The sequence below is a fragment of the Vanacampus margaritifer genome, chromosome 4 (assembly GCF_051991255.1).
Source record: "Vanacampus margaritifer isolate UIUO_Vmar chromosome 4, RoL_Vmar_1.0, whole genome shotgun sequence".
Classification (NCBI taxonomy): domain Eukaryota; kingdom Metazoa; phylum Chordata; class Actinopteri; order Syngnathiformes; family Syngnathidae; genus Vanacampus; species Vanacampus margaritifer.
This window is the reverse complement of record NC_135435.1, coordinates 12,226,829-12,293,465: the sequence shown is the minus strand read 5'-3', so window position 1 is coordinate 12,293,465 and position 66,637 is coordinate 12,226,829. Positions and strand designations below refer to the sequence as shown.

General features: G+C 39.1%; 3 protein-coding genes across 6 annotated transcripts; 2 read left to right on the top strand and 1 right to left on the bottom strand.

Annotated features, from left to right (window-relative positions):
• The first annotated feature begins 11,194 nt into the window (after positions 1-11,194).
• Positions 11,195-17,413, top strand: mnx2b (motor neuron and pancreas homeobox 2b). Its single transcript, XM_077563852.1, has 3 exons — positions 11,195-13,302; positions 15,484-15,641; positions 15,934-17,413. The coding sequence occupies exons 1-3, from the start codon at positions 12,798-12,800 to the stop codon at positions 16,351-16,353; spliced, it is 1,083 nt and encodes a 360-aa protein (XP_077419978.1). The 5' UTR covers positions 11,195-12,797; the 3' UTR covers positions 16,354-17,413.
• Positions 17,414-22,672: 5,259 nt separating this feature from the next.
• On the top strand, positions 22,673-29,749 carry atic (5-aminoimidazole-4-carboxamide ribonucleotide formyltransferase/IMP cyclohydrolase). The gene is made up of 15 exons (XM_077564890.1): positions 22,673-22,853; positions 23,039-23,165; positions 23,500-23,643; positions 24,673-24,761; positions 24,877-25,028; positions 25,119-25,275; positions 26,838-26,963; positions 27,026-27,133; positions 27,609-27,694; positions 27,763-27,852; positions 28,602-28,727; positions 28,820-28,912; positions 28,982-29,164; positions 29,236-29,391; positions 29,458-29,749. The coding sequence occupies exons 1-15, from the start codon at positions 22,835-22,837 to the stop codon at positions 29,575-29,577; spliced, it is 1,776 nt and encodes a 591-aa protein (XP_077421016.1). The 5' UTR covers positions 22,673-22,834; the 3' UTR covers positions 29,578-29,749.
• A 1,286-nt stretch (positions 29,750-31,035) lies between these two features.
• fn1b (fibronectin 1b) lies at positions 31,036-63,007 on the bottom strand. Of its 4 annotated transcripts, none has more exons than XM_077562985.1 (46): positions 62,726-63,007; positions 61,778-61,903; positions 61,505-61,642; positions 61,087-61,218; positions 60,521-60,658; positions 60,005-60,151; positions 59,739-59,921; positions 58,823-59,005; positions 58,531-58,707; positions 57,853-58,008; positions 57,630-57,758; positions 56,245-56,388; positions 55,732-55,853; positions 55,399-55,567; positions 53,616-53,792; positions 53,405-53,533; positions 52,508-52,597; positions 51,607-51,801; positions 50,815-51,093; positions 50,447-50,710; positions 50,088-50,182; positions 48,939-49,107; positions 47,812-47,898; positions 47,474-47,665; positions 45,477-45,755; positions 43,610-43,801; positions 43,417-43,506; positions 42,963-43,229; positions 41,613-41,729; positions 41,139-41,300; positions 40,910-41,065; positions 40,257-40,373; positions 39,753-40,022; positions 39,471-39,658; positions 38,275-38,362; positions 37,683-37,862; positions 37,524-37,613; positions 37,243-37,431; positions 36,370-36,459; positions 35,774-36,198; positions 35,058-35,196; positions 33,715-33,870; positions 33,483-33,608; positions 33,286-33,392; positions 33,093-33,194; positions 31,036-31,583 (listed from the first exon to the last, which is right to left on the bottom strand). In XM_077562985.1, the coding sequence occupies exons 1-46, from the start codon at positions 62,865-62,867 to the stop codon at positions 31,506-31,508; spliced, it is 7,371 nt and encodes a 2,456-aa protein (XP_077419111.1). In that variant the 5' UTR covers positions 62,868-63,007; the 3' UTR covers positions 31,036-31,505. The 4 variants fall into 4 exon arrangements, with proteins under 4 accessions (XP_077419111.1, XP_077419109.1, XP_077419112.1 ...); XM_077562983.1 differs by having other exon boundaries at positions 33,715-33,876; positions 62,726-63,006; XM_077562986.1 differs by lacking the exon at positions 45,477-45,755 and having other exon boundaries at positions 33,715-33,876; positions 62,726-63,005.
• Between the last annotated feature and the right edge of the window lie 3,630 nt (positions 63,008-66,637).

Sequence of the window (66,637 nt, the reverse complement as noted above, 5' to 3'; positions counted from 1 at the left end):
ATTAATGTCTTCCTGTTTCAGAAGGTTTTTTTTTCTTTACATTTGCACTTACAATGTTAAAGTTAATCAAAGTTCAAAAGATGAATTTTGTAAAAAGGTTGACCTATTTAGGGTTTTCACTAACCGTGAGAAAGTATTTACCTTAATGCAAACTGTTAAAACAAAACACACAACAAAACGCAGGTTGACCACTGCGTGCTGCTATTACAGTACAAGGCTTGAAATCATTTTTTTTTAATTTGTGGCGCAGTTTTGCTAATGATTTAATTTGAGGCGCACATTTCTCATTTTGAGGAGCAATTTTGTTGCAGGTCAAACCCAGGGGCTAAAAGCAAAGGTTTTATTAAACTATAACAATACAACTAATATAACTGAACAATTACTTTTTTTGTAAAAAGCTTTAGAGCTTATGCACACATATATATATATATATATATATACACACACACACACACACAAATACGCACACACACAGTGCTTCTCAAAAGTTTGTGAACCCTTGGTCATATTTTTTTATAAAATATTAAAATAACTTGATTAAATGTTTAGTCAGACACCAATCTACAATGCTGACATTGAAAATAATGGACTTGAATAAAAAGAATGATAATATTGTTATTATATAAATAAATATATATATATGCAGTATATACTGTATATGTATATATATAAATAAACTGACCATTTTTATTTCTAAAAATTCACATTATGTATGGCAGGAAACTGTATATATATATATATATATTTTTGTCTAGAAACATTTTCAGTGGGGCAATTTTGAACACAAATACAAATTTCAGTTTAAACTTTATACATGTATTTCTGAATGGATTGTATGGTGTTTTAGCAAACCTCAATTTAATTAAAAATAAATACTTAAAGCTCTACTGTAATGTAATTTTGAAACTTTTTTCTTCAGATTAGAATTTAGCGGGAATTTTAGAACATTTGTTGTGCCACAATTCAAAATCAAAACTCCCTGTTTGAATGTGAGTTGCCTAAATGGGTTTTGTCCTTCTACTTTTATCTTAATGAGTCCGCAATATTAATAACACGAAAATAATCTAGTTATTCTGTTTTTGTGAAAACGGCATCCCCCTTCCAACTGATCCATCTGGCAAACGACCAAATGTGTTTGCAAGGTCTGTGTTGCCCGAGGAATGGACTACTGTTTGGGCAGGCAAGCGTGGGTGGGTGTAGCGGTGGATTTAATTAGAGCAAGTGCCTATATCCCCCTCTGGTCACCTGCAGAGGATTACTACTTGCTGCCAGAGGTTAACTGGTCTGATAAATGGGATATGTGACACTTTTGCATAAACACACCATGCTTGTGTTGTAGAGGAGAGCGCAGCCAAGGACTGACATGGATGTGTTATTGAAAGAGCTTGTACAATGTTCTGATGAAGAAACTTAGAGATTTTATTGCAAGACTGCTTCGACCGTTGTTTTTTTTGTTGTTGTTGTCCTATTGGCACATTGTACTTTTAGTTCAATTAGTTCACCTGTACAGTCTACAGTGACACAGCTGCAAGTACTTTTGGCGGGAGAATTATCAATGCCTTCACAGCTTTTGACCTGTCAATGTATCTCAAAATACTCGTAACCCTTGTCCCTCTATAATCTAGTGTCAACAATGGCACCTATGTTTGCTTTACCACTTCCTTTTTGTTAGACTTGTTTTATGGTGGTTCTGAATTGGTAAAACCAAAGAAATGTTTCTCATCTTATGATCTTGATGGTTTTCATTGCATCAAAAAGTTTTAAAAAATCTGCAATATAGAAAGACCATTGAAGTAATGTTTTCTCAAAATATAGTTTTAAAAACAATTGCTTAACAATTTGCGATAATGCGGTGTCAGAAACAAACTGCGACATGGCGGGTGTCCACTTTAGGCAGCGTTCACATCTAGCACGTCTACGCGAGTTGATGTAAGCACATTAAGAATATCCATTACACATCCAATTTGATCAAAATGTGTTAGTGTTTAGTGACATTCATAAGGTCGCCGCATGCAAGTTTATCTCAATGAAGAAAATGTCGCTGCGTATTTTTACATAAATCTTGCGACTTAATCAAAGCGAAGGCCATGTCCATTAATAACCCAGCGTAGTTGGCTTGATGACAAAACACACTGCATCTAATGGAACACTTTATTTCCATAATGCCGCTTTGTCAGGCCTGTGACACAGGCACGGGCCCGGGAGGGGCAAACACAAAGGGAGGACGCCGAAGGACATTTACAAAGTGTAAATTGAATGAGGTTTTTCAAAATTGGCATTAACATTCACTTCATTTTGATATTTTAATTGTAGAAGCAAACATAATGTATACACTTAGGATAGAACGTATCATTAGTCAAAGTCACATTGCCAAAGCAACTCTGGCCTTAAATTCAACCAGTGGCATATTGATGCATACACTACGGTAAGTAAATGAGCCAAACAATAAATCCACGCCTGAATGAATGAATATGCATGTTTAAAAACTTTTTTGTTATAATAATTGTGTTATATTCTTTTGTTTTATTGACATTGACGCAATTCTCATCTTATTGGATGTAAACCGCATCACAATGGATTTAAAATAAAATGAAGATTTTCTTTAACTGACTTTCAGATTTTGTTTCAGTTTTAGCTTTCACTTTTTGTAAGCAGTAAACCCCCTCTTCATTATGTGTCTTATGTTCCTGACCACCCCCACAATCAGTGAAATCTGTGAATACACTATTTAAATATGGTGTAGGCATGTTGATAGACTACATCAATGACTTACAATACAATAATACATATATATATATATATATATATATATATATATATATATATATATATATATTTTTTTTTTTTATATATATTTGCGAGTTTATAAATTTAGCAAATTTGCGAGAAAAAGTTAGAAAGTTACGAGAACTACACGTAACATCCTACTCGATTGTTTGTGTCAATACTGTTCAGTCGGGTTTCCAAATAAGGAGATAGTAATTGCTTTAGCATAGGTTCACCATATCATGTTAAGCATTCGCTCTTTGAAGCGTTGTGTACGGCCACTGGCCAGCGACAAAGATGCCTCACTTTGCGAAGTTCCGCACCAGTATGATTAAACATTGTTAACATTTTACTATTTCATTTTATATTTTAACTGTTTTGAATTTAGTTATAGCTGTGTATATGTAGATATAACTATGTTAACTTAATATAGCTTGATGAGTAATGCTTTTGTCCTCTTTGTTATCTGTTCTCTTTTCCCAGAAATGAGAAAGTTAATAAGTTTATTTTATTTATCTAAGAAGTCTAGTTTCTGTTCGTTAGAAATCCGTTTTTTGAAAGTTCAAGGACGAGGTAGCATACTGGGAGAAAGTAATCTGATTTTTGCACCTGCAAGAACTCTGCGAAGGGAGGGGGAGAAGCGATTTCCTGTAAACACTGTTTTTGTATAAAAGTGCCGTGTATCCAGGGGGAGGACACACATTTGGACAGAAACATGGCTTGGTGAAATTCCTTTGTGTCATCAGAAGCTTCTGATTAAAAAAACCTTGCAAGGACCCTCTTCACGAGATCTCAACTCTGATTTATTTGAACACGCAAAAGATTACAAAAACAGGTAATCTAACAACATGTAAGTTAATTTGTTAAAAATTATATTTACTTGTACATTTATGTTTCTATAATTATTATTTACACGTTCATACATTTTGGTATTTCTTTTGTACAAGTATCTAAGTTGATGTGTCGAATCTGCTGCTTTCCGTCATTCACTAGCATTTACCTAAGGTATGCTAGTGTTGTCGTTCTGTCTGCGGTGAATGACGAGTAAAGTTTAAATTTAAGAATGAATCCGTCTCCATCCTGCCTTTTCATTTTATAAACAGTGTCCCATTAACCACCAACGAATCCTCACATGATTAGACTATAGCTACGCTACGTGCATTTCTTGTAAGTTTCTGATTTTTTTTCTCGCAAATCTGCCACTTTATAAAGTGGCAAATTTGCGAGTTTTTTTCACTGAATATTGCCCCAGCCCTCTAAAAAATATATTCATACATGGCCCTAATACGCCTTCGTAGCTTATTGTTATTAATCAACTTTTATGAAAATGACTCGTACACATCACAGGCTGCCTAGAACCAAAGTGGTTGATGTATGTCAGGAGGAGCAGTTTCTTCCAACCAATTAGCACACTGACACAGAGAAATGGCATCTCTGACCTCGCCTAGTGCTTACCCTTGCAACCGTAAATAGAGCAAATATAATAAACAAGGTGTGAAAAAAAACATGGACAAAATAGGGACAGACGGATTTAGTGAAACCACTATCGGAGAAAACAATAAGACTTTTTTTCTTCTTCTTTTTTTTTTTTTTTTTAGAAACACAGTCTATGTTACTTTCGAGTAAAGCTAAAACATTGTCAATGTGGAAGACAATTTCCTGTATATGTACACTTATAAGATGCACCAAACTTGGCTAAATACTTTTCACAGATTTCTGCAGCGTTTGTTTATCCTGTCACAAAAATTTGCTAAAGATGTGTCTTTTCTCACTCCTGCGATGTGATTTCAAGGGCACCCGAGTCATGTCGCAGAGGGTCCAGCGCACTTTGTCACACCCCTGGCGACATTTTGATCAATTGAGAAGCATTAAAATACACCACAGGGCTGTGATTTACATCTGCCACAATCTCCTAAATTTACAAATCTAAACGGGGCTCCATCAATCTATTGACAATGTCAAGTGACAAATCCATTCCTACACAGTTTGGGAGTATTGACTCCTTCCAAATAGAAATTACGAGATGGCAGGTGGCACTTCACTGAACATAAAAACAGATTAATTTGCCTAAAAGATTTGCCTTTGACGTAATTGAATTTGTTTCCTCGTCTGCATGGGCCTTCACGCACTTGGCATCAAACTATTCTCTCAAAGCATAACTTCTTTTATTTTATGTTTTACAATTAGATGCCATATTCGTTTCTAATTCACAGTTATACTACTGAAAGTTTACATACTGTGCTTTGTTGGTCACAAATAACACTTTAAAAACTTAACTGATAAATTCACTGTGGTCAGAAAGATTCTGTAGTTTTAGCGCTACATGGGTCTTTCCAGAATTGGAGGACAATCTAGGCACTAACATTTTGAGAGAAATTACCCTTTTTTTTTCTTTTTAAATATAGTTTTCAATAAAATATATAATTTGATTTGACCAGCTCAAACCTGAGGTGCACTTTTGATGAGATGTTCAATTTATAATATATATTTTGCTTTGTGTAGCACAACTCTGTTACCGACACGCAGGCACCTGGCAAATATGTTTAATCGATATTGCTGAAGTCTTTACAGTTAAACATAGTAAAATGTGAGTACTAATATAATTTTAGTATTTTAATAGGTTTCAAATATTGAAAATCAATCCATGCTAATGTTGAGTTTTTACCCGCGTACATGCTAGCTGTGTAAGCTGCTATGCTAGCGGGTCTAGAAAATAGCTACAGTATAATAACTTTAATATAAATGTCTCTTCATTAAGTCACTAATGGTGTAGTGATACATTCGTCTGACTCTGGTGCATGTAAGGTCTACTTATGATCAGGAACGAGCTTTCTAATGTCCTTTTCTGCTTAGCCATGTAGCTCACTTTTTTTCATCTTCCACTAGATCAGGGGTCACCAACTTTCTGAAACTGAGAGCTACCTTTTGAGTGCTGATTAATAATTTGATACGTCCGTCCATTTTCTCTACTAGTTAAAACTGGATCACTGTTTTGTGATTCCGCTATCGTGATACCATTGATATGATATTGCGTGATCCCACAAGAGTTAGTTGAGTTATATTGTAAATATTAACTTCACTTAACTTTTTAGGATCTGCGGGAATCCTGCTTTTACTTCAGTGGGCGGCGTGGCTCAGTGGTAGAGTGGTCGTCTCCCAACCTAGAGGTCCCATGCCATTGTGACCACGTCGAAGTATCCTTGAGCAAGATACTGAACCTGCTCCCGATGCTGCGTCATCAGTAGGTAAATGAGTGGTCAAAATGTAAAGCGCTATGAGGGCCTTGTAAGGTGGAAAATTGCTATATAAATGAAGTACCATTTTGTCTTGATACTAAAATGAATCACACGAGTTGAAAATAAGATGCTCCGCAAAAACAATCAGGAACATTCCACCTGGCAGAGATTTTCAAAGCGCTTGATGGTGCTGAATATTCTTGTAAGTGGTCAGATAATGCTCTGTAAAGACAATGGGAGAGATAGCAGGGTGAAAGTAATGATACTTGCTTGAAAGCGATAAGCTATCTCCCACGTCAATGCACAATGGGGCCCTTGTGAGTGCCATAGTAAAAGCAGGGCAGTTAGACGGAAGGGCCCATTAAATTGTCATAAAACACACTGTACTAGATTGTGTTGAAAGGAAGCTTTTGTATTCAAGGTGGAAAAAATAAACAGGTGAGTTGTAGTTTGAAAAAAATCCACATTGTTGGAATTCCCCAACTGAGATAACCTGCTCTGCCACTTTTGTAGTTTGTTTGAACTGGGGGTTTTTTAGACTTATGTCACCTATTATTACATCAACAAACACTTATGGACCACAACATCAGATGCACGAGCTAACATCCAAATAATAAGAACAAAATTGTTTTCATTTCAGGAACCAAGTAACCGGATGAACTGACAGTAGGTCTTTTTTTTTTCTTGTTGCCAACGTAAACTTAAGATACAAAGTTAACTTCCATCAGCAAATAGTGAACAATTCTTCAAAAAGCAGACTCCATGAAGTTTACTGTCAAAGTAAATATAAAACAGAAGTCACTTTGTGTATTTTAAACAACCACACAGTGCCTTTACATCCACTAGCGGAGAACAACTATTATTAGTGTTGTACTGGTGAGCTGAGGGTTGAGACTTCTCACTAAACAGTATGCAAGTCTGTCTTTTATTATAATGGTCATGCAGTGTGACAACAATGTGGTTTTATTAAATATATTATGAAGTACACATTACATATGGGGGGGGGGGGGGGGGGTATTTGTAAGTCAAGGTGGCCCTGTACATAATTTTATAGTGTGAATTGAATTACTATCATGAATCCTTTCCCAGGATGGTGAGCAATTCCATGTGAGATTCCCCCACTCGTTTGCCACTCAGCAGCTCTTGAAACTGCTGAGTTCGACCTGATTTGAGGGGTGTGAACGTGAAGCAGGGCTAGATGTCATATGGCATAGTTCAATATTGGTTAATAAATAATAGCAAAAGGGTACAACGAGAAGGAAAATGAGTATATTACCTTTATCTCCTTAATGAGACAACATTCATTTTGAACTCAAGGTCTGGCAAAAAGCAAGCTGATTTATGGCCTGCCTTTAACTTCCCTAGAATTAGTCTAATTACCCGGAGGACGGCGATCTGCTTGTCGCTGCACAGGAAGCCCATTGTGCACCAGCTTCATTTATCACACCCAAGGTCCAGATGATTGGATGATGTGCTGCAGACCTTCTGGGGGAAAGCTGCAGGCTGAATCATTCAGTGGTCTGTTGAATGTTCCATTGTTATAAGTGGCTTGACTGAGTGACATTCCAGCATGGAGAATATACAGTGGACCCCCATTTATACATCCCCCCATGATAAGTGAAAATAAGCGATAAAGAGACCATATAAGAATTTAAAAAAAAAATAGTTTGACCCATCCCACATGCCTATTAAGCTCATCAACTTGTCAAACTTATTAAAACTCACTTTTTAAAGTATTTTTAGCGCCTGTTTTAACGCGTAAGAAACGGTAGACTATCGTAAACCAAAGGAAGACTCACTTGCCCACTCACTATGTGCACTTGCCTCAAACTAAGTTCACTAATTACATAAACAAAACAAACACTTGGAACACAAGATAATTGAACATTTCACCATTTAACACCAAAATGTTAAGCCAAACAAAGCAATTTCATTTAACGAAAGTGTCCTAGCTTAATGCTAACATAAACAATTATATGAAACAGAATTTAGAATATGTTAAATGTTAACCTTCAAACAAAATAATACACAAAGAGCAGCAACTCAGTTTACAACAATACTTAAATGTATGTACAGTATGTAAGCAAGGGTTTGTGATTCTGCGTCGTGTATGCTTGAATGACTCACACCGGAGTTTCTTCAGAGTTACACTTCTTTAATTCTGTTACTTTATGATGTCAGCACAAAAACATTCCTCGGATCAAAACGCCGCCTCACAGCATGCACCTACGCAGATTAAAATGACACTAAAATAAATTAGGGTACTTGAAGGGAGGTTGTAGTGTTAAAACTACTAGCAAGATTTAAACATAGCCTCACGTCTCGACTCCTCCCCCCATTGAGTCTCTGACCAAAACACGCTACTCGCTAATGTTCATGAGCTCAGTTCTCAAACATGGCCATTCATAATGGCATGCACGTTATGAACGCATAAGCGAGCTTCAACAAAATGGCAGCGCTAGCAATACTAAGTTAGCATTAGCACTGCAAACAGGCCGTCATAGCTTAAGTTGCATGACGAGTGTTATTGGTTGGAAGTTTTCGTTTTTCGGAATGTACAATAAATTAAAAATCAGCGAGGTGACATACATCCCTCAAGCGGAAATGTTGACAATTCCTATGCTTAGAGATCATTTCACTCGTGTACTACACTCAAGTTATATAATGAGCTTTATCAAATATGACAAATTTAAAAATGATTTTTGTGGTAAATTGAAAACTCCCCCTTTCAATGGGGCTTTAAATTAAAACACAAACTTCCATAATGGTGCTAATGGAGAAGGGGGATATAAAGCTGCGCACCTAAATTTTATAGTGGACATTGTCACATTATTTATGTACATATTGCAACATGCCATATATAGCAGTATGTTTACTCTACTATGTCTCATCCCGGTAGTGGCATTTGTCTTCCTTTATAAATGGATCATAAATGCACGATCAATTGTGATCATTAATGTGCTGACTAGTCCTGCAGCTGGAAGTCAGACAATTGGAGAACAAAGCAGGATCAGCGTGAGGACAGGTCACGCTATCTCTTTGCAGCGGTAATGATTGAAAAATCAGCCTGTAATTGCTGATAGGCTCTGTAATGTTTCAGTAAACTTCTGTTGGCGGCACAGTTTACTGACACATAACTCTTCGATAAACTGCCGCTTTGTAGGGCCGGCGCGTCTCTTTGAACTGATCGTGTTCTCACGGTGTGAAGGGCGTGTGCGTGTAGACGAGTTGTGCGCAGAGTTCGAGAGGGCATGTGTGAAAGTGGAATGAAAAGATGTAATGAGGGATTTAGGCTGTCAAAATGACGCTCACAGTGAAAAGGTGCAAAGCTATGTTTGATAATGATGATGATGATGATGAATGCTTTTTATGCTTTGTGACTTGCTGACCTCTAAATCACTTTATTATTATTATTCAGAACTAGTTTGACTATTTTAGCTTTGCGACACCACTTGATTCAAGCAGTGGTGGCAGAAGTACTCACACTCTAAAGAGACACATTTCATTTTTGTGTAAAAAAAAAAAAACATACCCTCATAAAAGTAAAGTAGGCCTGCTGACTGCACTCATACCAATTAAAAGTAAAAAGCAACTACTGTACTTGAAATGTTCTTAAGAGCAAAACTAAAAAGTACATTTTTCATGTCAATTAGATACAATTCAGCCTGATTTGCTCATCCACTATCTTTCATCAAGTTCAATGTTTTTGTAGATCGGCTGATGGCAATCATTGTGGAGAATGTTAGTTATAGCAATTGCATGATGAATATGTGTAAACGTCTGTGGAAAGACATTTGAGTATTTATTTAATATTCATCTTAAGATCCATAGTATGCTCTTTGACCTTGCTAGTAAGACAAATCAGCACACCAGCAGAACAATTAGGCTGCACTAAATTAGTAAAAGTCCTTTCCACTATTGTTATTTATTATTATTTTTAAAGGTGAAGTATGTATGTATATATATATATATATATATTCTTTTTTTTCTTTTTCTTTTTTCCTGAGAGAGCTCAGTATTGTTCATTCAGTAATTTTACCGATTCGACATGTCATCATCATTGCTCTCTCTTTTTGTTGTATGTGCGTGAGTGTGTACTCATTAATTTACCTAAAATCTAATAAAAATCCCATACCGTTCACCTAAACCGAATACTTCAGAATCCAGCTAGAGTCGTGAGGTTGTCAGGAGACCCGAGGAAGGATCAAAGAAAGGAAAGTGAAGTGAAATCCAGCACCGACCAGACATTACCTACTACCCACCCGGTTACCAACCAGAGTCTTTCACCAACCCCTACATATATATATATATATATATATATACAGTATATTTATTTATTTATTATCTATGCAGCCCCACTAGTCTAAATATATTATTCTGGTTAATATTGCGTTAGTAGAATATGAGTTAAGCAGCAAAATCCAGCTGTTTTTATCAATATCAGAAGGCGGCCATTTTGCAACTTGCTTTCGAGTGAAAATGACATCACAGTTGCTCAAGTCTCAGGTAAGAACCAATCACAGATCAACTTCAGAAAACAGGTGAGCTGTGATTGGTCATTGCCTGAGCCCTGATCAACTGTGATGTCATCTTCAGTCGACACCAAGTGGCATAATGGCTGCCCCCGGAGATGGATGAAAACTGATGTTTTTTGCTGCTTAACTCATATTACACAAATGTAGTATTAACCAGAATATCATGTTAAGACTAGTAACATCACACATAACATTTTTAAGGTTGAATTCCCCTTTTAAGATGGTATCTGGTGTAAAAAAAAAAAAAAAGTAATAATAAAATTGAGAACTGATTTATAGCATTTGCAACCCTGATCAGCCATTGTCAGGGAAAAACAAATGACATTGGAAGCAGAGGTGGCTGACTTCGCAGCCTGTGATTCAATTGAATTTGGGGGCTGCTGTCAACAGGCTCGGGTGAGGCATGACACCCTGCTCTGCCCATTCAAACGACATTCTAATCATAAAAGCAAGCCAATGAGGCTTTGGGGAGGAAGGCATTGTGAGGCGCACTAAATTCCTTGGAGCAAATTGCCAATGTTTGAGCAGCAAGGAGGTAATCTGCTGATAGGGAGCAGAGGGCACGAGACGGGAGGCTATAAGGCAAAAAGGGGGGTGGCAGAGGAGGGAGGAAGGGGGCGGACCTGCTCCAAGCTTCAAGCTTTTCTGGAGGTCAATTCCTTTCATGACTGATAGATGGAGGAACCTCAGAACAGTTTTCAACATGTATTAGTACTAGACAGTCTGACATGTTTGGGCTCAATTTCATTATGCAAAGCCATATGCTGCATAATCTAAATATTTCCACTTTTTGCTTTTAAGTGCCAAACAGAATTATGGCAGTTTATGGCCAACAGTTCTTGCAAGTTCCCAATTTTTTTTTTAGCATCCTGCTCCTTTTTTTGTGTTTAAAATGGCATTAGTTCACATTAAGTAGAGGGTTAATTAACTTATACCCTCTACCGTCCTGTTATTATGCTTTTATATGGTTTGTGTGCAATTCTAGGTCATAAACTTTAATTGCATCTTGGATGGCCGTGAGAATGAAGGGAGCCGTTAATATAAATGATTTAAATACTGCACTCGGTGTTCTTTCTTTGCTGCGTCCTCCATTCAGCAATATTTTGAGGCTCAGAATGTTTGTGTCACCATTTGATCCCAAGATTGTCACGATTTATTGGACCAATTTAGGAGATGTCTAAAAGCATGTGTAAATAGAAACTCACTTTTAGATATGTTTAGTTTTATGGTCATAATTTACTCATTTGGCAACTGTGGGGTTATATATATATAAGTGTTTCTTAGAGCCACAATATTAGTTATACAGTTTAGAGAATTCAAGTTTTGTAGAAAATTTTGTGTGAATATTGAAGAGACGAAGACAAACTGAAATGCTGTAGAATTAATTGTTAAAATGTAGAGAGTCCGACTTAAGTTGCAAATTGGAATGATTTGAACCTGTTGACAAATGCAGAAACAAGAGTAGATATATAAACTATCTTTCCGTGTTGGGAAAATTTGGGACCTTTAGTAAAATGATAAATACTTGCCATATATTCTGAATGAGCTGAACAGTTTGAATTTGGAATGGGAAATACTGTAGCCTATAAGGAACTTTTGTTGTTGTTGAACGTCTGGTCTCACACTTCAGTATCTTTGTGTGTTTGTGTGAATGGAAAATGTGAACTGAAAAGTCCTGAATTTTGTGTGTGTTTTGAAGTTTTATTGGTCTGACAAATGTGGAAGGAGAAGCAATTAAAATGATCCTGAAAATGTTTAAATGCAATAAAAAATTAAGCATTATTATTGTCTTTAGATGTGCTGCATCATGCGCGGATAATGCCTAGTTGTGGCCAGTTAAGTGTGCAATTTAAGGGTGGAGATCTGACACCCATGTCATATGCAGTACTGCAGTTTAACAATTGACTAATCTTCTAATGTAGCCTTCCCAGCTTTGATGCAGTTGAAGGTGTTTGCAGGCGGGACAAGGGTTGGACATTACCTCACTCGCAATGCTTTCCAGAGGGGGAGAAACGAGCGGGTAATTAGCTGATTAGAGGCCCGTCAGAGCCAATCACAGCCGGCCCCCACCTCGGCCTGGATTGACGGATGAATGGAGGGAGGGAGGAAGTGTGTGGAGTTGAGGTTGAAGACGGACACCTTCCCAGTCGACGCGCTAAATAAACTCACTCTGCAAGACCACAGTGGGCAAACAAACAGTAATCTGCAAGCAGGAGTTACTGCAACGTGACACATGCGTGCGCTAATTGCATCAGGTTGAATGCACTCCGCAGGTGTGCAGCCTCTAAACTTGTTGACTTCTTTCCAACTCGTCATGGAGAAATCGAAAAACTTTCGCATCGACGCCCTGCTCGCAGACGAGCCCAACCGGGCCAGCCGAGACCGAGACTTGTCCCCGGGTTTGAGCTGCGACAGTCCGGTGGGGAGCCCCGTGTCCTGCCGCCGCGGGGACACGCCGCCCCCTCGGGCCGCCGCGCACATTCACGTGTCAGGAATGATCCCAAAAGCGAGTGTGCTCAATCTCGCGCACCCGGGACTGGCTTCCATGCCACAGGCTGCCATCCCGGGCATGTACCCGGGAGCGCCCATGTACCCGTTGTCTGCTCTGGGTGGTCAGCACCCTGCTTTCGCCTACACCGGCTTTACGCAGCTGACTCACGCCTACCCGGAGCACCTGAAGGCGGCCGCGGCCATGGCGGGCTCGGTGCCCCTGGAGCACTGGATCCGGGCAGGGATTATGATGCCAAGACTGCCAGATTACAGCGGTGAGTCTTTTTAAACTGTTGTTTTAGTATCTTTGATATCAATCTAGGACCACCAAGTAGCCTAATGCCCAACAATTGTAGGTAGAAGGCACAAGGCATAGATTTCATTCCTAAAAATAAGTACGTTTAATATTATTGTGAGCCACTGTAACCCTATTTAAATTCAAATGTATTGTGCATAAAAGTTCAAAAGTATAGGCCTATATAATTGTTTGAAAACAAAGCGTTCTAAATGCAATTGTACTGTACATAAAAGTTGTAAACAACAGAACTGGATTTAACAAATGTATTGCCCTGGATTAAGAAAAACTTTAAACATTACTCCATTTATTTAATTCAGTGATTCTTCTACTGGTAGATCAAAAATAATAGGATATTTCTTTCTTTTTTTTTATTACCATTAAAATGACCCATTTACTATTCTATTTTCAAGTTTATCATTAGGTCAAACAGGTCAATCATTTTCCTTCTCTTTATCAAAAAATGTCAACATTTGGTAAGGTGCAAAAAGATAGGATGGATTAATAGACAAACCCGGACCACTGCATGTTATTTTATTGCATTCTAATAGCTTCAACCGTCACAAAAAGGTCATTAGAGTTAGATTAGTGACACTGGAAAAGTTTGCTTCTCACCTATGTCAAAATTGATACAGTACGTAAAGGTCATCAATTTATGAATTGCAAATAGACAAATCCCGTTATAAAAACCTTGTGTTTTGTATTTAACATCAGTTTTTACTCGTCAGGGCTTTTCTGCCTTCAATTTGCTTAAAGCACTTTGACACTGTCTCCTTATTCACTTACGCTGATGACAAATCATCAGGAGAAACTCGGGGTTCCGTAGGCCCATCTTAAACCAACACTAGCTTGTTTTGTACTAAATGTTTCTACTTTTTTTGATTTTTTTTTACTTTTCTGTCAGTGTTGGCAATATATCCATACACTCCCTACTTTATTAGACCCACTCATATTTTCCTTTTGCCCCTTCTGTGTCTCTATAAAGCGCAAACCGATGAAAACTGTCTCAATGTGACAAAGAAACTAATAAACAAGCGCCTAAAACGTTTTGTAGTTCATCAATAAAATCCCAAAGCCGTCATTGAATTTTCATTAAGTTAATGGCACGCTTGTGATTTTATGGCCTGTACGGCCCGGCATCTGCTTCTGCTGTGTTGCCCGGCGTCAACAATAAACTGCAGTAAAGCCTTACAGTTAATGACGACCGCAGAGTGCTGCCATATGTGTCTACTTATACAAAAATGATACTGAACTTCCTGTGTCCTTGGTATCAGCATTTGGCCCCAGATTTCACACGTGTGTAAAACTTCTCTAAACTGGCAGATCAATTGAGTGAAATTGAGCTATAACAATGCAAGAAATGATGTGACAATGGATAGGGGTGTTCAAACTGTGACATAGCACATTTTTTAGCAGCCCACGGAAAATACTGAAAATAACATTGGACAATGCTGGCAATGCTTTTTTTTTTAAAAGAAAAACAAGTTTGAGGGGGCATCAGTGTGAAAACTGAGGGTTTAAAAATAGTGACTGAATGTGGGGGGCGTGGGGGGGTGTCTATGATACCCACATTCTCCATTGAGGCCACGCCCCTAACAACTATTACAATTTGATGATTAAAAACTAGGTTTTATATAGAGCAGTGATGATCAAATTATGATACATTGACTCCCTCTAGTGATAAATTCCTCCTTATTAGTTAGTAGTAGTTATTTCAGTTGAACTAACTTTTACATTTCACACATTTGCATTAAACCCTTAAAGGAGATGTCAACCCCAAAGTTGTCTGTCTAAACACGACATTGTGATTATTCTTGTGTTTGAGTTAAGCAACAAATCCAACTGCTTTATGTCCGTCTCAGTAGGCGGCCATTTTTACAGCAGGTGGCAAAATGGCCGCCCCGTGAGATGGATAAAAAGGTGTGGATTTTGTGGCTCAACTCGTGTTCCACAAATATTAATCAGTGTTTGAATTAGTGGGAGCACATAGAATATATATTTGTAATGTAATTGTGGCTTACAATATAAAATATACATTTTAGGAATAAAAATATAACGTGATGTAATAAAATGAGGACATTTTGGCTTTTAACGAATTGTTCTGTACCTCACTGGAGTGCATACGGCTGAAATTGTGATAGTAAGTGTGCTCCTTTTAAAGGCCCCCAGTCTGGTCTGTTGGGAAAGTGCCGAAGGCCTCGTACGGCCTTCACCAGCCAGCAGCTGCTTGAGCTGGAGAACCAGTTCAAGCTCAACAAGTACCTGTCCAGACCCAAACGCTTCGAAGTGGCCACTTCTCTTATGCTGACGGAAACACAGGTAGGAGGGAAACCGTCTCAAAGTCGTCATTTTAATTGTGCTGAAAAGCAGTCAACTCCAAAAATGTGTTATCATTATAGTTATTTCTTAAACAAGTTCTCCAAACCATTTCAACCCTCACCTTCTACATTTCAACATTTTAATTCCACTGCATTTTTAGAATTCACACACAATTTTTGCAAAAATTACAATATCTAGGTTAGTTTGAGTTTGCTATACTAATTCTAATCCCTCAAGGGTAAAGCAAGCAAGCAAGTAAAGTAAGCTTGTGTTTCTGTGGCCTTTTGGTCAGGTCAAGATCTGGTTCCAAAACCGGAGAATGAAGTGGAAGCGAAGTCGGAAGGCCAAGGAGCAGGCCGGTGCTTGCGGCCAGTCTGAAGCCGCTGGAAAAGCATCCAGTAACAAACCCGGTGCGAAAAGGTCTCAGCATGGGAGTCCAGAAGACAGCGCTGTGGATCTACTTTTGGAGGATGGTGATGAAGACGAAGAGGAGGAGGAGGAAGAGGAGGAGGAAGAAGAAGAACCCCGGCACGGTTTTTCGGTGGTTATGGGGAACCGAGTCGGGATGCCGCGATCCATGGACTTCTTGCAGCGCAGCGCCGAAGTGGGCTTCAACCCGCACAGCCCTTTCACTGAAGATGAACTGGAGGGAGTGCAAGCAGGAGGAGGAGGAGAAGGAGGAGGAGACAGGAAAATGGTGGCGGGACTGTGAAAAGACTGAACATTTGATTTCAGGGACATTCGCTTGAAGGCAGTCTACCATTGTGAACAACCAGAACATTTGTTGTTAGCCCGTAAATGCGGATCATTTTCCATGCACACAAATAGAAGATGGTATCAATTTTGATCCAAGCTAAGAATATGCTCTTAATAATTGTCTCTATCAAATCCTCAACTCCAGATCTTTTCACTTTATATTAATAGCCACTCTGATATACAGTAATTGATAATCCTTATAAATATGTTTCAGAGAAAAGGGAAGTGTATTTTACTTGCACTGTTTTGAAATGCCCCATAACTTTTCAAAAATAAGCAGATGTATGTTTCTGCAGGAATCTTTGAAATGTGGTGGGAACACAGACAGTTCTCAGGACTGTTTTGAGCACCTATACAACAGAATTACGTTTATAAATATTAAATTGTGTTTGTGGGTAAATTTAGGCGGCAGAGGTCATCAAATTAAAGGGTTGGAAATTTACATTTAGGGTATTTTCATTGCTGCCAAATTTCAAAATAGGTCAAATGTGACCTAAAGTATGTAAAGGTTAACAACACATGGACTTAATGCTGTTTTCTCGTTGGTGAAAATGTGAAAGGTCGGCTACATGCAAACACATCCAGTACTGCTATCATCATTGCTGCACCTTCAAGTTGTCTCGTCTCCTCCAGCCACCTTCTGAACTCACAGTTAATACACCATGTATTGTAAGACAACAAGCTGTGTATAAATGTACACAAAAAGATACTGTTTGACTGACCAATGGTGCTTCAACTTCCAAAACATAATGCCTTTGGCACCACATGTTAAGATGCTTTTTAAATTTGTTTATTGTTTCTATCATTTTGAATGTGATGTTGCACTTTCACCTGTTTACTTTTTAAGCGTTTCCCATTTTTGTTTGGAAATGAATTGAAATTAATTTATTTGATTTGTTATCAAAATGGATCATAATGTATTTATCTTACTCTTGTTTGTTGTTTAACAATATGAAAAAAACAAACTTGTTTGACATGTTGATAATGTTCTCAATAAATACACTTGACTTGACTGAGCCATTGCCAAGAAAAATGTGATTAGACTTTAAATACAGTATGTATGGTCATTTACTTTAAAAATGGACTCTGTAAATTGCTTGTTATTCTTTTGGTGGACATGGTGTGTTAATATTCAAAAGAGAGAAACAACTCATCCCATTCAGATGCTGTATAAAATAGAATACAGTGGCTATATGCATGTTTATATTGTGTAAGCAGGCCAATTGGATTATTTGAGGTCCATGCAGCATTTGTGAGAAAACTCAGGAAATAAAGTTGATCACATTTGAAACTGAACATTTCTTCAATGTAGATTATGTGCATGCGTGCGTGTTGTTTTTCGGACAGTAGGCGGGGTACACCCTGAGCTGGTAGCCAGCCCATCGCAGGCGATTAGAATCAGTAAATTAAACTACAATTGTATCATTAATACGTTAAAAATTAGGTTCATGTTGCGACAAAAGACTACAAAATGCACTTGACAGGTTATCGGAGAGGAAGGTACCGATCTCGACGAAGACAATGCCAAAGTATGCAGGTGGTCCTCGCTTTACGACTACTACAAATGTGTACTTAAATCGGAAAATACTGTATTGCATCACTGACCTACATTTCAAAATTACAATATGTCTGTACACAGAAAAGAATGGGAATGTTAACATTTCAGGGTTACATTTTTGCAGTTGAAGTGTGAATACAACTGTGCAGAGATGTAATGAAACTCCGCCTTCGCACGAGCTCTTCTCTAGTTTGAGAGATGAGTCCATTATCACTAGGAAAACTGACATTCAACAAAAATTGTTTGGGCCCATGAAGTCTTTTTTTATGACATGTTTTAGTCAAAACATTTTGAATTGTTAAATACGTGTTTCACTTTATCTCCAAATGTGGTGTCATTTTTATAGACTGTAAAAACACAGTAAAGCAACTCTTTTGAGGATTTAAAAAAAACACTAGATGGCGCAATAATTTACACTACGCGTGTAAAATCCACAGTGACCATGGTTGACTAGTGTTACATTTTAACAGCCATCAGAGTTGTTTTAACTCCATTTCAGTGAAAAAAAAAACACTTTCAAAAGTGTTATTTTCACCAATTAGTGTGGACCAACATATAAACTTTTGAAGAGTTAAATGTAACTCTATAGCTGTTGAAATAACTGCAGATTTTTCTGTGAAAAACAGAAACAGTGATGATAACTGAGGAGCTAACTGTTGTTCCCGACGTCATATGTTGCGTCAGTCAGGACCCTCACGACCCCTCTACCCCCCACCAACCGCCCATTATGTCCAAAATTGCTCACAACATTTCCACTCACTTTCGAAACACACTTCATTTGGCATGGCCACTTGCAATAGGACTATTATAATCATATTATTAGGTAGCTACTGCAATGTAATATACAGGTTAATGTGGATCACATCAGCGTTGGATCACAGAGCCTCTACAATTAAGGAATATAATGCAATTTGGATATGGAGAGGTAAGATAGGCTACTATATGCCCCACTGATTATTGCATCTACGTAAAACCAATCGCAATAAAAACGGATATAAAATGGGATGGCATAAATCACTTTTTTTTTTAAATTTAATTTATATGTTGGTGATAGACCGCTACTAATTCAGGCTTTAATTTTTTCAAAAGCTCTTGGGTCGCACTTAATCGCCGAGGTTTACTATTAGCCACATAATTAAGTTAATGAATAAGAAAGATGATGTCACAGGGGTCCAACAAGATGAAAAACGTGCGTAGAAATATATGCAGAGGATTTTCATTGGCCCAGAATGAGAGCATTTATGGTAGTTCATGGTGGCCTAAATGCATTCATACTCTGCTTCACAATGCTTTCACAATGCTTTTTTGAGATGGATGAATGGATGAATGGATGAATGGATGAATGGATGAATGGATGAATGGATGAATGGATGGATGGAGGCATGGAGGGATGGCTGCATGGATGGATGGAAAGATGGTATTCATACACTGTAACGAATTGACTGCAGAATTTACAAGAAATAACTGGCAAAAAAGTTGCCAGCTAATTCATGTAAAATCTCATTACATTACTGTATTTACTGTATATAAATTACAGTTACTTACTGTATTTACTTTTACAGCAATTCGCCATAATCTAGTTTACAACCGTTTCCTGTTTTCCATGTAACTAAATAAAAATACATAATACAGTATGTCGTTGTAAAATCCATACATCCATTTTTTTTTTAACCACGTTTTCCTCAAAAGGGTCGCTGGAGCCTATCCCAGCTGGCTTTGAGCAGTAGGCGGGGTACACCCTGAACGGGCTGCCGGCCAATTGCAGGGCACGCAGAGACGAACAACCATCCACACTCACACCTAGGGACAATTTAGAGTGCTCAATTAACTGGTCATGCATGTCTTTGAAATGTGGTAGACCAGTGCAAAATCCACGTACGCACGGGGAAAGCATGCAAACTCCATCCAGGAAGGCCAAAGCCCGGACTCGATCTCACACCTGGTACACTGATGTGCTAACCAGTCAGCCGCCCTTGTTGTAAAACCAATCCTCGTTCTGCAGCCGAGTGCATAAATGAATGTTAGATGTAATGTTGTCTGTTTATCTGAGAAATGCGATGTGAAGACAATGCAGGCTGAACCTCGTCCTAAAATATTGTTCTTGTCTTTGCACCAGTGACAATACAGGGTCCGCTATTTGCTTCTTCTCCAATAGAGATGCCCGCCAAAATTCAACAATCTTTACAGTATTTACATATAATCCACATATATACATGCCAAAACGGTACAATTTACAGTATTCTACCGCTAATTATACAGCAAATTACTGTATTTGTTTCCCCCCATAATGCATTGCTGTATACAGTTAAATACTGTAAAATAAAATAAAAAACAAGAAAATGCTGTAATTTTTTTTACTGTATATTTTACAGAAATTTGTTACAGTGTAGATTTATTTTATTAGATGAGTCAAAAGACAGCACATTTATTTGCCAACCTTCAATTTCAAAGTAATATGTTTTTATTTATTTATTTATTTATTATGTATAGGCTACATCAATTCATCATCATGCACATTGCAGCAAATCAATTACAGCTCGTGGGCTGGGCTGCTGCATCGCATGCACAGCTCATTATAAGGCCTTATTATTATTGATTGCACGACTACTAATACAATCTGAACTCACCTTTATTCTTGTTGATTCCCATTACGCATTTCGTCTCGTTTCTTACTAAAAATGCAGACGACCTTCTTTGTTTTGGAGCCATAATGCACAATTTGTCTATAAAATATTTCACTGTCTTTTGAATCACTCACTCACTCACAACCCCCCATCATCCCATTTGTTAGACGAATAAATCTGAAAAAACATATTTCACACCGTTGAATCAATCAGCAAAATGTGGAGCTCATTACGTGAATATGAACAGATTGTGTGATCTCTTAAGGTAATCACACGTTTCCCGGGCCCTTGTCACTTAACTAATGGACAGCAGGCGTCGAGTGACGGAGGAGCCCAATAAATTTACATCAGTCCTACTCAAAACGCATGAAAAACACACCGTTTTTTTTTTTGCCTGTAAAGTTTATTGAAGAGGGCGTGGCCGTGGGAAATGTATTCACGCATGACATGTCACTTGATGCTTGGGAATAACCTGTCTACGACGATGTGTGTTAAAAATATAGGCCCACGAGTTGGAACTTGGCTGTGAAGCTTATTGATTATTTACAAGACGACCAATGAAAAATAAATGGACAAAAAGAAGCATCTTCCATTCTAAAAGAACACATTTAAATAAATAAATAAATAAGGTAGAAATTACAAAATTGGGTGAATGCTAGAGCATTTCCAACTCAATTCATTAACTATAGGTCTACTAATTGGTAGAATCGTGAATGAGACATTAAAATAAATAAATAAATAAATCCAAATTTTCCTCTTTGCAACCGCGGACTGAAGTCCAAGTTACCGGGAGGCATCTTGAGAACTATCGTCCACGTTCCCAAATTTCTCTCATATTCATCCTTCCACATTTACATGACAACACTGACAAATATTTTCACCATCTGCTTCAACATTTCTTGACCGGTTCGAAACCATTCCAGTTTGAAATGATTCGATGATGCTATAGTCCACTGTATTTCAGTTCAACGTATAACTCTTCGGCATTCACACCTAATTTGCATTTTAAATGTAGCTATAATGTTATTGTGAATAATTACTTCCATGTCCTTCAATAATGTATACTGTATGTATAAATTGAAATGATCGACGTTGTGAATATCCATTTAAAATTGTGCAGTAGGTATTATTTACAGTATTAGGGTCTCAAACGTCCGTCAGGCATGTGTGCCATTAAAGTCCACAGCTGACCCCTGGTGGTGAAATGTAAAGTAATGAGGAATTTCCCAGAAAAGGCAATGGTATACTGTAGGCTACTTGTACAACAAAAACAAATAAATAAATACAAATAAAATCAAAAAATGAATAAATAAATAAGATAGTTTGTAAAGACAAACTATACCTCTAGGATCCCTGAACATTGTTGTTGTTTTTTTACAAGTGCGCAAAAGTTATAAATGCAAACTGTAGACATTCTATAGAAATGTTGTAGGAAGCGCTATATAAGTTCAGTCCATTTTCCATTTATCATATCGTATCATATCATATCATATAAAATATATCTGTGTACAGTTAATTTCCCCCCACAATTTTACGGGCAAAACACAAATTCCTTAATGGCAATGAATATATACAGAACGTATTATTTATTTAATCCTAATTGCATTTGTAATATTGCAATTACATTTATATATTCCCCAACAAATATAAGGGTGTATAACTATGTATAGTTTTCATCTTGTCTCTATTTCTGTCTTTTATCTGTCAATATAATATAATATAATATAATATAATATAATATAATATAATATAATATAATATAATATAATATAATATAATATAATATAATATAATATAATATAATATGTTCTGGATACAAAAATGTATTTTTGTTGTTGTTTGTTTGTTTTACCTTTTATTATTCTTTATATTTTACAACTAAAGCTTAATGAATACAAAGCCTTTAACATATGAAATAATTTATTGCTTTTCTCATAGTTTATCAATTCGATAGACTTGAATATGGGAGATGGGAGAAGATTGAGGGAGATTTGAAACATTTTTGTTTGTGGATGTAAAAATGGCGTCCACCACTTGGATGCGCTCGTGGAACGTCATGGGTCGTGGTGACGTCGAAGGACGGGAGGCGGGACCATAGCACTTTTGGAAGCACATGATGACTGAAGAAGCATTAGAAAGAAACATCGAAAAGCATTGGAGAGCGTTTACAAGGTCCATTCACTTTTCATTCTTCACGTTACAGTAACCATTGCTAAATTCCGCGCTAACTACGATCTGACAACTTGGCTGTGAAAATGGCTTCCTCGGAACTCGGTGAGTTTTCTTCTCATCCCAAATTGGGTGTCATTTTTCTAATGAACTTATTCCCCTAGCGATGTGTGGTTAGTGGTGCTACCTTTGCTAACATTAGCCAACGTGGTGCGTTCGGATCTCGCTCGAAATGTTAACTTCCGCGAGAGTGGGGGGGGGAAAAACAACTTTTTGTGTGTGTCGTGCAGCACTGCTGAGCGTTTCAGATAAAAGTGGACTGCTGGAGTTTGCCAAAAGGCTCGTGGACGTGGGTTTGAATCTGGTAGCATCAGGTGGGACAGCCAAAGCTCTGCGGGATGCTGGACTGACCGTCAGGTACACCATGTGGCCCGTTGAAAGCTGTTCGAGCGCTTCTTCCACATCCTTGACGCCCAACTTGTACATCAACTTCACCAAAAGACAATTCAGGGCAGTAGTGGAACAAATGTGTCTCACTAATTACAAACATTCCACTACTAGTTCCACATTTGCACTTTTCACAAGTGCACCCTAGTCATTCTACTAGTGTGCTGAATTGTCTTACTAGCAAAGATACAGAGCGTGCTAGTACATATATAGACATCAAGCTGCATATAAAGGATATCAAATACATTTTCAAACAGCTTTCCATAGTAGCATTCTCAACAGTGTTATGTGTGTTGCGTGTCAGGGATGTGTCTGCGCTGACTGGCCACCCAGAGATGCTGGGAGGCCGCGTGAAGACCCTCCATCCCGCAGTCCACGGCGGCATCCTGGCCAGAAAGACGGCGAGTGACACGGCAGATATGGACAAGCTGGGCTACAGTCTGGTCAGGTGAGAACACAACTTACGCATAACTATTTCATTATACTCATAATTTGAACACCTTCTGTGTAATGTGCACGTTTGTGCAAAGGTTAGCAACGGGAAGCACGTGTGGTTCAGTTTAGCAGCATGATAATTGGAAATGTGCTGCTCCCACAAGCTGGTCTTGTGACTCGGGTTTGTCAGGTCAAGAGGGCTCTGATGTCATCTGACTTGTTAGAAGTGAACAATGAATCTGATTAGTAGCACTGATTGGTTATTGATTTAGTCTTGATGATTGTGCATTCTTTTGAAGGTTGAGGTATTTTGTTGTCCTCACATTCATATTTATCATAACACTTAAACTTATTAAAACAAACTTTTTAAAGTATTCATTAGTTCTTCTTCTGGTGCTTGCTGTTCAGAAATGGGACACATTGGACAAAATGAAAGACAATAGGCGAAATGTGCTTGCTTCAAGCTGTCAATCACTCCCAGGAGAAGTGTACTGTACTGTAATACTGACAAATAAAACAAAAGACAAACATTTAAATATCAAAATGTTCAGGAACATTGTACCATTTCACCAACAAAAGTCTGCTAGCTTGATGCGAAATGCCATAGACGGGCTGAGGAAAATTGCCATAGCTGTTAAAGTTTCAAATAGCTTCTTTCTTCATTCACATTCAAACAGAACATTCTGCAAACGCGAATTGGACAATAATAAAACACACATCAGAATGTTCAAACACATAATTTCATCTAATGAAAGTCCGCTAGTTTAATGCTAACATATAATGTAAAACACCATAAACAGGCTAACATAAATTAGCATCAAAGTTAACAATAATTCAAAATATTAATTTAACTTTGACTTAAGCACACTTGGAGCAGCAACACAAAAAATACTCGCTGACCTCTTCCTCCTTCTCTTAATTGCTGCATTTCTTCTATTAGAGCTCAGTGCTGCTTGGTAAGTTGTGGCAAAGTGTGGTACTACACTGAAGGCAAAACAAACAATCAAAAAACAGATCAATTGTCTTCTGTGCTCACTCCAAGGGTGGTCGTGTGCAACCTGTACCCATTCATCAAAACTGTCGCCAAACCGGATGTTAAAGTGGAAGACGCTGTAGAGCAGATTGACATTGGTGAGTCGGATTTGCACATTGGGACGCTTGTATTCTAAACATCTGACAAATGTTACATTGCTTAGAAACAATTTTAAAAAATGCTAACTGTCATCCTTTTCCCTCATTCAATGAGGTGGTGTAACTTTGTTGAGGGCGGCAGCTAAGAATCACGCACGGGTCACAATTGTGTGTGACCCTGCTGATTATTCACTGGTTGCCACGGAGATGGAGAGCTCTGAAGACAAGGATACCACACTGGAAACACGAAGGACGCTGGCTCTCAAAGTAAAAAAAAACAAAAAAACTTTTCAATTTGAATACTTTTCTAAAGGGGGACTTACATTTTCCCTACGTCTTTAAAATGTTGTTCCTTAGGCTTTCACTCACACGGCCCAGTATGATGATGCTATTTCGGATTACTTCCGTGGACAGTACAGCCGGGGCGTTTCCCAGCTGCCCCTGCGTTATGGCATGAACCCGCACCAAGCCCCCGCCCAGCTCTACACGCTGCACTCGACCCTCCCCCTCAAAGGTGCCCTCTTGACTATCACCTGCACTCAATTCAAAGGGATGTTGAGGAGTATTTCTTTCTCTACCGAGATTACAAACGCTACTTCAGGGTTGGGCAAAGTATGTGTGTGACCCATCGAGCTCATCGTGAATGAGCAGATTTGTCACATCAACTTAGATACTTGTACAAAACAATTCCCACATTTATAAACGTGTAAATAATAATTCTGGGAACATATGTACAATTAAATCTACATTTATAACAAATTAATAATAAAATGCTTGATCGTCCGGGTGTGGACCTTCGCAAAGCGAGGCGTCGTTCAACGAATGCTTAACATCATATGGTTAATCTCTGCTAAAGCAATTACTATCTCCTTATTTGGAAATCCGACTGATAAGTATTGGCACAAACAATCGAGTTGGTGCACTACGTGTATTTATCGTAAGTTTTTGAGTTTTTTTTTTCTTCAAATTTGCCATTTTATAAATTTGCGAGTTTTTTTTCTCTGAATATTGCCCCCGCCCTCTAAAAAATATATATTTATACGTGGCCTTAATGCACCATCGTAATTTTCTATATAAATAATGAATAAATAAAAAATTGCAATATAATAAACAATTCTACATTTACCAAATTATTTATTTTACAAACTAACTGTTAAAAACAATGTAAATACAATATAATTATTAATAAAATACAGTGTACATTAATTCTACACGACAAATCAAAAGTTTGTACGATTTCTCATTCAATGGCATAAGAAAGTCTGTCCAAATTTTTGATTTGATAGTTTTTATTTTGTTATTTTATTGTAACAAGTAGAATAGAGTAGTACTAGTAGTATTGTTTCGTCTTATATATATTAATCTAATAAAAAAATAAAAAAGCTTTTAAATGTATTTTAATGAATTGATTAATTTATTGTAAATAAAATAAGCCGGAAGATAAACCATTTTGCTTTCTGCATAGATTTAACATTTTATATACAGTACCTGGCTAAGTGTATAAAATTGGCTAATTTACTTATTGTAAATATTAAAATAAACCATTTTAAAAAATGTCAATACATTTGATTTTTTATTAATAAATAATTGTTATTAATAATAACAAAACAAAGCAATAGTAAAATTTAACAAATCATTTGCGTTTTCTTATTGTATTTAATAATAAAATGTAAAATATATTTGTGAAATTGTATTTAATATATAATACAAAATGATATACTGTTTTGTAAAATTCTTTATAACTCTTTAGTAAACTTTTTTTTATTTGAAAAATGATCAGATTCATTATACGTATATAAGTAAATTATAAACCATTAAAAGGAATAATTTTAATATTACAATGAATTTATCTTGCATAAACATCTATTTTGGAATGGCTTTTTTTTTCAAACATTTATAAGTGTGTTTGTGGGAATTTTTGTCCATTATTAGGGTAAAGAATTATAATTTGCTGTGGCCTGAAAGCAACCTTCGCCCCAATATTCCAAATATTTTCATTACATGTTATATCTTCCGAAAGAAGCTAAAAATGAGCCCTTTATATTCCATTGGTTTGATTATTATTTTTTTTTTCAGTGGTCAACGGTTCCCCTGGCTTCATCAACTTGTGTGACGCCCTGAACGCTTGGCAGCTCGTCCGCGAACTGAGGGCCGCCCTCGGCGTGGCCGCTGCCGCGTCTTTCAAGCACGTCAGCCCGGCCGGTAAGATGGAGAAAAGTTTTGAATGTGACGAAACCGCAATAATTCATCTTTTTTGACTGAAGGAGCTGCAGTCGGTGTTCCTCTGACTGAGGAGGAGGCCAAAGTGTGCATGGTGCACGACATGTTGAAGGATCTCAGCCCGCTGGCCGCCGCGTACGCCAGGGCGAGAGGTTAGAACAACAACTACCACTTCACATAAGTGACTCCAACACTCACATTTTTGAGGTACTTCATGCAGGTGTAGTATCAAAGTCAAAATGGAACGAATTGACAAGCAAGCAAGCAAGTAAGTTTATTTTGGTCTCATCAGACCACAAGATCTGGTTCCAGTAATACAGCCTTGCAGACCAATATGATGCCGTGTGCGGCGTGTGATACGAGCGCTGACAGGCTGAGCCCGTGAGCAATGACATAAAAAAATGGAACATTCCTGCTCACCATTCACACCATAGACCTCGTAATTCACATGACGCCGGGTCGGGAAAATGGCGAACTGGGCACGATTTAGACAGTTTAACATTGTAGCAATGGGAGCATGCTCCCATTGCTACAAGTATCTACCAACAGATAAGGTGCTCACGTTTGTGAGATACTCTAGATATGTTAATCAGTCCGTCATGCACACGTCATATTTGTCTTTGTCAGGTTCTGACCGGATGTCTTCTTTTGGAGACTTCATTGCCGTTTCCGACGTGTGTGACGTTCCCACTGCCAAAATTATATCAAGAGAGGTAAAAACCACACGCTCACCCTCCAGTTGTTGAAATATTGAAATGTTGTGCGTATGCGTCGCTTACAGGTGTCTGATGGGATCATTGCGCCAGGTTATGATGAAGAAGCACTCAGGATCTTGTCAAAAAAGAAAAATGGAAACTACTGCGTGCTTCAGGTGCCAATTTTGTTCTTTTTCTTCAGCTATTTTGCTTTTAAATTGATGCATGCTTCAGAAGTTTAACTCATTCACTCCCGGCCATTTTCACTGAAGCAACCCCCTTCGCTCTCGACTGATTTTGCATGGCCCACAGAATATTGTGTTCTATTGCTATAAAAACATACCAAACATACCAAAAGAAAGATAAGAGTCTACTAAAAAAATAAAATATTTGTATCCGTTTCCGTTTTGCAGCAATTAGCATTAGAACATTGCTAAGTTTCATCAATATTCACATTCCTGGTGGAAACACTTGACAAAAAGAGCTTGTTGCAACATGACCCTGGCTGATCTCTTATACTCTGCTGCCACCTGCTGGCCGTTTTTTGTAATAACTACCATTGCTTTAAGCCATGTCAGAAGCTGCATCAAAGCCTTCTGAATGCTCTTGCATAAAAACGTGTAAATACGTTTTTAAGAGTGAGGGACAAAGAATTAAAAAAAAAAAGCGTTTACACATTTTTGGGTTACAAACATCGGACAAACAATTGTGCAATTGCTTCATTTTGCTATGCCAAATGCAGATTTGTACAGGGGCACCTACAGGAAGGAAAAATGCAACAAAATATTTGTTCCCCACATTGTTGACCATATTTAGCTACAGAGGACTTTGACACAGATCTTTAGAGCTGACAAGTGTACCTAATGATGTGGCCAGCGCTTGCTGTTGATTATATATTTTTTGCCCTTGTCCGTCCTGGCTGAAGATGGACCCCAACTATGAGCCTGATGACACCGAGGTGCGAGTGTTGTTTGGCCTCTACCTCAAACAAAAAAGGAATGTCGCACTCATCAATCAGGAATTCTTCAGCAACGTCGTGTCCAAGGGCTCGGTGCGTCCATGTTTCGGTCTCCTACTCCCTCTAGAGTTTACGTTGACTTTTATTTAACTTGATTCCCGCTTTGACCCAATTGCGTTCATCAGCTGTCTGAGGCGGCCGTGCGAGACCTCACTGTGGCCACCATCGCCGTCAAGTACACTCAGTCCAACTCGGTGTGCTACGCCAAAGACGGACAGGTAAGTCGCGGACGGGGAAAAAACAAACCGACAATTGAGCCCAATCTAACGGAGGCGTTTAATGAGCAGGTGATCGGGATCGGCGCGGGGCAGCAGTCTCGCATCCACTGCACCAGACTGGCGGGCGACAAAGCCGACAACTGGTGGCTCAGGCACCATCCTCGCGTGCTGGGCATGAAGTTCCGAAGTGGCGTCAAGCGAGCCGAGATGGCAAACGCCATCGACCAGTATGTCAGTGACACCATTGGAGAGGTAGGCTTGAACTAAATTAACATCGTACAGTTTGTTACACAGCTCAGCACTACTGATTCCGATTTCATCAGGGTCCAGATTTGGCCGTTTGGAAATCAATGTACGAGGAAGTTCCCGAGCTTCTGTCGGAGGCTGAAAAGAAGAACTGGATCAGCTCCCTGCAGGCGGTGGCCGTCAGCTCTGATGCCTTCTTCCCCTTCCGAGATAACATCGATCGGGCCAAACGGGTAAAATACACGTGACGATGGATTCTTTCATCCACGGTCCGCACATTCACTGCCGTGTCGTTGCAGAGCGGCGTCGAGTACATCGCAGCCCCGTCTGGTTCCGCTGCAGACCAGGTTGTGATCAACGCCTGCAACGAGCAGGGCATCACTCTGGTGCACACCAACCGACGACTCTTCCACCATTGAGCGCTCGAGTCAACTGCATTCAAGAGGCACCTTTTGTCTGTTACTCAAGAGATTGGAAACATTCCACCTTGTTGCTTCGCTTGTGGTTTTCAACACTTAAAATGCATTTTTGGCTTGTGAAACAAAGAGAAGTTCAAGCGGTGATTCAATGTGTAATAAACCATTGAGATCATTCAAGTGTTTGTCATTTTTCACAAAATTTGTTGAATATAGTTGTGGGGCGTGACAAAATATTATTTGCGGTTTGGTAGTCTTTTGGAGGGGAAAAAAACTGTACCTGTCTGTTATTTGCTATTTTTCTGTTTTTGCACTCAAACCCTGCAACGTATTACCCCAGGATTACACCGCATGCGTGTATGTTGCGTCTCCGCTCCGCTGTGTCTTGACTGAGTGCTCGGGACACGTCAATTTTATAGACAAAACTCACCGCTGCGCAACGCTGCGGTACGGTAGGTCCGTCGCGGGCAACTTCCCGCAGTGTCTCGCGTGATCACGCGCGATAATGTGGCATTAAAAACGATAAACACACTTTTGTCTGTGGTCAACAGAAAAACAGAAATAGAGGTGGACTGTAATCTTCTATTAAACCTCCTTTGATTTAACCTTTTTTTCCCTGCCTTTTTTTTTTTTACCCTTATAAAAAGGATGTGCCCTGTCATATATTATTTTGTGGCTTTCGACTTCCAATATAAACCTCTCCTCGTCCATGTTCGCTGGTGTTAAAACCGTGAATAAGTATATATATAATAAATACATAAATAAATACTGCTTTGGCGCCCATCTTCATACCAAGCAATTAATGAAGTAAGTGGAGGAGCTTTTTTCAGCCTTCTCATACAATTAAAGTACTTTGCTGCTATCTTGTGGCTTCTAAAGACAATTACAAACCTTTGGCTGTATTTGTAATACAGTACAGTAATCTCATTTTGTTTTCTGTACCTATTTTCTCCTCTTTTCTTTTTAGGAAACATGATACAGTGGTGCCTTGAGTGGAAAAAAAAAAGGCTTCAAGCTGAATATTGCTACTTCAAGTTGGACTTCTTTGATGTTAATGCAACACCAATTGGCCTTAAAGGGCAAACAATACCATCGACCATTGGGGTGGTAGTGATGGGGAAATGAAGCTCCATCACTTCATATCAATTATGATATATAGTTTTTCTCCTCTAGATGGTGCTCTTGGTAAAAAAAAGAAGTATTTTTTGTTGTTGAGGGTGTTGTTTTTTTCCTGCCCCATTGGCACCACTGTATTCCACATACATGCTTTTAAGATATTTTTTTATGTTGTCGCCTCATAGAATGATTCTCAGTGAATGTGTTGTTTTGTGCTAATCTGAAAACCACCAGTTTCTGGTGTAAAAAAAATAAAATGTTTTCATCTAATTTGTAAAAACACAAGTAAGACAAGCTTTTTAACTCCAATGCAGAAATGAAACAATGAAGTGAGGACACATTACCTTGCTGTGATTTTGGAACTTTCCAACTTTATTACAATAAGAGACTTTTTTTCTGTCAAGTAGAAACAACTTTGGCATGGACAATAAGATACAAAAATAGAACAGATACAATTCCACTCGCATTTACACACAGAAATTAAAGGGATAAATTAGTAAGAGACAGTGTGACCCTTCTCGCCAGCAGTAACGGAATGCCTTGAAAGAGAACATAGCTCGACAAAACTACGTTTGTTTCAAGAGTTACAAACATACTATAATGGCTTTCCCCAAAACAGAGCCAAGTTAGAGACGGTCATGATTGAAGAGATCGTGTTGATCAGGCGGAAGTGCAGTTTTAACATCTTTGGATGAGCATGTGTCAGAGAAGGATTAGGCGGTTGGTTCCTCGGCAGACGACACGACATCTCGGTTCAGGCAGTGCAGTAATCGGACAGTGAGGGAGCGAAGCGGGTTCGTCTGACGGGCGGCTTCTCACTCACGAGGATCCGGGACCGCCAGCGCGTCTGCCAGAAGGCCGGGTCGGAGACACTCGATGGGACAGTGAATGTTCTGGAAGGAGACGGAAATGCTGGACGAAATTGTAACAAGGAACTCGAGGACATCGACTCCCTCACTACTTCATTAGGGACACCAGCAAGACAATCTAAGGACTTGTTTGAACAATTCTAGTCTTACTAGTAAGTGTAAAAATAGTTGGAAGTTACAAAGTAACTTTGTTCTTTCAACTTTTTTGCAGGGATTATTAGAAACTTTTCTTTCTTCTTTTTCTTGTATGTAAAACAATTCCTTGTTTGTAGGATATAAAATACGACATGCAGTTGCTTATTTCCTCGTGTTTCATTGTAAGAAGCTATTGACTGAAATAAATGGAAAAAAGTACACATAATTAATTACTATACTTAAGTAGATTTTTCAGGTATCTGTACTTGAGTGTTTATTTTTCTGAAAACTTTTTACTTTTACTTCATACATTTTAACTATTACTATTATATTACAAAATGTACTAGTTAACTTATATAATGTTACCACCAGTAATACTAAACTATTTGACATTGTGCACTATTTACAATTTAAAAGTATTCTAGTTTTATATACTTTTATAATGCCATTAGTAACACTTTTTACATAAAGTTACTGTAGATATTTTTTATGTCACCAGCATTACTAGCACACAGATGACATTTCTGCACACTAGTAGGACAACTACATGTTATTACTAGGGCAAAATTGTGAACTAGTTGACATCTATGTGATACTGGTACTACTAGTGACATTATAAAGGTTGACTTGTATAAGTTTATGCCAGTAAGGCTAGTAGCATGCAGATGTCAATTAGTGCAGTTACAAAAGTTAACTAGCACCAAGAGTGTTACTAGTACTACTAGTTAAAGTTAACTAGTATAATTTTACAATACAATATTGCTACAAGTGCAATAAAAAAGTTAACAAGTATAATTTTAGAATGCCATATTGCTACTAGTACAAGTAGTGACATTACAAAAATCAACTAGTATAATTATACAACATCAATATTGGTACTAGTATCACACAATTGTACAGTTGGCATTTTAAAATCATACTAATAAACTTCAATAATGTCACTAGTAGTACTAGTACTACTAGTATTACTATTGCCATAAATGTTAAAATTATACTAATTAACTTTATTAATGTCACTATTAGTACGAGTTGCATGTATTTGCCAAGTAGTGCACAGGTTAGTAACTCACTAGCAGCTCAGTTTTCCTACTAGTGTGCAGAAATGTCATTAGTAGTGGAAAAAACAGTAATGCTAGTAGGATGTTTTTTTTTTTCATGTGTCATGCATTAGTAGCCTCCTAGACCTTACTAGTAGCAGCAAGTAGTTTTGTCTCAGTAGTAACATGTAGTTGTCCTACTAATGCAGGAACATCATACAGCAATATAAAAAAAATGTAACTGGTAAGACATTCTGCTAGTGTGCTGAATTGTTTTAATAGTGAGGACAAAGCGTACTAGTACATGGAGCTCAAGCTGGATGGCAAGAAAATCAAATAAATACCGAAAGGTATTGCTTACCTGTTTGCGTATCGTATCGGCTCCATATCGAACCGGGTGCAGCACGCTGGCGTCGGTGTCAGTATCGGAGGCCGGTCTGCGGCAGTTCTCGCATCGCCAGCCCTGCTCAAAGAAAACACGCACACAATCCTACGTGAGTGTTGCACACGCGTGACCCGTCCCGCCCTCCTAAACAAAGTACGCCGCTCGATACCTGCTGCCCGCCGTAGCACGTGCAGGTGCAGATGGCGCCCAGGTACTCTTTCTGCCACTGGTTGCCCACCTGGAAAGTTTTCCCTTCATCGTAGCACACTGACTCATCTGCAAACAAATATTCACGCTCAGATGCAATATTTGGTATTATTTACAGCTTGCGCGAGCAATCCGAGAAGCACAAATTGAAATCCTCACGTGGTTCACACTTGAACTCTCCTTTGCCGTTGCCCAGGCAGGTGCAGCTCATCAAGTGATTGTTCTCCGCCTGGCGGTCCCACTTGTCTCCGACGCGGTAGTTTTGCCCGTTGTCATGGCACCACTCTAATGGACGACATCAGAAAAGAAGCAAGTGGAATTCCAAATTCTAAAAGATTCACTGCAGGTTGTGGAAATTGAGCTTCAGGGTGAACTGATATGATGTGCATACTGGAGGAGTCACATCTGAAGTGGCCCCTTCCCAGGCCCAGACATGTGCACCACAGCTTGAAACCCGTCTCGGACATGCGTTCCCACTGAGCGCCCACATCGTGGTAGGTTGCGGTGAACGTGTCGTAGCAGGCGTCGTCTGTGGGAGGTACTCCCTCTGTGACTGGCGGGAAGCAAGATGACAAAGTCACGTTCGAGAGCCCAAACTAATGCTGGAAGACATGACTGAGAATAGTCGGCCATTTTGACATGTGCTTTATAAAGTAAAGTAAAGACAGAATTAAATAGAATGTAAAGAATTAAACTGCTTTTGACATAGTTTTGCTTTACTTTGATGCTGCTCCACCTTCAAGCAGTACATTACAGACATATGGATATAAAAAGGACACGGTTAAAACTTTTCCGTAAGCTGCGGTAATATTAGTCGATCTTTGCTGGAGATAAAGAATTCATGCCTATGAGTGTTGTTATAATTTGGAAAAGAAACTACAGATTTTTGATTAATCAAAAAGAATATAGCATGCATCAAATATTTTTTAATTACTCCCTCTCCCCCAATTGGTGCGGGCTGGCCAGGTCCCTATTCCTCGCAAACAAGATCAACTGTAAATTTATTGTGAAAGAAGAAAAAAATCCATTTATATATCCCAATGTAGATTTTTCTTTAAAACTGCATGAAATTAATGGCAGTTTTCTATGATATTTTTTACAATTTGCTCATAAAATATATATTTTGTATATAACAAACAATAGAATAAACTACAAATAAATATATAAATACAATTAAACACAAATATCCTGTGGCAGAAAAATGTATTTAATTGATTAATTTACAAGGACTCTAATCCTTGTCATATAAATATTTGTTACCATTGCCAGTAGTTGAATGTGTGTCATATTTAATACATTTATGTTTGATTGCAGTTTATAATATAATTATAATTTATATTTATCGTCCGCACCCTAGTTATAAAGTCTGTCACAATGTGTTGCTGCACCGTTTGTGTTCAAATATCAGTTGCTTAAAAAATTTAGTGATGCTAGCCATTAGCGCATCTCTGGCATTTTGCATCGTTTGCTAGCAATCAGCTAAACAGACATTTAATTAAGTGGTTGTTTTCAATAGACGTATCTCTGAAAACTCACAAGTCGGGTCACTCGTATCTCAAGGCACATCTCAACTAGCGCACAGTTTTGCCTCAGAGGTAACATGTACTTGTCCTACTAGTGTAATATGCCAAAGTTGCTCAACTAGTGATGTAAAAAAAACAACAACCTTGTACTAGTATATGAAGAAATGCACAAACAGCTTAAGGAGCGTGTTGAACGTCGTTTGTGACTCACTTGTGTTTCCAGCGGTGACGAGCTGCTCGAGGACCTTGTGTTTGAGCGCTCCCTTCAGAGCCTCCACCATCACGTTGTAGTCGGACCCAGGTGTCAGGCCAATCAGCGTGGCGGTGGTGGCTGTGCCTGGCAGCCGCACCTGGACAAATTGAATTGCAACATTGTGTTGAAATTAATTTAGGAATTCATGGGCCATGGACTGACAATTCAGTGCACTAGTAACATGACTGTGTGTTTTTTTTTCATTACTAGTACCACTTTTGGCTTACTAGCTAGAATAAATGTACATGAGTTATCCCATATTTACTCTCATAGTATTGCAAAGCGTTTATGTCAAGCATTTATTCAGCGGTATGACCTTGTTTTGAATCATGTGAGTTGGAATTATCTATGAAGAGAGCAAAGCTTCATGGGATGCTCCTGCAACTGTGCCTTATCACAAGATAGCGGCTGAAACATTTTGCGAATGAATTGTTGCAACCTTCTGCGCTAAAGAAAGACACGTCTGTATTATTATCTGTATAATGACTTATATCGCCGTGTGTTTCCCCTTCCCTTTAGAGCAGCAACCGCTATGTAATTATTGAATAACCCAATAAAAAGAGGAGACCGGGTGAAATGTGTCCAGAGCGGATAGGAGATTGTAACTGAGCACATCTCTGTCCAGTTCTCCTCGCGAGCAAAAATTATTTAAAATCTCGTCTTCCCATTCTTACCTGGAACATTTTCTCATCCAACTGTGTTACTGGATTGCAGGAGACCAAATACGCGTTGCTCTGACTGTACGGATTCCAGGAAATGGCCGTCCTTGTTTGAGCCTCCAGCGGAAGTCCTGTCTCGTTGGCAAATACGGCGCCAAAGGGCACATTGAGCTTGACGTAAGGCTTGCGCCTGCCATTAGCGTCCGGGAGGGGCACGAAGACCAGGGGTTCTTGAACCTGCCCGTACGGGGTCTGCGGGGTGGGTTGGTTGTTGTTGTACTCGGTATACTCCACATGCTGGCTCTGACCACCGAGACCGTCCTGGCCATTGTTGCCTACGAGCTGAACTCTGTTGTCCAAGTCCGTTTCAGGCACGTCCAGCTTATCAGTGACACCTCCTGGGTGGTGGGGTAGCGGTATAGGGAGCACGGAGTCTGGTTCTGGGAGAGGGAGATCAAGTTATGACCAGTGATTCTCAAAGTTGGCTCATTGAACTTTTCTTTAATCTAGAACAGTACATTTGGTAAGTAGAGTTCAGTTCTATTTAATGTTGTATTCTCCTATTAGTACAGTAATGAAAATTTTAAAGTTAAAAGTGTTGAAACACTCACGAGTCCTGATTCTGCCCACAAGCGGAGTGCTTCTCTGTGTGTTCTGGATGGCAACAATCTTGATGATATACTCTGTGGCTGGTTTCAAGCCTGATCATAGATGTTGAGGATGACATATTCAGTGTTGAGATTTTTGGGGTTAGAAAATATCCATTCTTTTTTTGTTTCGTTTTCAACTCTTCAAATTAGCACAATAATATATATTTTTAAATACATTCTCAGTACTATCACCGCTAAACAAAACAACATACAATAAAAATAGTTTACAGTAATATTGATACATTTAAAGAGCTGAAGTTGTAAATGACAAAATCAGACAAAATCCTCAACCTTGTAAAGTTTCATAACATTTGGATCAACACAGCTATAATTGTAATTAAAAAAAAGAAAGAAAAAAAGTGGGTTAAAGCGGAAGTCAGCAACCCCCCCCAAAAAAATTAAACAAATCTTGACAATAATATGGTCTATCCAGCCCTACTTTGGTTAATATTGCGTTAGTGGAATATGAGTTAAGCGGCAAAATCCAGCAGTTTTTATCAATATCAGAGGGCGGCCATTTTGCCACTTGCTGTCGAGTGAAAATGACCTCCAAGTTGCTCAGGTCTCAGCTAACAACCAATCACAGCTCAGCTTCAGAAAACAGGTGAGCTGTGATCGGTCGCTGCCTGAGCCCTGAGTAACTGTGATGTCATCTTCAGTCGACACCAAGTGGCAAAATGGCCGTCCTCTGATATTAGTTAAAAATGGGTGGATTTTGCTGCATAACTCATATTCCACACATGTAATATTAATCAGAATGTCATGTTTAGACAAGTGAGGTCACATATGACATATTATTGTCAAGAAATGTTTAGGGTTGTCGCGAAAACATACCAGATATAGTGGCATAGTTCTGTCCAGCGTGGGGGCGTGGCTTCAGCTCCTGTGGAGTCGCTCTGGGCTCGGCGTAGGTGATGTGGTAGCCCGTGATGGGTGTGGCTGGAGGTTGCCAGGTGAATGAGATGTAAGTGGGGGTCAATGACGTCACCTGCAGGTTTGTGGGAGCTTGGACGACCGGTTTAGCTACAGAGAAAAATATCAGAATTAGATTGTTGACATAAATAATAAGTGCAGCAGTGCATATGAACACACACACAGACTGACAGACAGAGTACCTGTTTGAACAGTAAGTGTAACTGGGCTACTCCTTGTATTGCCGTTCAGAGTGTACAGGTTAACGGAATATGTAGTGCCTGGCTTCAGACCTTCAAAAACACAAAAACGCACAGTGAGAAAACATATGACTTCCTATGAAATCTTTTTTTGTGGTCTACCTGTGACGGTGAAAGTGTATATGTCTGCTGGGATGGTCTTGGTGACTGTTGGACGTGAGCTTCCCTGGGGCGTGGCTTCAATGAGGAAACCAGTAATGGTTTCCACCTTAGCTCGCCAGTTCAGGGTGAAAGAGTCGTCCTTCACCTCCATGAGACGCACACGCCGAGGCGGACTTACATCTGCATGGGAAAGGAAGAGCTTGTTGGATTATTTATGAACCACTTTTGTGCGGACGCTAATTGGTCAGTAAATTTCACGTGGTTCAAGTATTTTTGTCTTAAACCCCATTGACTCATTCACTGCCATTGCCGGCTATAAACGCAAAAAAATCATTTGAACTATTTCTATTAGTTTAAATTTTTTTCCACTTTTGTTAACAAGAGTATGAAAACCTAGAATTTTTTTTACTGTACATTTAAAACAGATATGAAATTTGTGATTCATCGCGAGTTAACTAGTGAAGTCATATGATTAATTACGATTAAAAACTTTAATTGCCTGACGCCCCAAATTTTTTATATATATATTTTTTATTCATTCACTGAATGAGTTAATAATAATAATTTTCTTAAAAACCAGTAGTCAGATTACCTTCCAGCGTGGTTGCCTCTCCCTCCAGTGGTCTGCTGGTAACAGAGTTCTTCAGCGCATAGACATGGATCTGGTATTTGGTTGCTACCTGTGGTACAAATTCAGACATTATGTATTTACTGGCAGCAGTGGTATTAAGTAAGGTAGCTTTATCAAGTGTCTTTACATTACTTGAATATAGATTTTCTGACAGGTTTTTATTGTTACTCCCTATATTTGAAAACAGACATTTCTACTTTTTCGACTCCTTAATTTGTTAAAATAGGCTTTTACTTTCCCAACCTCAGTGGACCATACCACGACATATACATAAATATAGAATTTTAACCATGGTTGAGAGTGTGATAGATTGGTTGAACGGGAAACAGGGAGTAATAACGTCGAAAAGCAAGATATTCCACCATGGCCTTTAAAAAAATTGTTGTGTTTTATGCCAGCCTAAAAACCACCAGCTGCTGGCGTCCACAAAATCTCAGTCTAATCTGGACAAAAAAACAAACAAAAAACAACACAAAGTATGTTTTTTTTTTGTTTCTCATTGGAGAATTTAGCTTTTTTAGTTTAGTTTTTTACTCAGATCAGACAATTAGGAAAGCTACAGGAACAAGTGTTGTTAGCATAAAAGTCAAGCCAACGCTAGCTAGCTATGTTGTTAAATAAACAACATATGGCATGTAACATTATTTTCTTACTTCTAAGTACAGTAATGTTATTCAATTATTTTTACTTCTATTCATTATTATCTACAAACATTTAGCTAATTTTGCTTTTTTGTTAGTCAGTTTATGATGTTACGAAAGCTATGGAAACATGTTGATACTGGATAGCATAAAAGTCAAGCCAACGCTAGCTAGCTCTTTGTTTAAATACACAACATATAGGAAATATCAAGCCAAGTTGCTAATACCTAACAACCTGCGACCTGAAATGGGTTTTTTTCTCAATATAGAAGGAAATAAAAGAGAGAAACAATGAAATAGGTATTAGATGGGTAAATATTTGATAGTAAAAGAACATTTTTACTTTCCGAGTCTGTACTTTTACTTACAGGAGTTTAATCAGTGCTTCTACTTTTATCAGAGTATTTTTATTTTATTTTTTTACACAAACATGTATACTTCTACTTAAGTTGTAAATGTGAGTACTTTGCCAATTTTGACTGGCAGCCAAAGTTTATATAACAACCAAATTTTTACCATGAGCCCAGGTATGACCACACGTGTTGTGTCAGGAGCAACATTGAGTTCCTTGGCGGGGCTGTTGATGTTCTCAGGGTTGACGACCACACGGTGACCCGTCAGTCGTGCGTTGGGTGCCTGCCACGACACGACAAAGGAAGTCGGCCTCACCTCTGAGATGACCAGGTTGGTCGGAGCGGGGATGACTGTGAAGGATGAAAACATGGAAGCAAACGCATGAGGAATTTGGGTCCTCTTCACTATTAAGTTAAGAGAGTGTATCAGGTAAGTGTTGTCTACCTGTGGATTGTGTTCCCACCAATGGTGTGCTGGGTGTGTGGCCATGAAGGGCAATGACTTTGACAGTGTACTCCGTGCCTGCCCGAAGGCCTTTTATGGCCACACTGTCCTGGTCACCTCTGGGTGACGGACGCAGCTGCCTCTCGCCATCTTCGGGGCTGGAGTAGAGGACGCGGTATGATGTCACGGCGCCCTCTGGACTGTCCCAAGCGATGCGCATGGAGTTGGCGTCAATGTCAGAGAAGGTGAGGTCCTTTGGACGATCCATTGCTGCGGGGAACGGGTGAAAAAGAAGGTGAGGCCAAGAAAAATAAGCTATGTGGAAGTTTATTGAGGAGCTTTAATTTGACAATAATAGTGCTTCAGATCATAAATGGGTAAAGCAGAAAGAACGATGGAATGTCTGCTCAAGCAAGTTTGAGTCATCCAACCTATAACAACCATGACAGAAGCTTTTGATCTGGTTTAATCCTTTCAGTTTTCATCACTAAGAATCAAGCAGACCTGTGACGGCATTCCCCACAACTGCAGAGGACGGCTGGCCATCAGTGCCCAGGGCAGAGATGCTCACAACGTACTCAACGGTTGGCATCAGGCCTGTGAGGGTCATCTCAGTTTGAGCTGTAAAGCACAAGGAGCATGGCATGTTTGAAAAAGCTAACATTACATTTATATATAGCCGTAGATGGACCCTAATATTAGGATAGCAATTTATCTGCAGCTATTGGAAATGAAAGAAAAGATGAACATCTGTTGGACCAGAGGGAAGGTCTGGCTAGTTGGACTCCCTCTAGTGGTAAATAAAAGAATCATTGCCTAAGCAGAGTTCAGTTGTACAGTAATGTAACATGTATTTAGATACTTTGTTAATTTAACGTTAAGATATTATAAAATTACTATATATTATAAAATAAAAATTCTGTTAAAATTTGGCCTAACATAAACCCGGCTGGTTTCATTAATTGACTCTATTTAGCGGGGGACCAAATAGACTCAGTTTTAGAGTAGGCTAATATTTACCACTTGGAAGAGAGTAAAATAAAGAATTGGGGGGGGGGGGGGGTCACTCAAGGGTTGAGGAATGAACTCACAACCTTCAGCTTGGATGTGTCCCAAGACTTTCATCCATGCAAATTATGAAATATAATGGCTCTTACCAGGCAACACATCCCTTGAGTATGATGGTCCTAGTCCATTTTTAGGTGCACCGGTGACTCTATAGCCTGTGATGGGCCCCCGAGCAGGGGACCAGCGTACTGTGATTGTATTGTCGCTCACATCAGTCACATCCATGTTAGCAGGTGGCTCAATATCTAAAGAACAAATGGAATTTCAAACTCTCATCGTTAAGTGTAAAATATTTTTTTCCCCTTCAGTTTCCTTTACCAGTCTTATGTGTGATGTAGACTGGAGTGTTGGAGGCGGGATTATCGCCTCTTCCAGTAACAGCATAAACCGTAATGGTGTAGTCGCTACCCGGCTGCAGATCAGTGATGGTGGCTGTGGTCTGAGTGCCTGGGATGGTGAACTCTTGAGGAGAACCCCCGCCTGGAAATCGACAGAAGAAGCCACTGTTAAAAGGGATGAAGTGGAAAACTTTTCATGGGAATTAAATGGGAATAAATCAGGAATATAATAAATTAGACATGCGCTCTTAATAAGTAATTTAAATATAAATTCACATAACTTCTATGGAAACTTTTCAATTTAGAATATTTCCAAATTTCCCATTTACAATTTACCTGATTTTTCCCGCTCAGAAATGTACTGGATTTTATTTTTTATTTTTTTACTGTTGATCCCTAAAATTGGAGTAATATTTACTGGGGAAAAAAATAATGATTGTAGAAGAAAGCAGACCTGTGCCTTTATAAGTGATCCGGTATTGATTGACGGCCACAGAGGGAGCATCCCAGCGAATGGTGATGCTTGTGGGCGAGGACGACACAACTTCCAGGTCAGTGGGAGCGTCAGAGACTAGAGATGGCGAGAAAATTCATAGTTTCAAGTGCTTACAAGACAAAAGATCCTCACAGCCTTTACGAAACAGGCATAAACTTGATAGTACACACAAAGACACGTGGAAGCTGATCTAATGCAGGGGTCGCCAAGCTTTCCTGTCAAAAGAGCCATTTTAGGCCACATAATTTACAAAAAAATGTGTCTGGAGCTGCAAAACATTTGAACATTGTCATGAAGGAAACAGTGTGTTTGTGTTAGTCTAATGCACTGGTTCTCAACCAGGGTCCTCCAGTACCCCTATCCAGCCTATTTTCCATGTCTCCCTCAGCCAACACAGCTGAGGATGGTTAGCAGGCTTCATGTAGAGCTTGCTGATTAGCTGGTCGTTTGAAACACCCGTGTTGGTTGTGGGAGACATGGAAAAGGGGTACTCGAGGAACACGGTTGAGAACCACAGGCCTAATGTGCTGAGGCCCAAAGAGCTAATTAGAGCTGCACCATAACAGAAAAATATACACCATCCAATATGTAGAGATGAATTTTTTCTACCTTTCTTTCTCACGTTTTTTTTTTTTATTTATTTTTTATTTTTATATACCGGTATATTTAAAAATTTAAAAATTTAAAATGAATGCTTCATTTTTCATAAATTTTTAGCTTAATACAGTTCTGTAAATATATGACATTTTTGGGCAATTTTATGGACTTATGGTAATTTTCTGCTATCAATTTCTGACCATTTTGGCAATTTTGTGGACATTTTATAATAATTTTCAATATTTCTTCTTTTGTTTTTGGACATTTTATGGTTAATTTTGGAATATTTTATTTCCTGACTTTAAAAAAAAATCTGTATTCTTCTTATTTATTTATTATTTATGGTAATTACCTACTTTTCTTCTTCCTTTGGAACATTTTTTGGTCACTTTTTGGACATTTTAAGGTAATTAAAAAAACTTTTCATTTACCTTTCATCCCTCTTTTTCTGACAACATAAACATTTGGACTGATTTTTTTTATAGATCCATAGGGAGCCACAGGAAAGAGATTAAAGAGCCATATGTAGACCCCCTAGCTAATGCAAACTGGCGCCACTGTGTGCTTAACTATGACTGCTGTTATTGTGGCGAGGAAGAGCCATAGGCAGAATGAGAAGCCACAGGGGAAATAGATCTTTTGCACTTGGGTAAACTTTTTGCTTTTTCTGATCTTTGTAAATCAGGCCCTCAGTGTTGCTAAGACACTCACTTGTGGCCTGTGTGCCAGTCACAGGTTGACTATCCTGATTGCCTTTGACCGCGTACACAGCGATGAGGTACTCGGTCTCTGGAGTCAATCCAGTCAAAGTGTAATGAGTCCTGCTAGGAGGAAGTTTCTCATCCTTGGTGCGTCCACCGCTCGTCTTCTGATGGCGGATGCGGTACCCGGTGATACTAGCGGATGGAGCCCGCCAGTGAATGGTGAAGGAGTTGGTTTGAATGTCAGAAAAATCCAAAGCAGTTGGGGAATCCAGAGCTAGAAGGAGATCATTCAGTTGAAAAGGTACATTTGGGGAGGGGGGTAAGAACAAATGAATAGATAATACAAAATAGGATTTTTTTTTTTTTGTGCTGATTTTTTGACTACTGTGTTTTAAAAGAATTATTAATTTGTTCTACTCATGTCTATACCACTCCAATGACAAAACATTGTGTCCACTCACTTGTCGTCTGTGTTCCTGTGGCCGGATTGCTCTCTCGCTCTCCATAAATGTACACCACGCTGATGCGATATTCTGTGTCAGGAAGCAAGTCTGTACGATTGTGAAGGAATACATTCAGTTAGAAAGGCTTGAAAAAAATGAACCGTGTAACTAAAGACATCTCTTTAGTTGTCATAGGCTGTTGTGGTCTTACTCTGCAGCAAGAAGGTGTTAGAGGCTCCGCCCACATTGACCTCCTTAATGTCATGGTCTTCGGTCACAGGGCTGTACCGGATGACGAAGCGTGAAATGTCGCCGGGGGTGGCAACGTGAGGGACTGTCCACGTGACCCTGATGTGGTCGGGACCGACCCCTCCGAACTGCAAGTTGGTGGGAGCTGGAATCACTGAGGATGCGAGAGAATAACAGCTTGATCACATGTAGAAAACTATTCGTGCAATAACATTTCATAGATTGCTTTGTAGTGGCAACTTGACTTATGAGTTCCTGGTTGATATTTTTGGTTTGTGTTGCGAGGAATTTTTTCGCATAATTATGTTATAGGTACTGCATCACTAGATGGTGGCAGCAAACAAAGGGTGAAACTACTTGCAGGTATTCTGCCAAATGTTTTTGTTCTAACGATGGGGCTCAAAGAAAGTGAAAATAAAGTGGATGATGTCTATTCTACCCTTCTTCACATGCCATATGCAGTTTGGCAGATCATGGACATTTTTTAGAAGGAAAAAAAAAAGAGACCGAATGTGCTTGCTTCAAGCCGTTTATTGCCACTCTAAGTTTAGCGTAAAACGAGACATAAGACAAAGAGAATTACAAGTTATGTATTTAACTAACCAGTAACCACATAACTTGTTTTTTTAACGTCCACTGAATTAATGCAGAAAATCATGATTCAAACACTGTGAATTTGTTACATTTCATTTGATTATGTTACTGTATGAATACAATATTGTTGAGTGTTGTTTTACTGATGAAAAAAATAAAATAATATTTTGGGGTTGTTTCAGGGTGGGTTAGAAAGAATTAATGACATTTCCATTCATTTAATGAGGAAAGTTGATTCACGATATAAGTGATTTGAGTTATGAGGATGGTCATGGAACAAATAAACTCACAAGTCATGGTACCACTGTCCAGGATGTACATCATTCCAGAATTGGAAAACCAACATCCATGACCAACTCACTTATCAAATAAAATACATAGTTATGTACAACTTTTACAGCAAATCTGTTTTTTTTGTGGGGTTATGATTTTGTTGATGCCTTCCTTGTTAAAACTTTTTTTTTGTTTGTTTTATTACAGACCTATTTTAAATACATTTGGCAGTCATTATGCTCGATACACACTCTTACTAAATCATTTTCAGCCATCAAAAGTGAGCGGCATGGTTTAGCATAAATGACATCAAGCTAATTGCTCTGACCATGGGTCTGCTTAAGGGTCAGTTCTCTCGTTTAGTTTTCATATTTATTTTTTAGTTCTAAGCCATAATGGAGACCCTGTGACTCATATTATAAGAAAATACAGATTCATATCTGTTTTTCCTTTTGTTAATTTCAGCCAAGTTTATTTTTAAGAGTTAGCATCAAACCTAACACAGCTAGCATGTAACCTACGTTTGAGGAAAAACTAGCATTAGTGTTAGCGTTGATTTACAACCATGTTACTTTTCAACCCTGTTACTGTAGTTTAATGCAAAAATTAAATTAACATTCAAATGAAATTTTAATTTTAATGTTTTTTAGGTGCCTTAGTAATTATACCAGGGTCGCACCAAACAACAAAATATATCAGATGACAAATAATGTATCTCAAATTATCGACTTTTGATGGTTGAGCTGGACGAATCAACAATATTATAATTTTTTTTAAACGTAACAAAAATTATATTAAAAAATTGTCAGTTTTAAAAATGTTGGTGCCAAAATTGTCCTCCAATTCTGGAATAACCCATGTACAAAATATGGACGCTATCATGTTCAAATTGTAACATTTTCATCAATTGTGCCTCCAAAACTCGGGTTCTCCTCAGACATATAGTGAAATGTTAAAATCACCCGTTTGAGTTTGCATTGTGTGTGTGGTTGGCTCGCTTTCCCCCTCTTCCGTAACCGTGACGATACTGATGTCATAGTCCACGCCAGGCTCCAAACCACGAAGCGTGTAATAACCAGCTGATGCGTCCACCATATCTTGAAAAATGGATAAGCTCTCGCCCGCCGTCGCTACCGTTATCCGGTAACCCGTTAGGGTGGAATAGTTCATAGGGATCCAGCGCAGGCCAATGGTGGTGTCAGTAATGTCGACAAAGTGAATATGTCTCGGTGGAGGTATGTCTGCAAGGGTTAGGCCAGGTGCAAAGCGCAAGCAACATTAGAAAGACACAAAGACAATGATTACATGGATTAATTCACTGAATTAAACATACAGTGCCAGGATAGATAACAGTACATTCAACATTCAAATTTGACGGGAAAAATCAACAGTTGAGGCCATGCTCCACTTATATAATTATTACACACAAGATATTCATGCAAATGTTAGCCAAAGACCCCAGCAGGTTATAGTGGAAACGGCTGGATTAAACAACACATAACATTTGTTAAGATTCATATAAACAATAGTTATAACGTCATACACAATAATAAATAAGAGAATTGCTTTTTAATGATTCGTTGGCAGCAGATTTCAGGAATTGCTAATTATTATAGTGTTGAGAGGAGTACTTTACAGTGTTTTATGCAGAATTTATGGTCATGTATAACCTCAATGTATTCCTGGGGTTTATTTTCATGATACTGTATACGCACCAAAAATTACACTAAACTAAACAGTCAGGTACCAATAAGAATGGTACTTCATTTATTTAGCGCTTTTCCATCTTGAAAGGCCCACTTTACATTTGACCACTCATTCACCTACTGATGACGCAGGATCATGAGCAAATAGGGGTTCAGTATCCTGCTCAAGGACACTTCGATGTGGTTACAATGGCATGGGATCGAACCCACAACCTCTAGGGTTGGGAAACAACCACTCTACCAGCAAGCCACTCCGCCCCAAAGAAGGTTTTAACTATCTTCTGAATGACAGTGAGTAAAATATGTCACAATAACATTAAAAGAAAATTATACCATGTTTGGCCCATACTGAAGTACAAATGCTTTACTATACTTACGGTAAGTTTTTTTCTTTATATTTGACTATTTATTTTTCTGATTACTTTTTAAAACCGATATGTACTTCCTACTTGTCACTTTCCAAAACTTGACATGACTCCTTCTTGTGATTGGCTCCAAGTTTCCAGTTTAAAGATTTTGTTGCTGAATAGACGATATATTGCGATGTTTGTTTCTGCTATTTCAAAAACGTTTACAGAAATGAAAAATATCCATACGCTCCATCGTTTCCAATTTTACCTACACCTCGTCGCTACAAATCTCCACAGATGACGTAAATAGAGAGAGCTATGAGCCCTTGGGGAGCTTACAAGGCAGAAAAAAAACCAGACAGCAGCAACATGGAAGAATGCAAACAGGGACTATTAACAACAATGACAACAGATTCATTAATTTAGGAGTATTGTTTGATGTTGTCGGCAACAAAAACTATTTAACTAGCGTAATAACCAAAACTCTGCCACTCATAAATTTTCCATCTAATCTGAAAAAAAAAAACACATGCAAGTAAACCACAGGCATTTAATCAGTTATCATTAAACAATTTAGCAATTTAGTTTTTATTTTTGATAGCATAAAAGTCCGTTTCTTCTTGAAAAATATCAAACATATTCAAGGCCTTGTGAGGCAGAAAACTGACTAAAAATTACACGCACACAGCGAGCTGCTGAAGAATAACTTTTTGCTCAGCAGATAGCTGATAGTGACAGTGTGTGGCAGGCTTTACGAAGACATGATCCAAATCAAACTCTAAACAAAGACAACATACATTCACCCAGCTGTTTCTCTCACACCAGAAACACACTTTGCACTCTTTACTCAATAGTGTAGTCTTCATTCAACATGTGTTAAGGCCTTTTTCCTGTTGCACTTACCTGGGGTGATAATAGTGGAGATGGGCACACTTTCCAAATGGTCCTTGACAGTGAACACGCTGATGTTGTACTCCACCCCTAGATTCAGGTTCTCCAGCATGCATGAGGTTTGATCAGCCCTCACAGACTCCTCGATGCTGTTTCCCTTCTGCCCACTGGTCGGCGTGCTGGACACTCTGTAGCCTGTGATGTCTGCAGAGTGAGGGGGTGGAAAAAGACGTCAGATTTTGCTCATTTATGAGTCACTGTGAGAAGGTGAAAAGATGTACCAGGAAGAGGTGTTTTCGGAGGTCAATGTCTAGACTCGGTGGGCTCCGGGCAGCCCGGTCAATATTTACCTGGTGTTTTGGAGGCTGTCCAGTGGACGGTGAGATCTCCTGTGTCAGAGTTGGACTGGACTCTCAGGTCAGTGGGAGGAGACAAGGCTGGAAGAAGAACACGGCACCAGCATTGGGACATTGAGCTTGTGCAAAACAATCATTGCGCAGTCTCTGCTGATGGGTGTGATTTACTCAGGTGTGGAGAATTGTGTGTTCGTGTAAACGGACTGCCAGCACCATTGGTGGGCGTGGTCTATTAAGATTGTGGCTCATTTGGCAGGTGTGTAAATGAAGCGACTGCTCTATTTTTTTGAGCTAAAGGTAGCTTTAATGATGGGGGAAATTTGGGTGAAAAATAAAGTTTGAATTGATGGCATTGGAAGTGTCAGTGGAAGAGGCAAATGAACATTTTGCAATGTTTTCTGCAGTATAAAAATTGAGCAGTGAACAAGTAGCACTAAAGTGCAGTCTATGAGGTCTATAATTTTGAGAAGACCACCAACTGCATGAAAGCCATGTTTTGTTTGATTGAACTCATCTCGGTGGCATGGGAATTGGATGTACCGGTATTTGCCAGTGTAACACTGCGTTTAAAACCTGGGACAACACACCCAACAAAACTGCTCTGGGACAGGAAAGCACTAATTGTCACAATACACTGATATAACCCAGATGCAACGAAATACCGGATTGGTCAAAGGCAATATGGCATGACTCCTTCTTGTGATTTGCTCCGAGTCAGCCTGCAGATCATTCAGAAGTTTCAAAATTGTATAATGTTTTGTCTCGATAATTTTTGTTTCTGACATTTCAAACGCTTTCACAGAAGTGGAGAAGATCCATTCTCCATCCTGTTGCATCTCATTTTGGAAAAGGATGAGGTGTTGGAAAAATGTGAGGCGACAGGGAGAAATAGATCTTTTCTGCTCCTGTCGGGTAAAATTATTCTAAATACTAAGCTCTAAGTACCTTTCCTCTCTTTTGTTGTCAAACCTTAAGGTCACAAATTCTGACTGGTCGCAGATTTTTCTGTAAAATTTGTTCTTGTGTGTGCCTACTCTGCATGCTTAGCCGATGTATTTCTGGGTGTTTCCGGTTAGTCAACTTAACGTACATCAGGCACTACGTGTTTCACAATTACTCACAAGTGACAACATTGCGGGTGATGGGGTTTCCACTGGGGCGTCCATTGAAGATGGGCTGAACATTGTATGTGTACTGAGTTCCGGGAATCAAACCGGTTACATAAAGGCGTCCAGTGTCAGAGGTCTTGTGTTTTGGAGACTCTCCTTGCTGGCTGGGGAGCACAGACAGCTGGAAAGAAGATCAGATCACTAAATGAGAAAAGCACACATTGCTGTAGACCGCAAAGACGTTACATCATAATGCTGAACCTCTCATGAAGATTGAATCAACGCTACTCACGAAAAGTTAGGTACATTGGGCTTTTGCGTGAAATCTCAAGATGAACTTAATTTAACCGTCTCTAAACTTTTTAATGTCTACTGTTCAATTGTTTTTGTACCTTTTACACAATGTGCTGCTCTCGAATAAGGAGCTGAATAGCATGCACTCAAAAATAACCCAAATTGGGTAAAAAATGGGCCGACACAAAAAATTTCTGTTATTAAACAAATTTAATTAATACAATTAGTAAAATCATTAAAAAAAAATCCACAAAGCAAATTTTTTTTGTGCTTGTTTTGTGGTATATTGATTTGACCCAACTTTTTGGGTTAATTCAATATCCCAAACGAATTTGGTAAAAAATTAACTAACCCAACCTTTTGAATTATTTAATCCAAAGCATTGGGTCAAATTAAATAATAACCCACAAAGACCACAAAAAAAACCAATTTGTTGTTTTTTGTAGGTTATTTATTAGACTTAACTTTTCAGGTCAATTGAATGACCCAATTGAATTGGGTGAAAAATGAACCGACCCATCTTTTTTAATTATTCAACCCAAAAAGTTGGGTCCAATTTAATTAATAATCCACAAAGCAACACAATTTTTGGGTTATTTTGTGGGTTATTTATTTGTTCCAAAACGTTTTGGGTTAATTGAATAACCCAAAAAGTTGAGTTGATCCTTTTTTGACCCAATTTGCGTTATAACTTACCTAACTGTTTTTAGAGTGCAAAATAAACAATAAAATCAAAACAAAAAGACATCCTTATTTTTTTAAACCCACAGTGGATGTACAAAAAGGGGTAGGTAACAGTTAACATTCTAACATGCACATTAAAAAGTGATTTATGTGATGTGGCGAGTTTGTTCAGATTTTTTCTACCTTGTAGCTAAACCGGCGGGCAGGAATCCAGGTTATGATGATGGAGGTATCAGTTACCTCTGTGTTGAAAGCAGGTGCATTGCCCATCTGGGGAGCTGGAAAATTGAATGATAGAATGATATGACAATTACAAAGCAAGAGCTATTCGACTCTAAGTGGATGAGGGGGTGAGATAGATGGTGAAATTGTTGACATAGCTGACTTCTGACAGTGATCAGCCCTAAGTCAGGTGTGCATGACCCCGAAGAAGATAAGTGCTATGAAAAATGTATTGCTATTGAGCTCATTTTGAAGGTCTGGGTCTTGTCTTGAGAACAACACTTGTGCAATTATCACCATGTTTTATTTCTTACACTCACCTGTGGTGAAAGACGTGGTAATGGGCTCACTAAGCACACTGTCCAGCTCAGAGTGCAGAGTAGCAGTATAATCAGTTTCGGGACGCAAATTCCTCAGAGCGTATTGGGTGACCCCGCCGGGGATTCTCTTCTCAATAGGACTGGAGCCCTGGATGCTCACAAAGAGACGGTAGCCAGACACCACAGCGCGGGGGGCTTCCCAAATGACCAGAGCGCTGTCTGGGCCAATGTCAGTAAACTGCACGTTGGTGGGAGCATCAGGTTCTGGAAGGGAATAGAAAGTAGGACGTATTCCCGTAAATTCCCTTTGAATATGTCCAACTTTGAAAATCTCCAAATTTTCCAACCCTCCTCGGAACAACACATACTGGTAAACATCTCGCCCATCAGCGGCTCGCTCTCCACACCCCCGTTAATGGCGTAGACGTAGAAGCGGTAGAGGGTGCCTGGTTGAAGGTGGGTGATGTCAGCGTAGGCGTTGGGCGAGACCGGCAACTGGAGGGGTCTGATCTCGGTGCCATCAGGCCCGACGGGAGAAAAGGTGACCCTGTAACCGGTCACCTCGCTGGGTGGCCCATTCCACGTGATGGTGATTTTCACATCTGTGACCTCATAAAACTGCAGGTCGGTGGGGGCTGCCACCTCCTCTGTGCCACAAAATCAAAGACAAAGTGTTAAGTATGTGTAAAAATATTACGCAAACCGTATTTTCGAAAGTATTTTCAGCATGTGATATCTTTGAAAAACTAGTTCATGATCCATTTACTAGTAAGCTCTTTCTAATACCAGTAGAGTATTGAATAAGTGTTTGTGATGTGGCAGAACATTTAGAAATTCACAAGATAAAATGTTACAGTTAAACAGACGACAGAAGAGAAATGTTCTTAAACTAAACTATTCCCTACATCTGGTTTTACTTTTGAAAGTCTAAATAAACATTTTCTAGCCTGACAAGTCAATAATCCAGCTGCAGATGTGATAAGGACTGATAGAGAGTGTTTCTTTGTGCCTGTTGGTTGTGTGCACATTCTTTTCTCCTAATCTACGCATTTTCCGAAAACCACCATGAATCACACAGAGGTCATCCTGGGGCCGCGATGTGCTAAGATCATTCAAAAAAAACCATCACGACAGCTTACATCATGGTTCGTTAAACATACCTGGTTGAGAAGATCCAGCCGTATGGACCTGGACAAAAACTGGCTCACTCTCCTGATTCTCTTCCACGGCAAAGATGCTGATGTTGTACAGCACACCCGGGAGAAGGTCAACCAGGGTCACTGAGGTCTCCGAGTCGGGCAGGTTCAGCTCTGTGCTGCTGCCCTCCACGGAAGGCGTGTAAACCACACGGTACCCTGGTTGCACGCAGATGCAGACGCATGGATGACTTTTTGATATCCTAACACCGGGGTTGCAAAATTCCACAGGGGAGTAACAGAATTTCATGGGACTAAAACATGAATTTAATGAATTGAAGGTTGACACTTTACTCATTCACTCCCAGCCATTTTCACTGAAGCAATCCCCTTCACTCCTGGTTGTTTTACTGTATTTTGACTGATTTTGCAAGGCCCACAGAATATTGTGTTCTATTGCTATACAAACATGGAACGTACTAAAATAAAGATAATCTGTTTTTGTTTTGCAGCAATTAGCATTCGATTTCAGCTAAGTTTCATCATTATCCACAAATCTGTTTAAAACAGTGGAGAAAAGAGCTTTTTGCAATATGGCCCTGGTTGATCTCTTATACTCTGCTGCCACCTGCTGGCCGTTTTTTTTTTTTTTTTTTTAAATAACTATCATTTCTTCAACCGTTCTGTGCAGTTGAGAGGCAGCATCAAAGCCTTATGTATGCTCTAGCATTTTAAAAAAAACACATAAAGAAACATATAAATACGTCTTTGGGAGACTTAAAACATTTAAAATAAAACTTATTTATACGTTTTTGGGAGTAAACTCCCTATCTTAACTTCCCATGAAAATTACCATAAACTTTCTGGAAATTTATTGGATATATTCTACCACTTACCACACATAAAATGAGAAATTGATTATTACCAGTAATAGGAGCTTGGGGTCTGGACCATCTGATGCGGATCGACGTCTCTCCCACATCATCGATAGCATGCTGAGCAGGAGTGTCAGGAGCTGGGAAAAAGAAAGCATTATTTGAACATTATTTATCAATTTTATTTAGAACTTTTTTTTCCAAAAGAAGGACAGAACTTAGCAAGGAGAGCAGTGAGACAGTGAAAGAAAAAAAAGAGACCCAAATGTTATGTTTTATGAAAGTTAAGGTATACAGGGTTTTATTTTTGTTGTTTTTTTAGTAGCTAATTATAATTAACTTACAGTAGTGATGTGCAACAATGTGAAACTTGAAGTTGGAGTAGTTTGAATGGGTCGAGAAACATGGGATGATGAGGTACAGTAAATATGTATGTAAATGTCCTTCAATTACAGATTTGTTTGAGTGAAAATCGGGAAATTCTGGGTTGTAAATAATTCTGTTGATGTCTTGAATGAACTGAATATTTTGAAGTTGGAATAGTTGCAATCGGTCAAGAAATGTGCAAGGAGGAGGTAAATATGTAAAATCTCTTCATTTGTAAATTTAATTCTGAAAATCGGAGGATTTGGAGAATGCTTTTGATGTGCCTTTTCATGTCCTAAATAAGCGTAACAGTTTCAAGCTGGAATGCTTTGAATCGGTCAAGAAATGGGGAATGAGGAGGCAAAATGTCTGTATTAATTTGGTAATGTTGTCAGAAAAATGTGGAATAATGAAAAATGTGAGAACTTTGTTTTAGAAGGGATTTTCACTATTCAAGACAGGGATCTGATTTATTTCTGTTTTCATGATTTCCTATGGGCCAATCATATCAACTAATGTCTCGTTAAAAAAGATTACCTTTCTGTCCTGCTAGACATGAAAAAAGTCACTCTTGTTTTTACCTGTTATCTGCGATGTTGACAGGATGAGCGTGGCATCGCCATCATCTGGAAGCTCATAGACGTTAACGTTGTACCTGCGCCCTGGCAGAAGGTTACCGATGGTGACAGAAGAGGATGTTCGAGGTAAGTCTGAAACAGATAACATCAAGTGACGGGATGAACACATCTGCACTCGGGTCTACAATTACACAGCACCGTTCTATGTATTTACCCAAGACTTGTCGCTGTGCACCCTCCTCACTGAGCTCATACTCCACCCTGAAGCCGGAGATGGTGGCTGAGGCCGAAGTCCAGGACACGACGAAGCTGTTTGAGGTGATTTCCGTCACGGATTCCGAGGTGTCAACCAGCGGTGGAGGCTTGTTCGTCTCTCCCTCGGAGGTTTCCACTTCAAAGGTGGAGGGATGTCATTTTGTTACCTAACTTCTCATGTGCAGACAGTGTCATACAGTAGCGGAAGGTGGTAGTAAAATAAATGGTACTTTTTATTTAACTAGACCATACTAGTCATTCTACTGTAAATAATTACCCATATGATTGTTCAAGGTGTCCATAGAGATGTTTGTAGGATGATTTATGCAATATACTTGTTGTCCATTTGTACACTTTTTCCTCACTGAGTAAGATAATTCAGTGCACTAGTAGGATGACTGTCTTCCTAGTATTTCACTACTACTACGTTTGCATTACTTCTCTCCACTAGTTTATGTTATTTCTGAAATCAAATAGGACTGTTACATGTTACCAGTGAGGCAAAACTGTGCAGTAGTTGACATTTGTGTGCAACGAGTGGGGTCTTATAGGCTACTAGTCTGTGACACATGCCTAGTGTTACTAGTACAGCACAGAAGTTTACTAGTCAGGTTTAATTGTTAACCAGAAGGGCACTAGAAGTGGAAAAAATATATATTGTAAAACATAGTCATTCCTCTAGTGGCTCACGCCTTAGTCATTTTACTAGTGCGTTGAAATGAGAGGACTAAAAGCGGAGGAGCGGAGCTTTACGTCGAGAGAACCCCCCCTAAAAACAATAAAAACAGGCGGACTGCTATGATAATAGTACTAAAACAGTTAAACTTTTCTTGACAATAATATGTTATATGTGACCTCACTAGTTTAAACATGACATTCTGATTAATATTACATTTGTGCAATATGAGTTACGCAGCAAAATGCAGCCATTTTTAGCCATTTCAGGGGGCGGCCATTTTGCCACTTGCTGTCGACTGAAGATGACATCACAGTTGCTCAGGGCTCAGGCAACAACTAATCACAGCTCACCTGTTTTGTGAAGCTGAGCTGTGATTGGTTGTCATTTATTTTCATGACCATTACGTTGAGCAACAGTCGAGCTAGTACAAAATGTAGCCCAAAAGTATTCGACTTCAAAAGTTTGTGCACGTTTTTGTTAGTTTTTATGTCCTTTACGAAATGCTGACCCATTAAAAAGACGCAATCGCAACTCACCTGTTTTCTGAAGCTGAGCTGTGATTGGTTGCTACCTGAGACCTGAGCAACTGTGATGTCATTTTCACTCGACAGCAAGTGGCAAAATGGCCGCCTTCTAATATTGATAAAAACTGCTGGATTTTGCTGCTTAAACTCATATTTTACACAATATTAACCAGAATACTGTATTTAGACTAGTGGGGCTGCATGGAACATATTACTGTCAAGAAATTTGGGGGGAGTTGACATCCCCTTTAAAAAAGACAATAATACAGATAATGAAGATATTTATTTAACATGGTGTTGATTACTCACGATTATGTTTACAGTTGTGGAGAAATGCAGTACACTGCCTCATTCTGAGAGATTCTAATATTTTGGTTGCCTTTGGCTGATTGATATGTGCACTGTATAACTCATCTTTGTATAATCTACCTCACTTCAACTATCAAAGGCATCACTTTTGACATAACTTTGTAGTTGAATGTGCAGGTGTGAGTTGATATCAAGACAATATTTGGAAAAAAACTTGTAGGTTTACTCACAAGAACCATGCGTGGTGGTGAAATCGAACCGTGTGACCTCACGTTGTCCGTAGCGCAAGATACTGATCAGCTGACCCTCATAGGTGACCCCTGGACGCAGGCCGGAGATGGTGTAGGAGTTGAGTTGACCGGGAACGACTACCTCCTTCCAGGGGCTGCGGGAATTTTTCTAGATAGAACAGGCAGGTGAGATGAATGACGACCACCTTTTAAAAAATAATAATGATAACAAAGCTGACAAAAGACAAATGGAAGAAGTAGGATGGCTTTGGAAGAGCAAAATGACAAATCATAATTATCAGTAAGGGACAGAAAGACAAAATCCTGACTCACAATCTTCCATTTGAGGATGTACTGCGTGATCTGAACAGATGAGGGGGGGTTCCACTGGATGGGGTGCGAGTCCGGCTGTTTGCCCGCCTCCGTGATGATGACTTGGACTGGCCTGTGGCCACCTGGAAAGTTGCAGTGAGACTCGATGAGAGAAAGAAGAAGCTGACGGCGACGTCCTCTACGTTAGCACGACGGTGTTATAGTAGCTGTGGGTTTGCGTGGGTGAAAGATGGCTTCTGTGGCACTTTGGCACAACCGAAGCACCAGCTCACAAACTTTCTCACAGTGTGACATAACACTTGAGTACGATGCTTACCACTCACCATTTATCTGCCCACATTTGTTGGCATGTATCTCTCTTTCATTTGGTCTGACTTCTACAAAAACATTGGCCTGGTGCAACTTTAGAATGAGAGCTACATTGCACAATTTTTTTTTCTTGTTTAACTCAGGCAGTGGGTGAGGTTGATGAGGAGGAGTAGGATATGTCCGTAATACATAAATGTTTCTCACCTTGATAATTTTGCTGGGGCTCACATCTCATTTCTCCAATCCCGTTGCCATAGCAATAACAGCGATATTGGATGCCATGGATGACTTTGTCCCATGACTCTCCAATTTGATAGAACGCCCTGGTCTGTGGCTCCTGACACTGATCTGTTATATGAAACGAGAATGACGGGTGGTTGCTTAACTAGCTAAAAACAGAGTATACATCTGCCCAGCATTCACACCTGAGACCTTGTAACACTATAATCACATGACACCGTGGAGGAAACTGGCTTATTGGGCTTAATTTGGACATTAATGGCTGTATGTTAAATGAATTTGTTTGGACAGATTTATACAAAAATGGTATGTTACCCTCTTACTGAAAACTTTCTTCTTTTCGTCCAATTTATTATGTTTAACCTGAATCTTTAGGTTGTCACCTCTACTGTGATTCAATGCTAATTTAGTAAAAAAAAAAATTAAAAAAACAGATAGAAGTTCATATCAACCAAGCCATAAAGACCCTGTAAAGTTAATTCAGAGATTTGTTTTTGAAATAGAACATACATATTTGAAAATAATTACTGAAAACATAAAGACACATGTTGAGAGAACTACCTATTGTGGAAAAACACTTATGTTAATTTTTGTCATTTTTTACATTTATTTTAGGGGGGAAACTGAATGCAGACATCTCAAAAGCATAAAAATCTAAAAAAGAAAAAAAAAAGGGGGGGGGGAAGGACATAAGTGTTTTCACATAGAAGTGACAATATGTAGTCCTGAATGGTGTACATAACGTGCAAACTGCATTTCAGTATTCGTGATTTCTTGTGAACGTCACTAAAATGGTGCCCAGTGATATACTTTGGATTGGGCCCTCACTACGTAATGACTTGAACGACTTTGTACAAATCAATTGTTATTCGGAGAAATTGTGAGTTAAATATTAGGCTCATTTCTATCACTACAGGCTACAGCATGCAATTAGCTAGCTAGCTAGCTATGCCTACACCCCCAAAATGTATCTTCCCTGGGTGCCAAAATTTACAGAAGATCTGCATCTGTTTATTCAAGTTCTCAAATGATTCAGTGACACCGCAGATGAGCCCTCTAGCCGCCCGCTGGCCTAGAAGAACACAGGACGCTCGTTAGCTTGTGAGCTAGCTGGTGGCTAGCACCTCTCCTTGTGGCGTGGAATGCCTAATATCAATCCAGTGGGATATATTCCAGCCATTGGAGGTTTTAAGTGGATATATTTTCGTGGCTCGAACACATTAGGATGTGTAGGCATAAAAAATATGCCAGACGAAGGCATTTATTCATTTTAAAGGCACTTTAAGACTTCAGAATAACTTATGGCCAACACATATGCGACTTTGTTCCACCATGGCCAAAGAACTTACCAATAGCATCACACTTCCAGCGTCCACGTCCCTGTCCATAGCAGGTACAGTTCATCATGTAGCCCTCATCGTGGCGCTTGGAGAACTCCTGGTTGACATCATAGGTCAAGCCCTCCACAATACACTGATCTGAACACGCAAAGGTGAGAGAGTAACACACCCTGCTGACAGATGACATACAGTAGCTTGCGAGTTTCATGACATCTTGTGTGACATCTCTCACCTCGCAGCTGTGAGTAAGCGAGACAATTCCACTCCCCTCGACCATTGCCGAGGCATGTGCACTCCATCATGTGACCCATGACGTCGTGGCGTTTGTCCCATTTGTCGCCAACGCGGTGCATGGCTCCATCGTTTGTTGTGCACACCTCCTCTTGTGCTACGGGAAAAGAACAAACAGTACCCTTTGCTACGTGTCTCCACAGTATGTACTCGTGCTTGTGGGTATTGATTTGTTTTTGTTTGAGTTCAAATCTGTCCAGTGTAGTGGATGCCAGTTACTCAATAACACATAAAATGGCTCCACATCAATTACTGGATTTCACTCACCTTGATTGTCTACACCAAAGAATTAACCCTGTGGGCTCAATGCTGGCTGTTTGTCTTTGGCATCTTTCTTTCTCTTTTTTTTTTGAAGCATTTTAGCTGTGTGAATGTAATGAAACATCCATAATGGTTTGGGATTTTTAAATTAATAATACACTATTTATGTCAAGTTGTACTTTTTGGTTCTATCATTTACATATGGCACATGATAACTGCCTGATCATAAGTGTCCTTGCCTAAGAAAAAATAGGCAGTAGCCATACTGGTGAGGTTATATTTGAACTGTCTCCTTGCATGCAAGCTTGTATTAAATCATATCCTTCATTGTTCTCGAAAGTGGACCTCACACACTCACCAGCCATGGGGCAGAATCCGAAGTGTTGATCGGTGTCGTAGTTGTATGTGGTTCCGCACCACTTCATGCTATCACGACGGCCATCAGACGTGCAGTCGGTGTAGTTGCGGCCGCTGTACAGGTAGGGGAAGTGGCAAAGGGCGCCATTGGAGTTGCCTCCTCGTGTGGCCACGATGGCTGCATGGTAATAGGCGGAAAAACATGTTTGTGTTTTGTCTACAGAGTCTACATCATAAAAACAGCTCAAAATAAGTCAAAACATATTGCGAATGGCATCTTCCATTCTTCTTACCATTCTTCTCAGTACAGAAAGAGTACTGCTGGTCGCGCTCATAGTCTGAGGTTGTGGAACACCACAATTGCCCATCTGTGCGTCCATCCGTGGTGCACGAGTAGTAGGTCTTCCCCATGGAAACAAATGGGAATACACAGGGCTGGCCGTTGGAATTGCCACTATACACCTGGTTCCGGGCCTCTGGACATATCAAGAACGCCAATTTGCTTTTAATTGAGGATTTTAAAACATCCATGAAGCTAAAAATCCTCCATGTGAAAAACATCATGCAACAGTTTTACTATTTTTACTTTTCTCATTTACCTTTACTTTTACTTAAGTCAACCCAAATAATAATAATTCTTGACAATGATATGTTCTATGCAGCCCCACTAGTCTAAATACGGTATTCTGGTTAGTATAGTGTTGGTGGAATATGAGTTAAGCAGCGATATCCAGGAATTTTCATCAGTGTTAGGCGGCCATTTTGCCACTTGCTGTGGAGGGAAACTGACTCACAGTTGCTCAGGTCTCAGATAACAACCAATCACAGCTCAGCTTCAGAAAACAGGTGAGCTGTGATTGGTTGTTGCCTGAGCCCTGAGCAACTGTGACGTCATCTTCAGTCGACAGTAAGTGGCAAAATGGCCGCCCCATGAGATGGATAAACACGTCTGGATTTTGCTTGATAACTAGAGCTGTTAAACGATTACATTTTTTCATCAGATTAATCAGATCTTTGAATTTTGATTAATCACAATTAATCGCTTAATAAAAAAGCCTTTTTTTAAATCAACATTTTTCCCACGAAATATGCAGAGCACCGATTATGTGTTAATTATGTCTACATTTAATCTATTTCTACATTTTTTTGATCCCCTGCACACACTCATCTTTCCCAAATAAAGGAGAGAATCTTGTCTATTCTACTCACCCCACTCCTGACAGCTGACCCCATTGCCCAGACATGTGCAGAGCATCTGCTTGCTGCCCTGGTTTCTGATCCAACGCTGTCCGTCGTGGTAGGTGGCTCCAGAGTCGGTGCGACAGGTTCCTTCAATGGGAGTCTCTGGTTGCAGCTGAGGGTGGAGGGGGCTCACCACCACTGAACTTGTGCCTGTTGAAGACCAGCGTAATTGAAAGTGTGAGAAGCTGGTAACGCGGGTACCTAAGCGAAGTCCGTTGGGTTTCCTTTCTCACCTTGGCCTGCGTTGTGACGCTCACACTTCCATTCTCCACGACCGTTTCCCAAACACAAGCACTGCAGCGTGTGCCCATTGGCGTCATTCTTTGACCATGTGTCTCCAATGCGGTAGGACGTTCTGGTGTCCTGGTCATTGCAACGGTCTGGACGGAGAGCCAGAGTAGTCAGAACCAGCTACAACAAAAACATGACCAAAGCGTATGTGTGTGTGTGTGTTCTTGTTTTTGTTACATGGTAGGGCCAATATATCAGGATTTCACAGAGTTGTGGGGCCCACCCGTCCAAGTGGGGCTATTTTGCTGGGCCCCACACGTTTAGACCTCTTTTTGAGAGTCATGACTTGGTTTTAGAGTTTAGGTTTGAATTGGGTGTTGGTTGAGGTTAGGGTAAGGAATAGAAGTAGGCAATAATTTTTGATGGTTGGGGTTAGGAGAAGAGGCTAGGAAATGCAATATGTCAATGAGATGGCCCCACAAAGATAGTAAAACGAACTTGTGTGTGTTTCTACTTACTCCTTGAGGTGCATGTGATACGTCCATTTCCTTCACCCAGGCAAGTACAATCCAGCATCATCCAGCCTTGGTAGGGTTTCTCCCACGTTTCCCCAACCACATATGACGAGGCAGCATTGTTGTCGTAGCAACGCTCAGCTGGGTAGAAAAGCAAGCAGGCATGAAAAGCTGTTTCAGCATTTATTTGCTATCTTTGATTTCTAGCTTGTGGTCCATGTACTAGTACGCTCAGAGAGCACAGTTCATGGGCCACAAGATCGATATCAGGACTAGTGGATCAATGTTTAAATGTCTTTATTTAGTCAAATCCATATTTTAGGCTTGCGAGACTTGGCCAGAAAATCCAAACCATCACGTTTTCCAGCAAGCGCATGTGGATAATAGTGAGATGAGCAGAGGAGACGTGCTGTGTTACACATGCTTTGTTTGACTGGTTCGTTGAATATTTACAGCGATATTAAACACAAGTTGGTCTTTGAGTTGGTGAATGAGGCTTCATTCACTTTGCAAGCTGACCTGTGCAACCTGTGAAAACATGTTTATTTACTGTAGTAAAAGATACCCACCCACAGGCTTGCAGGTCCACTCTCCTTTGCCATTTCCAAGACACACACACTCCAGCATGTAGTCGGCAGTATCATGAGGCCTCTGCCAGGTGTCCCCAATTTTGTAAGACCTTCCGCCTTCATGGCAACGATCTATGAATGACATGATAGGTTCTTTCAGATAGTAGAGAGAATAATCTGCCAGGGATTATTGCTGTCACCCTGCTTGTATGTTGATGCTCCGCAAAAGGAGCAGATGTTTGAAGGTTTATGACTACCAGAACATCTATAACGCATGTCGCATTAAATGTTCGTACTAGCAGTCTCCATTAGCTTGTCTATGGCCATTAGCATTAAGCTAACAAACATTTGTGTGATGAAATATGTCAGCGCAAGTATTGATCAAATAAAAGTCTCCAGCATATTTTAGGTAACTCACTTGCGATGGTGCAGCTGATCTTGCCCCGACCAGATCCAATGCAAGTGCAGTCCCACATCATTCCCTCCTTTGGTCTCTCGTAAGTTTCACCAACTCGGTATGTCCGGTCATTGTACTTATCATAACAAGACTCCTCCACTAATAAAGGTACAAAGGAAGCACAACATAATAACAATACAATACTCAGAGGGGCTGGAATAAACTGTTTGCTTGCTTAAGTCAAATAACATTATAATGAGAGTAATAAAAATAAATAAATAAACTCTCACTGACCGTCAGGCTTAGTTTTACATTTGATGCCTTGTGCTCCATTGCAGGTGCATAACAGTATGCTGCCCCGGTAAGGTTTCTCCCACTGCTCGTTCACTCTGAATGAGCGACCGTTTTCCTCACAGCCAACTAGAGTAGAGATCATAAAAACAAATCATTAGGTGAACAATCAAGAAAACAATGTTCAATCCGTATCACACCATCAGAAAGGGATTCATTTAAACATGTTTGTTTTGTGATTGTAGTTTGCAACAGGACACAAATAGAAAGCCATTCAACTTAACCCCTGGGCGTTATTTGACCATTTTTTGGCTTTTTGTTGGTTCTGACCAAGCCATTTCAAAATAAAATAACGCCCAGGGGTTTTAAAGTCCATGTACTAGTACCCCCCCTGAACTAGTGAGGCAATTAAAGCACACTCAGAACGACTGTCTTATAAGTAATGGGTTTTTTTCACTACTAGTGCCACTTTTGGCCTACTAGTATGCAATAAAATTTGACTAATCAACTACTGTGCAGAATTACTAACAACATTAGGCCCAACTAGTAAGCATGTACGTCATACTAATAGCCTCCAGGAGTCTACTAGTAGCAGCAAATGCACTTTAGTAGTTTTGCCTCACTAGTAACATATAGGATAGCAAGGCTCTAATGGCTTGTTTGAATATTTATTACAATAGGAGGACAACTTTTGCATTAATAGTTGGACAATAATAAATATTCTGTATCAAACTAATAGTTTTCCCGAAATGACACTGCCAATTGAATGTAGCATTATTATAATTGTAAAGACAGGATATATAAATAAATACAGTGCATATGGAAGTAAAACATCATCAAATCAAAACAGTGACTAATCAACGTCACTATAAAAATAATAAACCCACAACGAAAAGTCAGGGCAAAAAAGTTCCTGGAATAAAGTTATAGTAAATAAATGCATGCACAAACCTGCACTGACAGCCTCTGTGTCGTGGAAATCGGGATACATCTGATACTGGCCACCCTGTCTTTTAGTCTTTGGCACGCCGTTGACCACAACGCTGCACACGCACACCGCCACCAGAACCCTCGTGAGTGGGACAACAGACATTTTACGCACAAAAAGAAAGACGACCGAAAGTGAAAAGAAGTGCAATTCCCCTCCCTAAAGAAAGAACGAAACTCAGATTGTATCAGTTTTCACCCACTGCCGTGCAGCCGGTGCGCAAGGCTGAGGAGACTGAAGAGCAGAGCTTATAAGGGCTGGTTGCACTACTGGGATGCAGCCTGCATGCTGGCCAACAGAAGGAGGAGGGGGTTGCCTGCGGGGCTTCAATTGTGGTGGCTGTTGACACTCCCCTCTCAGGAAAACAAAGACTACCAGCTGTGGCCAACGTACTCACATGTACAAGCAAAAAAAAGAAAAGAAGTTAAGAGTACTTCGACTCCTGTGTATAAATATATATATTTTAAGTATTTTTAAAGTACAGACTCTAATAGTAAAAAAATATATATTTGATTTATTTTATTGTTTTTATTTGATTTATTTATTTTTACTGTGAATTATATACAAAAGTCATTGTATAACTTGGCATAATAGGAAAATATTCACTAATCTACTTGCATACTAGTGATAATAATGGGAAGAAAATAAAAATCACTGGACATGCTATCAAAACAATGAGTTATTTCCATAGCTTTGTAAATCTTGTGAACAAACAGAAAAAAAAAGCTCAATTAGTGATAAGGAAATAGAGGATTTTATGTAACTGTTGTCACAGTTTTATTCTGCCTTTTAACACTTGCAGATTTCAAGTAATCAAGATTTCACCCACAGTTCTTTACTGCTATTTCCTATTTTACATCATGTTGCCAACTGCAGAGGTTGAACAAATATATTGTAGCGCTCATGAGACAGTGATGACCAGTGAACACCTTAATTTTTGCAAGTAGAAGATTTCGTTACTTCGCCAACAAATTACCCAATGCAGGAAAGTAATTCTTTCCCATGTCATTTACAATCACGGTGTCACGGCAAAATTAAATCACATATGCGACAATAAACTAGAAAAACACCCAAAATAACCAACACAACAACTGGAGACTAACTAACAGAATAATGAACACAGAACATGCATTTAAAACACCATTTTAATCCCCAGTACCGCAAAGCATGCTGGGAGCGCCCAAATTGAGTAGATGGAAACTGTGCAATAAAAAATGTTCTGCAGGCAGAAAGTGTCTCACAGGTTAGAATGATTCATTCATAATAATTAATAGCGACAAAAGTGTTATTTTATTGATTTAGTTTATCATTCATAACTATAACGGTAAACAATAAAACAAGTTTTTATTAATATTAGCAATTTTGATTAATTTAAGCAACAATACATCTTAATTCAGTATATGCGTTATCATTAAAAATTAAGATTAGATTTGTCACAAATGTTGTGTTTGCATTTCTACCCGGTTTAGTTATACTTTGTCTTATCGCAGCCAGACCATAAAACCCGATGAAAACATTCTGCTGTGCACCAGCTGTGCAAAGACCCGTGCTTTAATATAAAACTGTCAAAAACAATCAAAGCAGTCGCGACTGTATAATCAAATTGTAAACTTTCCAAACACTGATTATTTGTTGATATTGTGAAATTACTCATTGAAAGTATGAGTAGGGAAAGTAGTGATTTTTTTTCTCATGAAAATGGCAAACAAATTACCGGTAATAACATAAAATTACTTTTAAAAGTAGATTTGTCAGGTTTCTATAATTTTCCTTTTATTTCACGTAATTGTGTGTTGATGACCGAGGAAGACAGACAGACACACCCCCTCAGACTTCCTGCTGAGTCGTGTTGCAGTCCAAACAGCCGCCTGGCAGCCATGACGGGAGGTCAGAGACAAACAAACATGACTTGTCCTCAGACTGCCAGTTGACTCATCACTCAGCGGCAACGCTTCCATCATTTCCTCTCGGAAATTGTTTTAACAATTCGACATTCAAAACCACAGCGGCTGGCAAAAGTTTGTCAGAGGCGTTTATGCCCACATGCCTCGCCTTGGTCAGTTTTAGTGTTCCACTGAACTGGACTGGACGCACGCATCCAGTACAGGGTTTTAATTATCAGTCAGTGCTTTGTAATACAAATACTAATAAAGAAAGTCAAGTCAAGTCATCTTTATTTAGAAACAAAACTTCTCATTAAAATTAATTCTTGCAGAACACGAGTTGACAACAGAGCGCTAATAGTACAACTAGTGACATTATTTAATAATTTAGTGGTTAACAACAAGTTCAAAACACAGAAACTTCAAAGTTAAAGCTCGATACATTAATATTTCAAAAACTTAATATTTATAGAACTTGTTGAAATGTGCACTTGTGCAGAATTGGAAAGGAGTGGGTGTAAAAGAACATGTAAATATTTGTGCGCACAAAGTTGACAAGAATGGTGCGTTTGGGGGCATGATGTGAATTCCTGGGCTGGGAAGTCTCAGTATCAGATTTACCGAGTCTTTTGTTAAAACATCTGGAAGGCCGCCTGGTTTATATCACAAGGTTTCTCTGCAATGCTTGCTGTGTAGCCTGTGCTGTTTAACTTACTCCTGAAATTCATACTCTAATGAAAATGATGCCCAGGCGGGTGTTTTTCTCTGTGATTTTTGTTTAAACTCATTGAAAGTGATGGGAAAAATCTCATCAGACAGTCAGAGAGCTTCTTTTTTTTTTGTTACCGTCTACTCATATATTCTCTCTATTTATTACATAGCACAGAATGTTGGCAGCTTTTGCAAAAGGTTGGAATCAATTTTGCCTGCAATATTCGTTTCATGGCCATAAAGCATATAGGAGGATAAGATATAATGACTGAAGATGGTGGAGGCCGCATTCCTTTAGCTAACATAAAACAAATGGTGGCCTGTCAAACAAGTAAAACATACAGTATAACAGTTGCAGTGACTCATTTTGTGACAAATACAGAATCTCACAAAAAGGAGCAAACTCAGTGAAATGTCCACATCGTGCCCAAATAGTCAACATTTTGTGGAGAGACTTTTCTTTGTGCACTTGGACAAGTTCAGTCAGGAAGGAACCTTCCCCAAACTGTTCCGATGAATGTGCAAATAGTAGGCCAAAAGTTTGCATAAGCTGAATGATTAAAATTCAGGAGAATCTAAGTGGTCTGTGTAATTATGATAAATCATGTAAAATTATGTAAATATGTAAATTAAATTATGTCAAATTATTTAAATACAGTAAAACTACAAATGATGATGTAGCATTATGGAAAGCCATTGGCACATTTATTTGATACCCTTTAAAACCAGCTCAAGGTTCAGCGCACTAGTAGGTGCACTAGTTGAATGACTGTGTTGTACTACTAATGTATTTTGTTGTTGTTTTCCACTACCAGTGTGTAGAGGAAGGCAGTAGTGGAAATAGTCAAAGGGCTTTATGGAAAGCCCTTTGAGCATTTTTGTGGTCAATGTACTAGTACTAGTATGTTATAGTTAGGAAAAATGCATATTGGTTGAAATCTTTGCCCTTCTAGTACTACTAGGAAAATGCTAGATTAGATAGACAAGTACATTTTATGTCACTAGTGCTAGCATGCAGTTATATATATATATACAATATACCTTCCCTTGTAGCATTTAGTTGACCTACACGTAGGCAAAGGTTTAATCACGTACTAGTAAGTCACAAGTGGCACTAGTAGTGACATTTTTTTTACTAGTACATTGACTCATACTTCTGCACTAAATGGTGTTAGTAATCTTAGTAGTGAGGAGGAAGAGTGTACTAGTACATGGACCTTAAGGTACTGTTACTAGTGTGGCAAAATTAGTAGCTAAGAGCTCAGAAAGTGGCACTAGTAG

What these genes read in the sequence shown, in the direction of transcription:
- mnx2b (XM_077563852.1), top strand. Translation starts at nt 12,798, where the DNA reads ATGCACTCCGCAGGTGTGCAGCCTCTAAACTTGTTGACTTCTTTCCAA. An exon ending in AAGACTGCCAGATTACAGCG is followed by an intron (nt 13,303 to 15,483) that starts GTGAGTCTTTTT and finishes CTCCTTTTAAAG; the next exon opens with GCCCCCAGTCTGGTCTGTTG. An exon ending in TTATGCTGACGGAAACACAG is followed by an intron (nt 15,642 to 15,933) that starts GTAGGAGGGAAA and finishes CCTTTTGGTCAG; the next exon opens with GTCAAGATCTGGTTCCAAAA.
- atic (XM_077564890.1), top strand. An exon ending in CTCGACCCTCCCCCTCAAAG is followed by an intron (nt 25,276 to 26,837) that starts GTGCCCTCTTGA and finishes TTTTTTTTTCAG; the next exon opens with TGGTCAACGGTTCCCCTGGC. An exon ending in GCTACGCCAAAGACGGACAG is followed by an intron (nt 28,913 to 28,981) that starts GTAAGTCGCGGA and finishes TTTAATGAGCAG; the next exon opens with GTGATCGGGATCGGCGCGGG.
- fn1b (XM_077562983.1), bottom strand. Translation starts at nt 62,867, where the DNA reads ATGTCTGTTGTCCCACTCACGAGGGTTCTGGTGGCGGTGTGCGTGTGC. An exon ending in TACCACGTCTTTCACCACAG is followed by an intron (nt 50,183 to 50,446) that starts GTGAGTGTAAGA and finishes TCAATTTTCCAG; the next exon opens with CTCCCCAGATGGGCAATGCA. An exon ending in TGTGGGGAATGCCGTCACAG is followed by an intron (nt 40,023 to 40,256) that starts GTCTGCTTGATT and finishes CGTTCCCCGCAG; the next exon opens with CAATGGATCGTCCAAAGGAC.